The 72,089-nt window shown below is 49.9% G+C and overlaps 1 long non-coding RNA gene across 1 annotated transcript; it reads right to left on the reverse strand.

Moving 5' to 3' along the window:
* Positions 1-17,128: 17,128 nt before the first annotated feature.
* LOC132085175 (uncharacterized) lies at positions 17,129-54,632 on the reverse strand. Its single transcript, XR_009420170.1, has 4 exons — positions 54,517-54,632; positions 24,874-24,970; positions 22,466-22,657; positions 17,129-17,216 (listed from the first exon to the last, which is right to left on the reverse strand). It is a non-coding gene; the product is annotated as an uncharacterized LOC132085175 (long non-coding RNA).
* Positions 54,633-72,089: the final 17,457 nt, after the last annotated feature.

Here is a 72,089-nt window from a genome sequence, read left to right on the forward strand (position 1 = left end):
CCTACTCACCCACCCACATGCCATGGAAGAGGAGGCTGTAACTGCTACATTTAGGATGACATTTAACAATCAAGGTTGTGCTGCTGATGGTCATTAAAAATCCCACAGCATTTTTCAGAAACAAGTGGGTACTCACATCAGTGTCCCTGCCAAGTATCAGCACAGCAGTCATTTTTTTCTAGCAACTTCAATTAAAAGATAAAAGAAAATTGTCCCAACCTATAATTACTGTTATTACTGTTGCTGTTAGTTTTTAAACATTCACTATATACCTTTACATTTCCTAAATACAAATTAAGAAAACATTCCCCTGTCGCAGACATTTTTTCACAGAAATCCTTTCTTTCAGATTTCTGCATCTTCTGGAGGGCAGAGGCCTCAGAAGAGAATGTAAACAATTGTTATCAGCTGCTGTGAAATGCAATGGGATGCACCTTGATTGGCTCATTTTCTATGTTTATAATTAAGGGCCAATCACCAGTGCAAGCTAGGGGACTGAGTCCCTGGACACAACTTTGTTTTAGATTCTTTCTTTCTATTCTTAGCTAGCAGCTCTGCAACTTCTCTCTCTTTATTCTATTTAGTATAGTTATAATGTATTATATATCATAGATCAATAAATCCAGCCTTCTGATCAAGAAACAAGATTCTCGTCTCTCTTTCACCAGCAGCGACTCCCTCAGGAAGCAGTAATATTCCCCCAAACATTTCCAAGTGTCAGATTCATCTCTGTTAACATCAGACAGCTACAATTAAGACTTCCAGCCCATAAGAGCTGCCTGGGCTTCCTCAGTAACATGTCCTGACCTGTGGTCTGCATGTCCCTAGAGACCCCATGTCTGTTTTTCCATGGGACTTTCCCTGGCTAACCCAGAGAGGAAAATCCACTGCCTAGAGCTTTAGGGTCACTCTAAAGGGGGCTGCATCTGTTCTGAAAAGCATCTGAGAAATTCAAGGTCAGCAGCAGCAAGCAGAAAAGATGATTTATCTAATGGGAGATGGGGCTGCCTTTGACTCCTGCCTTAGCTGGAATGATTTGCCTGCTGGAAGATTCCCTGTCCCTGGCTGGATAGCCAGCTCCCACCTCACCCCATGGCTGGTGGCACCCAATGGCACCAGCACAGCACGGTGACACCTTCCCTATGCTGGGCAGTGCAGAGTCCAGGTCGCAGCATTTGTGGGTGATGTCTGGAAACCATCACCCCATGGAGAACAGCCATCACACTGACCTACCTCCTTTCCATTCTCTGCCTGTTGTGCAGAAGAAAGAAAAATCCTCTGCTTGATCTCAATCAGCCATTTTCAAGTTCCACAGTGGATAGCAGCTATTCCATGGATTCACCTCCACTCTGGAGACAGGCTGAAAGAGGTGGAGGGGAGAATGGAATGCTCTGAGGAAACCTCAGAGCCCCTTCCACTGCCTAGAAGGCTCCAGCAGAGCTGGAGAGGGACTTTGGACTAAGGCCTGGAGTGACAGGATGAGGGGGAATGGCTTCACACTGATGGGGGCAGGGTTAGATGGGATATTGGGAAGAAAATAAGAGCCTTGCACAAGGTTCCCAGAGCAGCTGTGTCTGCCCCTGGATCCCTGGCAGTTTCCCAGGCCAGGTTGGACACTGGGGCTTGGAGCTGCCTGGGACAGTGGAAGGTGTCCCTGTCCATGGCAGGGGGTGGAGAATGGGATTGGCTTTAAGGTCCCTTCCAACCCAAACCATTCTGGGATTCTGTGATTCTCCTCTCCCAAGAGGGCTGAGTGCCCAGAGGAGCTGGAGACAGACCAGTTCTCATGTTGGGAAGCAGGACTTGGACAGGCTTGGTTCAAGTCCATCTTGCAGAACCATTATGTTCAGTTCCAGTTCCCTTTCTTTTCTGTGTGTTCACTGTGAATTCCCCAAATGCAGCACAATCTTTCAGCATTCCTGCCATGGGATGAATCTGGGCAGGTTCCCGGGCCTCACTCGCTGCTCCCTGTTTATGTCCTTCACGCTGTGCTGTGACAGCCCGTGCCACAGGATGCCTTGGACAATCTGGGCCACACATTTATGGTCATGGACCTCTGTGGTTCACAGCACAAATTTGGGAACCCACAGCTGACCATGGACACATCACTCATTCTTGAAATGTAGGCCACAAAGCTACTTTAGTTCTGCTTTTGCTTGTAAATCAAGGGCTTACATATGTAATTGGCCCAACCTTAAGAGCAAACAACAGCAGTGGTAGGTAGCACCATGCCAGCAATTATTCATGCCTGTAATAAAAGGCTGTAAAATTGAAAGCCAGACTTTAAAAATCTGGCTCCTCACTGCACAAACAACAAAAACTCATTTGCAAGGCTTGGCCAGGGGAGTTTTTAATTTGGGGAGAGAGATTGAGGTGGGTGGGTGAGGATTTATTTTTTCTCTTTTCATTCTCTAAAAACACTATTCATGCCCACATTTAGGTCATGGATTACACTGGCTATATTTCAGCACTGTGGAATAAACCCAGTGAGAGGCACAGGGGACAAATCTGCCCTCTGCATTCCAAGAGCAGGGCCCTGGGAACAGGCACAGCTGATCCCCTTCCCCTGGCACGTGGGAGCAGTGAATGCTTTGCAGCCCTTCCTGCCTCCTGCTGAGCCAGCAGCGAGCCCACAGATGAGCCACCATCCCTGGGGAAGGCACAGCCACAGCAAACCCCGTGCTGCTGTTCCACACAGGACAGGGATGCTGAGCCTTGCACAGGCCCTGCCAGTTAACAAGAGCATCCTGGCTGATAAATCACTCCTCAGGGTCAAGCAGCAAACATCCCTCTGTCTCTTGTGCCCTCTTTAACCAACCGTGGCTGCCATGCAGCGCTCCTGGACTTGCAGGGGCAAAGGTGTGATGAGATCATTCCTTTTGCTATGCACATTTCTCACCCACAACGCCAGAGCAACTCCTTCTCTTCTAGCAACTCTTCAGAGCAACTCTTCTAGCACATGGCTGAAAATCTCCTTGGTGGTGCTGAGCAATGGCAGCAGAGCTGATCCCTGCTCCCAGCACGAGTAGATTTTTCCCACTCCAGCAGCAAATGACAGTAGCAGGCACCTTCCACATGCTCTGGAAAAGATTAGAAGGTCTGAGGCACTGACAGACTTCCTTACTAGGGAATCAGCTGTTTTACATCCTCCTTTGGCATTTCTGGTTGGCTTCCTCCTGCTTTAAGCAGTGGCAGAGCACGAATGGAAGAGCTTTGTGAGGACTGCTCTCCCTCTCTGCTGTGGAAAGCTTCCCTCGTCAGAAATCCCCTCTAACTACCAAGTTGCAGTTTCTTCTGAAGGAAGCCGCATTCATCACAGTTCAGAAGGGACCTTTTGGCCTAATCCCCACTAGAAAAACTGCCAAACTGATCCTCCCATCACACAATTAGCAGCCACGGAGACTTTGCTACACCGGGCGATGCGGTGCTGCTATGACAACAGGAACGGGAGCCTCGTTAAGGGTCTCATCAAGAGGGAAAACGAGCAATCACAGCTCCGAGAGGAGCAGGAATCAATGGGAGCTGTTGATACCAGCGCGTTTTGCTGCATCGGGCCAGGTACTCGGGAGCCCTGGAAGCCTGACTCGCATTGTTACAGCACGGTCGCCGCGAGTACAACTTGTGAGGACAGGCAGATTCCTGGGGAGTTGAGATGAATATTCATGAAGGAGCTCAGTTTGGGAGAGGAAATGAATCAAGTGTGACAAATGCCTCCTATTAGGAAAAGAGGGTGGCGTCTATTTTTAGTGGAGTTAAGCCAACATTAAAGCTCACTCTCTAAGAACTCCAAATAATACCACTCCCTGCTCTGCCTCCCCATCAGCAGATAAGAATTTAGCAGCACGTTCCCACCAGCCAAAACCCACTAGCCTCAACAGAACTTTTCTGATTTAGCCTCCTGAGTGTTTTATAAAAATACAAATTTTAATCTCTTATCTGCATAGGAAGGTGTAACGGCTTCCACCAGGATTTATTTTTGCCCCCCTTCTCCAGCATCATAAGGCTTGAAGGAACCTTTTTAAGATGGAAGAAAATGCTGCATTGAAATCTCCTAAAAGAGCACTCACGTGGAGCTGTAATCACTTCAGATGCACAGAATTATCAGGAGGAGAAAATTCATCTCACTTAGAATCAAGCCCCAATTTGAAGCAGAAAGGAAGAGGCTTGGTTTGCCACTGTGCCAAGCACTCAGACTTTTCTCTGAAGTCAAAGAAGCTACAGCTGCTCTGAGCCATTGAAAATCATGCCCAGAATCTCTAGCGAAACTTGTTTGCAGAGATGGCAGCAGGCTGATAAGGATGTTGACTATTCCAAATAGGCCCATGTTATTTTATATTTTTAGAGATACTTAGTCTGTCTATTATTATTATGAAGCAGAGGTGGAGTATTTACTGCCCTTTTCTAGAAATCTGTACAAATGCTGCTTTTCAGCAGGCTTCTCTGTTCTTCTGGTGAATGTTCTTTCTTTTACTTTTCAGGCTTATAAATGTCCCGTTAAGGAAGAAAACAATAAGAGGATAGTGCCTAACAAAAACACCACCATGCCCACAAAGCTACTTGAGAGGCCTTCATCCCATAAGATAAGCTGCTCCCCAGCCAAGATTATGACCAGAGCATTTGGGGAGCAGTAGGACATGGGTGGTCCTAACAGTGATCCCTAGAGGACCCCTGGGTGGGATGGTGGGGAGATGAGCCAGGGGTGAAGGACCCTTGGCACAAACTCTCCAGGCTCAGTCCAGGCTCTGCTGGCTCGTCCATGCACCAAGGGCCAACTCTTCAAGGCAAATGCCCAAACTTCCCCACGTGCAACACCACATGGCCTCTGTCACCCCTCCTGTAGAGCATCAAACACAGTCTCAGCATGTGTTTAAAAAGAAGTTGCTCTGAAATTAGACATGCCAAGTGTTTATTATCGATACCAGTCTCTGGCACCAACAGCAGAGAGACACAGCCTTTCCCAGAGCATCCAAACCCTGGGAAATCCTCTTTGGCTTTGGGATCACAGGTTGTGTCCCTCCCTGAGCTCCCCTCCTTGGCCCTTCCTTTCTGATTGAGCATCCTCATGATTCCCCCTCAGCTTTCAGGTTACAAGCTCCCCTTCCATGTGGAGGGGAAGACACTCATGGTTAACAAATTGTGACTTGTAACTGGGTGCACTGGGGCAGCCTGCATACCCAGCACATCTGGGACCCCACCAGGACAACAGAGCTGTCCATACATCACCTCCTGGTGCTCAGCAGGGCTATTTGTCAGGGCAGTTGGGCCCAGAGTCCTTTGGAGAGCACATCTCCGTCCCTCACCATGCCAGCCCTCAGCAACTGTTGCCATGGTTATTTTATTGGAGTGCTTTTCATCAAGGAGATGCTGCAACTGCTGAATTGTCTCTTGCAAGAGTTATATTGGAATAACTAGCTGATAAGTAGGAATAACAGGTTCAGACTGCACACGGAAGCCAGCGATCCCAATTATTTTTGTTTTGATCCTGCCTTTCTTTTGGTCTCTGCCAGGCTCAGGTTTAAAGCGGGGGTTAGAGATAAGCAGCAGAGAAGGAACGCTTCCTGATGGGAAACGCACTTGGCTCTGCCAGGAGATTAAAGGTCTGTCCTCACACAAAGCCTCTGCTTTTCAATCAACTCTAAATAGGCTCTAACAAGGCACAGCAATCAACCAGGCAACATATATCCATCCTCACCTGTCGGCTTGGGGCGAGGAACAAGATGTATTTCCCGGTTCCATCATGCTAATTGTTAATCAAGATATTATCGGCACAGCCCCAGAGCCGTCCGTCAGTGGGGCAGTGAGGGATGGCCGGGCTGTGCTCCTGCCCACAGCGGGAGTGGCTCTGCCGCCGGCCCATGGCTCTGCTGGGGCTCATGGTGAGGTGGCCACTTGCAGACCCACTTTCAGCATCACAGAATGCAGGAATAAAGCCTGCTCTGGAGAGCCAGGGCCGTTTTGTTTAGTGCTCATTGAAAGCTCTGGGTAATGATGGATCTGCTCTTCCCCCGCTGACGGGGTCCCACAGTGCAGGCCGTTAGGCTTTGAGCAACAGAAATGCCTTTTTGTGCTCTCTGCTGTCCCTGGCACAGGGCTTGGGTAGGGAGGTGCTGCCTCAGGCCTGGAGAGGCTCATGGAGCCCACTGCAGCCTGCACAGCCACCAGCAGCAGCCAAACCCCAGCCTGTGACAGTGGAGGGGCTGCCCAAGGAACAGGACTCTCCCCACAGACGGATGCAAAAGAGCAGGGGAAGATCTCAGCTTCCTTCACAGGAATGAGCCCAAGGGCAAACAAAACCTATTAGATCTTTCATCTTTTTTGGAGGCATCAAGCCCAGCATTGCCACACAGGCAAGGGAAGGGATTGTCCTGCTCTATTCTGCACTGGAGTGGCCTCACCTTGAGTTCTGAGACAGTTTTGGGTGCCACAACATCAGAGCCCCAAAGCTGTTCCAGATGCCCAAAGGAGAGGCCGGGCTGGGGAAGGCTCTGCAGGTGCCACCCGAGGAAGGCTGAGGGCACTTGGCTGGTTCAGCTGCACAAGGAGCCCAGGGAAGAGCTCAGGGAAGGAGGGAATGGCTGCAGGGGAGCTTTGGGATGGACACCAGGGAAAGGTTCTGCCCCAGAGGGTGCTGGCACTGCCCAGGCTGCCCAGGGAATGGGCACGGCCCTGAGGCTGCCAGAGCTCCAGGAGCCTTTGGGCACCAGGGATGCACAGGGGGCACTGCTGGGGGGTCTGGGCAGGGACAGGGGCTGGATGGGGTGATCCTGGTGGGTCCCTTCAGCTCAGGATAGTCTGACTCCAGATGTAAGCCAAGCACACCTCACACCTGGAGCTGGACAAACACTCTGTGCTGTGCCATGGAGGCACTCAGTAGAGCCATGGGGTTGGACACGGTGTCTGCCTGGTAGAGACACCTGAGCTGCTACCAGTGGGCTCAGACAGCCAAGCTGGAGCCCCCAGACTGGTGCCAGCCCCTCTCCCTCCCTGGGGCTGAGCTCCCCTCCTTGCACTGGCACAGGCAGACGTGGCTGCAGAGAGCCACAGCCCCTGGCAGCTCCTGGACACTGCAACCACACATGAGGGATGGGCCCTTCCTGGAGAGCGCTCTGCACTTCTGGAACAGCTACAGGCTAAAGACAAAGAAGTGAATGTGGATGATGTGACCCCAGGGAGATCAGGATTCAGCCATTCTCAGGGTACTAGAAGAGACAGAAGACAACTTTGCCAATTCCAGCTGAAATAGCTGGATTTAAAGAAATTAAATTTGTCAGTTCATCAGTGTGTAACATAAGAATGAAAAAGGCATTTCTAATTCCTGATCCGCTAATCCACAATTCGCCGATCTGCAATCCCCAGAGTCCCCAGGGAAAGAAAAGAAAATCCACAGAAGCCTCATAGTGTTTCTCCACAACTTCTGGCCAGCTCCTGCAGAGAGAGCTCAGCTACAGAGCCTTCCTTCCTGTACAAAACCTACCTCAGCAAACCTGCTGCCAGCCTAGGGGGCTCAGGGGTAACAAAAATCAAACTGCACTTGTTGGAGTGAGCAAACACTGCATGTTTGGTGAGGTGCTGGGTATGATGTCCCAGGAGTTGGCTCAGCTCCCCACAGATCTGCAGGATCAGCTCATTTCCAGCTCATTTCCACTCATCAGGACAATTAGCAAGGTCCTAATCACCTTCTTAACTGGGAGGGCTGCTACTGCATCACAGGAAGGGGTGCTGGTGCCTGTTAAAACACTGTCCTGGCTGCATTTGGGAGATGCCCTCTGTACCTTGTTCCCAGCTGATGGCCCCATGGATGCTATTTGTTATCCAGTTTGCCCAGCAAGACCAGTTCAGTGCACACACACCTGCTGAGCACACATAGCTGTGGGCCCCCAGCCATTTCCACACTTTAAACCATCATCTCCACAGCCAATTTCAACTTCCCACACCAAATCCTTCCTTAAATTATTGCCAACACTCAGCCCCATTTGGCTGCCTCAAGGGGAGGCACCCACAGGCCTCTCTTTGGCACGTGGGCCATGGCAGCACAGCCTGTGCACAGAAGCCAGACCAGCAGTGAGCACCAGGTGGGAAACTGGGAACCCCCTGGGGCTGCCACCACTGCCCTTGACCATCCCCTTCATGCCATTTCCAAAAAGAAGTGCAGACATAGCTCCAGAATTTGCCTTTGCAAAGCAACTTTGCCTTCACTTGCTGCATCTCCCCAGCTCAGGACCTGCTGACCATGAAAGCACCACCATGAGCAGTAAAGCCAGGGAGGCCTGGCTCCCAAAACATTCTCCCAAAGTTCTCTCCCAGAGGAGAACTCTCCTTTCTGCAGCACCTTTTTCTCCTCCTATCCAGCAGAAAATGCTGTAAATGTCAGTGGCTACAAACCTCAGAAATATCCACTAATGCTAAAGCCACCACACATAACACCACGTGGTGTTTCTTCATTATTCCTTTCCCTCTCACAGGAAAGGATGGGAAACCTGAGGAAACTGTGCAGGTCACACATGGAGCAGGAACCCAGAGCAGAGCTCAAATCCCCATTGCTCCACATTGCTGAGTTTTTTGGAGTGTGCCTCACAACACTCCCCTGCTGCCTGCTGAGCTCCCTGGACACGGGAGCCATCGTGCCCAGCCACGGGAGGCTCGAGGCAGGAACAGCAGCTCATTACCCAAGCACATCATCCACACAAGGACCCCGACACACCACCATCCCTCCCTGCCCCCAGCACACACCTGGGCCACCCTGCCCTCCTCCAGCCACAGGTCCCACCAGGAGGGGACAGCTCGGGGCTGGCTCTGCCAGGTGGCAGCTGTGTGTCTCCCCCTGAGCTCTTCATGCCTGTTGAATTGATCCCCAGGTGCTGCCAGGGCAGGACCAAGCCCTGATTCCACTGCACTCTTGAAGGTTTCAATTAATCAGAAAGCCAATTCCATTTTGGGCTCCATCTATCTTTATTCCTTCAGGGACTAATAATGCCACACCGTGTGTTTTCACACACTAGCTGAACTGAAATTAAGACAGATTTCAATATGAAGTACCTGAGAAGAAAATGCATTTTTTAAAAAGAAATCTCAGAGTCGTTACTGTTCTCAGCTTGGAAAAAACACCTTGTTAAGTAAAACCAGCGGGGTATTAATTTGGAAAACAACTAAGGTGAGTTCCTTCTCATTGCAAGATACGCAAACAAACAAAAATCATATTTAGGGGCTTTTATGACAAAGTATGTATGGAAATATAACACAACCTGCTTCCAGAAGCAGAGGAGGAACATGCATAGGAGCTCACACAGGCTCCCATGTGCAGCCCTGAGCAGAGGGATGCTGGCAGCAGCATCCAGGCATGGCCCAGCACCCAGGAACCCTCTCCAACCCTCCCTGTTGCAGTGACAGAAATAGATAAAATCCAAGAACCCTTGTGGTTCATCGTGTATGGCAGGTTTAAACTGCTAAAGGCTTCAGGAAACCTCATTTACATGTCAGCACACTGTTGGCTCCTGGGTTTTGTGTTCCTTCCTCTGCAATCCCCCCACGGGGCCTTTCCAGCCAGCCAGGCCTGCATGTCCACTTCAATAAGGCAATTCCCATGTGGATCTGGGGGGTTTTACAAAACAACAGCCCTAATTATTGATCTCAGCAGATGCAGCTACGGATTAATGATCTGTCCCTTGGAACTGCCACTGCAGGGCTGTGCCCATTGTCCCCTGGCTGTCAGTCTGGCAGCACCCTCCTCACCCACATGGAGGTGTTGTCCCACATGGTGACAGCTGAGGCTGGGATGCCCAAAGCCAGCTTCAGGATGATTAACACAAGGGAACAGTTATGGTGAGCCCCAGGAGGGAATAACTGAGGGAGTCATGACTGTGGGGAGCAGCAGTGACAGGATGTTTAGCATGACCCACATTTTGCCGGGGCTCCAGCTAACACCACCTCACTGCAGGAAGAGCCCTTCCTCTCTCTCATGCCCTGTGTTCAAGGCATTCAGGAAAAAAGGAGAGACAGTCTGGAAAGGATGATGGCAAGAAATTATACGATGTGCTCTGCGTTGAATTCATAAGAGACATGTGAGAAGTGCAGAGCGCTGAGGGGCACAAGGATTCTGATGGAAGCCAAGATCCTTTGATGGCAGCCTTCTGGAACTGGCTGCAGTACCTTGGAAACTCATTAAATGCAGCAGAAAGGACAAGATGAGAGAAAACTTATTAAAGCAGTGTATTAAGAGAACAGATAGGCTGGAAGATGCCAGCCTGGAAAAGAACTTGATCCCTCTTCAGTCAGGACAGCCCAGGGCTGTTCTTGGATGCCATGGGAGCCTGCAGTTGCTGGTTTGTGTTATTTTGCCTCCTGTGAAAGATCTGCTGCCCTCTCCCTCAGCACAAGGAGAGGAATGGGAAAGAAAATATGGCTAAATCCAGAAGAGAGGCTACAAGAGGAATCGGCAGCCCCCCAACATCCCTCTGACAGCCCAGTTATGCCAGTTGGCAATGAAATCCAACAAAGCCACCATCAGAAAGGGCTGAGGTGCAGGCAGCAGGACCTACAGAGGCAGAGATGGGATCTGCACCCTTCCATAGCAAAGAGCAAATGCAGCTGCCTCCTCTTGGTGAGTGCTCTACACGTATTGCTTGGAGGGGATGCAGAGAACATGCCAAGACCTGGGAAAGTCACAGCAGGTCAGGAAAATAACGTAGGTGGTTAGGGAGGAAAATCTCTGAAGCCTGTGAAGGCATTAGCAGAGTGTACAGGCTGTAGTAAAAAGGATAAACAGAAAACATAGGATCACAAAATCATTTAGGCTGGAAAAGACATCCAAGATCATCAAGGCCAACCATTAATCTCACATCACTGTGTTCACTGCTAAGCTGTGTCCCTAAGTGCCAAATCTGTGCAGCTTTTCAACCCCTCCAGGGCTGCTCCAGTACTTCACAACCCTTTCAGTGAAAAAAAATTTCCTGAATCTAAACCTCCCCTGGCAGAACCTGAGGCTGTTTTCTCATGTCCTACTGCTTGTTACTTGAGGGAAGAGACTGACCCCTGCCTGGCTCCACCCTCCTGCCAGGGAATTGTAGAGAACAAGAAGGATGAATGAATAGTGGCTGAAGAGACAGAGGAATACATGTTGTGTTCAGCTACAGAACCATGTCTGCACTGGGAAACAGCAAGTTTGGGCTGTCTTTTTTGGCAGAAAGTGATTAGGTAACCAGCCTGAACATGTATTTTAAATGGAAACCACCACAATAACTCAAAGGCTTCAGCAGAGAGCATTTACTAAACACGATGAGACAGAAACAACATGTTTTATAAAATGCATGAGCTGGCTGTGGTGAGTCTTTCCCTCCCTGCTGAAGCTCTGCTGGAGCAGCTTCCTGGTGCTCCCCATGCCTGTCACAGCCCCGGGCAGCACTGGCTGTTCTGTGGCACTGTGTTTGCAGGGCAGGACACCTCCCACAGCTCTCAGAGCACCAGCAGCTGTGGACTGAGGAGACCCTGCAGGCTCTGGGAGCACCCAGTGCTGTGTGAAGGACTCAGGAGGACAAGGCCACCTGCCTGACCCCGGGTAAGGGGGAGAAGCCAGTGGAGCCCAGTGCTGGGGGAGTGTGTGGGAGCTCACTGCCCACATGGGGTGTGAGGCCAAACACACATTTCATCCCCACTGCTTGACCTCTGTGTCCTCTCACAGCACCAGCCCAAGGCAGAGAACTCACTGCAGAATTCCCCTGTTTTACATAAAGGACAATGTCCTCAGCCTAAGCCCAGTCCCTCAGCTGAGGCCAAGGTGTCCATCCCCTCTCCAGCAGCCACAGGCACCTGGGAAAACACACCTGGCACAAGACAAGGGCCTGCCCCCAGCCCTGCCACTCCCAGCCATCAGCATTGCCCCAAATATTTCTCCCTAAAAACCCAGGAGCAAACCTTGGATTCTAGACTTTTCCCTCCTTGTCTTCCTGAGAGCACAAGGATGGCAGTTTACTCTCTAATTGTTAATTACACTTCCTTGTTAGATTTCAGAGGCTGAAAAATGTTTAGGGATTTATTCTTCTGTGTAATTAACCACAATGATGAAACACCCATTTATACTGCACTGCAGTTTTTGTTAAGGTTATTCATAATGGGAAAAGGCTAAATAGGTTGAGTTCATTATCATTACAGAAAAAAAATTGAGGTGACCCAATCAAATTAATTTGAAATTAAGTGCAGTGAGGCTGATAACTTCACACAAGTCAGGAGTTCGAATGAAAATAGAGGAGACAATCTACAAAGCAAGAAATTATAAGCAGTCAAAGAGTGGAGCTGTAATTACTGCAACTGGGAGATTAAACACATGGTGTGGGCAAACAGGGCCACTGAAAAAATCAGGGAAAGTGAATAAAGAGATGGGCAAATACTGCAGGATGTAAGAGGAAAAGCTGGAGGAGGAAGGGATGAAGATGGATTGGAAGTAAATGGGTAGGGACAGTGCTTGTTAAGCTAACCAGATTTATTTCTCTGCACAGAAATTCTTATGCCGTTACAACACAGCATTGAAGCAAGGTCTTTAATTTTACTTTTCCTGGGTTTATTGCTTGGGCCTCTGTGTTATTTAAGCAAACATCAACCAGTTTCAGTGCACAGCTGGACCTAACTCAAACCCCTTAAATGTGGTGGAAGCTCTTTCCTCTTGTCAGAGGCATCCTGGAGGGGCTGCTGCTTCTCCAACAGAGCAGGGAAGTCTTGTGCTCTGGGAAAATGGGCACCACCAGGGGACTGATGGACGGAGCAAGGAGACAGCATTGCCACATCCCTCTTCCCTCAGAAAAAACAATGGAAAAGCAGAAGCAAAACCAGGTGGACCCCATGATGCTGAGCTCTGTTGGACACCCCGGCACAACAGCAGGAATCAGAGCCCATCACTCTAGGAGCTTCTCTGAGGTTTCTCTTGAGAAGTAAACACATGTTTTGTGCCTCTCTTGGCTTTACCAGAGTGGGGCAAGCTCTGAACGAGCCTCACAGTTGGTGATACAAATAATAGTAAATGGGGTATTCAGGATGCACATGATCATCCTTTAAGGGGTTTAATCTCTGGGAAACAGCTAAGACAATCCATGGAAAACTCTTGTGTGTGGCTACAGGATCACGCTTCAATTCTCACCAGTGATGAGTTTACTCCCAAGCCTTTACCAAGCCCTGTGACATTATTTTAGCGCTCAGGGCCAAAAGGGAGCAGTGAGAGCCCAGCAGTGCTGGGCTTGTGGGCAGAGGCTGTGCTGGGACTGTCCTGTGCCCTTCTAGGACACATGGTAGATGTCAGCTTGGACCATCAGTGGGACATTCTTGTCCCTGGCCACCCCACAGGGTGGGCTTTGGAAGGTCTGGCCAAAATGCCACGAGTCTCTCACTGCAGCTGCACAAGTGGCTGCCCTCCCAGTTCCCCACTCTGGTCAGGCCAAAATCTCACCTTCTGAGCCTTCTGCCTTGTCCCCATGAAATACAAACTGCTTCCCTTTGCCTTGAAGGTCCTACAGCTCAACTTCTCTCCATCCTCACCTCCAAGTCATCCCTAAGTACACAGGGAGCGTTTGGGATAAAGCTTCAAGAAATCATTCAACATAAATTATTTTTCCCCTTCTAAACGGATTACAAAAATCCTTTTATTACAAAATACTAAAATGTTCAAATTATTGGTGTGGAAAAACGTTTCCTGTCGGTAAAATTTTCAAAAATGGAGGTTTTAATCGCACACATAATCCTTTCTGGCTAACATTTCCACTCTTGTGAAACATGGAGATACAGATTGCACAGAGGCCTGGCTGTGCCATGAACAAAGGGAGATGCTGCCTGTAAATAGCTCAGAGGACATCAGAAGACACTTCTCTCATCAGCAATCTTTTTTAGCTTAATATAGCTCCTCTTTGCATAAAACATTGACATTTTTGTAATGTTTGGACCCAATGGTGCGAATGCTGATTTTCATGTGAAGATACAGGAGTGTACCTTCAAAATATGCAGGAACATTTTACAGGCAGTAGTTTCACTTGCCTCTAAAATGCTGGATCTTAATATTTCATACTTATATATATTTAAATGTTAGTACCACAGGATAAATTCTAACATGCTTTTATGCTAATGCAATCACTGGAAATCCAGATAATGCTGTGTATTGGCATATACTGTTAGTGAATTATGGATACCTAAATGTACAACCCCACATGCCTAGCAATTATTTTTGTTAGTGCATTTAACTTTTATTTGCAATCAGAGCACTTGAGGATTGTTCAAATGAAATTTACTTTTGCAATCCGCTGAATGGAAAAACATTTTGTTAAAGGCTTAAAAACAGTAAGAGTGTGATGAGGTTTTAGACTTGCAATAAGGGCACTGCTCAGAGAACTCCACCAGATGGAATGATGTTCGATTTGGTCACAGACTCAGCAATCAAAACCCAAATGCCCGAAGTGAAGGACATATAAGAGAAACATGAGATGAAACCTTGATTTCCTCCCTGTCAAGTGAAGATATCTGCCTCTCCTATGGCAGAGGCTTCCAGAGGCAGATGGATGCCAGGAGGTCAGACCCTGGCAGCTGGACCTGGGACCCTGTGCCCCGAGGTCCCAGTCATGCTGTGCTATGGCTGCTTTTCAAGTCTGCTTTAGCCAATAAATAGGAGCGATAATATCAGGAAGGGGAAATCCTGAGCTGGCTCTGTTGTGCCTTCTCCTCCTGCTGCCTTTGCTGATCCAAGTCTTGGCCAGCCCCCTGGCCTGTTGGCTAAAGATGCTGATCCCCTGGAAAACCTTTTTGTTCCAATGGGCTTTAAGCACAGCCAGAGCTCTGAGCCAGGTCCTGGCAGGGCCATGTGCAGGCAGGACCTGGGGGCTGCAGCTTTTGTTCCATCCCTTACCTGCTTGACTACCTGAGCAGAGTTAAGGACAGTGCAAATCTGGAGAAGATCTGGGTATTTCTGAGAGCTGAAAAGTTCTGGATGTGTCCCAGGCATGTCTGGAATCACTCTGTGTCCAGTGATTTCCTCCTGTGTTAAACACTTGTCTACAGACAAGGCCAAACTCCCTCTTCCAGACTGAGCTGTGCCAGGAGTTACTGACCTCCTGTGCCAGGCTCTGGAGCTGCTCTCATCATGCCCAGATTTCCCTCTGGGAATGTTTGCCTGGCTTGAAACCATTGGCCTGAGCCAGCCTGGCTGAAGAGACCTGGGAGGTGGCCACAGACCCATTTGGTGAGCAGCAGACCATTGCCTCTTCCCAGGCTCAGCATCCAGCAGAGGATCTGACACCAGCCCCAGGCACACAAGCACCGAGCAGATCGTGTCCCTGCAGCCCAGCGAGCTGTGACACCTCTGGGAATTTACTGGAAAGCCCTACCACCTCTCTAAGAGTCTCAGGAACAACCATGAGGGAAGAAAATAAAAAACAAGCCCTCAGAAAAACACAAAATGCTGTGTGAAGTACCTGAAATGCCCCCAACAGTTTGACTAGAGCATGGAGTAAGCTGATAAAATGTATGAACAAACGAATTAAACAAGTGAGCACACAGCAGACAAGTTGGCATGTAGGTGTCTACTGAGAAAGCTTAAGCACAGCAAGGGGAGAAAAAGCAAACTCAAACCAAGGCATAATATCCCTCACATTTTGGAGCAGAGCTCTCAGACCATGTATCATCCAAACCACTCCAAATTACCATCTGCCAGAATGTCCTTCAAAGAAAAAAGTTCCACAAGTTTGCAAAGCAGCAGTTTAATGTTGTCATATCAGATGAGAGGCTCTCTCCAAAGAAGATTTTTGCACTTGAGTAAGAAACACTACACAAAAGTGAGACTCTCGTGGCCAGTGCTACACTGTCAGGTACCATGAGACAATGAATTTTTGGAGTCCTGGCCATGTCATGGCAGGTGCATCTGGAAAGAAGCTCTTTAGCAGCCCCTGTCATTTCATAAGTTACCTGCAAATGTTTCCAGATCCTCTGCATGATCTTCTCAGTATGCAGAAAGAGTCTACATAAAGAACCTGAGCAAACCACTCTGGTATTGTTTCAGAGACAAAGATACACCAGAATATGAAGAGCAGGTTTTGTTTCTCATGTATCTTCCTGTCATCCCTAAATCAGGCTCTGTTTCAGACTAGAAGCTGGATCCTTCTCTGGTATAAATCTGGGTACCTGCTCCTGTCCACGAGGCCCATCACTCCACACACGCTGAGGGCCAACTGCATTGCATATGAGGTTGCCAAGTAAATGCAGGTCTGTGCATGCACCATGTGTTAGACTAGGCCATAAATAATTTATGATGCTGGAGAAGTTGACTATATTTTTAGGTGTAGAAATATGCAGATAAAACAGTCCTGACCTTCAATTTTCACTCTGTACTTCTGATCCTGAATTTGAGTCCATCCAATGCATTTCTAAAGCCTCTGCACCTCTGAATGAGCAACACATCCCCTGCAAAGCCCCAAAACCCATAAATCAAAAAAGGGGCACCAGGAAAACCCATGGAGCCCACAGGACACCTCCTGCAGCCAGCACTACACAGGAAGAGCATAAGGAAGAGCAGGCTCCTTCCCCTGAACCTCAAACATTCTGCAGGTCAGTCTCCTCTGGATTCTGGCTGCTGACCCTTATTCCTGACCCCACATTTAATCAAAACGCCTTTGATGTCAGAGGCACATGTTCATGGGGCCCAAATCTCTCTCTAAAGACCACGGGAGCTGCTCAAATCAGCACCTTGCCATCCTGAGGCAGCCCAGGAGCAAGGATGAGGAAGGACAAAGGTGCTCACTGGGGTGCTTGTAACTGTACCCTCTGTTACATCTTCCCCCAGAGAGAGCTGTCAGTGGGACAGAAGGAGAATTATTCCTTCCTTGGACTTTGCAGAAACAGGGAGCCCAGGGAAACCAAGAAACAATCATAGATTTGACACCACATTACTTCTGGATGTGTCCAATGAGCAAGATAAGGACACACTGAGGAGAAGGGGAAACAGATGTTGCAAGGGTGAGGAAGGGGACAAGGCAGTTTTGTGGTGTGTCACAACACAGCTTTTGGTCTCTGCTATCAGAAATAAACCAAGGGAGGTGGAGAGAGGCACAGAGCCCAGGTGAGGGCAGGTCTCACCTGGACAGGGCAGCTCCCAGGACAAAGGCAGCGTGTTCCTTCAGCGAGGCCTCGCTGCTGTTCAGCCCCTCGATCACCAGCCGGAGCCCACCCATGGACAGGAAATCCTTGGCATTGTCCACCTGGGAGAGAGCAGCTTCCATCAGCACAAAGCCCCAGCCCCTGGAGAACACCTCCCTTCACACCCACAGCATCCCTTCCCTCCTGCTCTGACCAGCAGGGAGTTTTACAAGGAATTAAAAATTCCAAGGGAATGGCTGTGGCTGAGCTTAGCACAGCCCTGCCCACGAGCAGAGATGTCACAGCTGCCCAGGCACAGTGTCCTTGTGGGAGGACATTGTCACACTCAGAAGGCATCACTGGAAACTCAAATACTTTGATTACAGCTATCAAAACTGCTCTTGACATGTATTTTGGCAATTCAGGTGGTGTCAAAAACTCAATATATCTGCTGATGTTAAAAAACTCCAGCTCTTTGCTCTCCCCTGAGCAAGCCTTTACTAGGGATCCAGGGAATTGCATGTTTTGCAAATGAAGTTAATTAATTGATGCTGTAATTATAGCACCAGGAGTCAGGGATGTTTAGGAGCCTGTCAGCACCGGTGTAAAGGGGTGCAAAGGGGGCATGGGAGTGAGTAGCATGGGCAGTTCTGGGAGTTCTCCATGAGTTCCATCAACAACTTCCCATGGACAAGGAAGGAAAAAGCCAGTCCCAGCTTGGAGGGGTCATCCAGGAGCTTCCCCAGGGAGCAGCCCCACAATGACTTTTCTAAGCAAACAATAATGGATTAACTGCCAGTAGGGAAAAGTTTGCACATTAGTGGGAATTCATCAGCCTCTGGCTCTAAGTGGATCAGGGGCTAGCCAGGCACAGTCCCAGCGGGCATCTGCTCTTGGAGAGGAGATCAGAAAAGGCTCTGAGTGCTCACAGACAAAATTTAGAGAAACAGCACAAACTACTTCAAGTACAAAATTCAATCCAAAGTCAAATCAATGCATTTTGGTATTCAATGATTTTTTTTTCAGTTTAAAAGAGGATCTGATGAATGCTCAGAACTGCCTGCACAGAAAAATCAGGTTTAGAAATTCAACATACCTCTCTGAAAGACAGGGACACAACAGCAATCGTTGGCTGATGGAAACAGAATATAAAAATGAGTTATCAGCAGGGCAAGCCGACCCCCTGATGAGGTGGAACGGGACCACAAGCCATGCAGGGCATGTGGGACCCTCTTCTAGTCAATGACTTCATGCTCAGTGTTACATTTATCTCAACCATGTACCTTCATCAAAATTGGCCTTAAGTCAGATATTTCAGGTACCCAGGAGAAGAAGAAGCTTTGTGTCCTACAGGTCTGTCGTTACCAACCAAAGCAGGACCTGGGGAGCTCCAGCTCATCTCTGCTCCCCAGTGGGACAATACCCACCTGTCCCTCTGCAAAGCTGCTCTCTGCAGGTCTGCTGGGGCTGATTCAGGATTTGCAGCAGCTTTTGTATCCTTTCAGATGCTGTTCTTTTAACTGTCCCTAAAAACCAGGCCTGCCAGAGCTCTCACTTTTCTGCAGACCCATCTTTATCTACAAAGAAATCTATGCAGCAACCCAATTTCAGCTGCCAGTGGGTCTTTTTATTACTCAGCCTCTGTAAAAACTGGTTTAGTGCTGGAATCAGACATTGACTTCTGCATGAGAGGGAATATATGGACAGGCAGGAATTTGCATCCAGCAGCTGGAGTCGTAAAACCATCCCCTGCTGTAACCTCAGCAGCACCAGAGTCCTTTGTGCTGCCCCAGCGTCAGTGAGACACCACAGCAGCAGAATGTAAATTGTGCTGTCGTGCTGTAAAGCTTATTCTGAAGATGTGTTTATCTTTTTTAACAGAGTTGTGAGAGCTCCAGTTCTAAAACTAACAAAATCCCCAAACGTAACAACTTGAAGGTATTAACCTCTCTGAGGAGCAGTGTATGCTGCAAGGCAGCAGCTTCTACCTCACTTCAGTCCACTGAAATCAGCACAGAAGAAAAACCAAAGATCAAAAGAGCTCTTGAGTAAAGTACACAGGCAAAGCAGGTGAGGGGAGGGATGGGAGAAGAGCAAATATGACAGCAGTTATTCAGGGAGCAGGTTTGAATTGGAGGAGAAAGAAAATAGGGAGGGAAGGTGAGAGAAAATGTTAGAAAACAAGAGCGAGGGAAAGCAGCATGTCAACTGCACACGATGGAGAGGAAATTAGCAGAGAGAGATGGTGTAGCATGTCAGAGCAGAGGAGAGGGGAAGATAAGCAGAGTAAATAATTGAGAGAAAGAGCCTGCAATGCCTGAGAACGGGTCTTGGCTCCACACACTGCTGTGCAAGCACCGTGAATGCTGTTTATGAGTTACGCTCTGCCTTCTTCACATTTGCATTTGGGTTTTATGCATTACAGATAACCCAGCCAGTCAAACCTTCCTACTCCTTCTCCAAGACGGGCTCCCGAACATGCCAAGCTGAATTGTGGCTGAGGAGAAGCAAACCAAAATAGCTGGCAACCAAAAGCTGAGCAAAGGCAGAGCCCTTGGGCTGACTCTTCAAAGGCAGGAGAGAGCACCAGCCATGGCTCCCACGGCACGCTCTGAGGCACGAGCTGCCCCACACCCACTGCCCCAGGGTGACCATGGCACAGAGCAGGGAGCAGCCTTTGCTTGCACGCCCTCCAGGGCATGGCATTTTCCACTCCACAGGGCATCCCGTGTCCCGGAGACAGCAGCAGGATGGCCGGGAGCTGAACAGTTCTGAAAAGCCACGGCACGGCATGGTACTGCTCTGATGGAGGCTGGGGAAGGTGGGACTTGCAAAGTGGCCCTACACAAGTCCTTGGCCACCCACACCTGCAAGGATCCCCTGCTCCCACAGCAGGGCTGTGACTCGTTGCAGAGGAGTCCTGGCAGTTCAGCCCTTCCAGAGTTATGCAGCACCAGCATCCTTTGGCTGCTCTTCAGTAATTACATTAAGCCACTGCTGCTAAAGTCAGTCCCAAGCAGAGATACTGCTCTGGACGCATTCAACTGACTGAAAGAAGAAAGAGGAGGAAAAGCCATGCTGGCTTAGAGACAAGTCATATTTCTTATCAGCTTCCTGCCTGACGAGAAGGTGCTGCCCAGCCATCTGCCCCGGCAGCGCGGGCACAGAGCAGAGCTGTGATCGGCGCACAAAGGAGCCCTTGTGCTCCTGCCAGCCTCCTGCCATTCCCCCTCTCTGACCCCTTTGATGCTGCATGTGCTTCCCTTTGATGCTCCAGTCCCTGCTCCTCTGCCATTCTGAAATTGTTTGCCCCATCCTGTGCTGCAGGGATTTTTTGCTGGAATAGTCCAGATCGCTATGCTGGAATTCAAGGCATGCCAGGGAATTTGGGGGTTGCTTTTTAGCACAATGGCCTGATGCTCTGGCACCCTTAATCAGGCAAGATTAGCCCTGAGTACAAATATGAAGCTCTTTGGGTGCCCATTGCTCACAGTTATTCTCTGAGTCACACAGATGCCATCAGTGACACAAAAGCAGGGAGAACAAACAGCAAGGAAGCCTCTGCATGCCCACAATGACAATTCAGAGTGGAAATTCAAGACAAAGAGCCCTGGAAATAACACTTGTATCAGCTGGCACATGGACTCTCTCTCTCACAGCAGCAACACTTCAGCTACCTGCCTCCAAATACCACATTTGGTTCAACAAGTGCTGTTCCAGTGAAAGGGCTTGTACTGGCACCTCCCAAGAGTTGTCCTATTCACCCTCTGAAATGACAAAGTGCCATTGGAAACTCTCCCAGTGCACTCCAGACTCTCCCCAGTCACTGGGGAGGGAGAAGCCAAGTCCCTTCCCACACGGCAGAGCAGAGGCTGGATGCCCAGACACCCTCCCAGGGGTGGCACCAAGGCAGGCACCAAGCCCAGGGGAGCAGAGCTCTGTGCCTGCAGCTGCATCCAAGGGGAGGTAGGAATGTGTGAGCTGAAAGCAGAGCAAGAGAGATCAGAGGGAGGGGGTATTACTGCGCCTGAGTGGGTCGCTGCTGGTGAGAGAGAGACAGTGAATCTTGTTCCTTGATCAGAAGGCTGAATTTATTGATATATTATGTCGACGGAAGGAGACCCAGACATCCATTTGATCATCACAGGCCCCATTTTATTGATCAATACGGCAGGGTAAATACAGTTCATAATGAGCTTCATACATATTGCAAAAGTTGAGCTCAGGATTGGTTAGTTACATATCAGCACCTACGCCTACTTCTGCATTCCTCATAGTTCTACTTTTGATACTTTTCACATATTCTCAGGATATATTCAGGAATATCTCTACTCCCTCTCCTCATGTTGCAGCAAGGTCACTGCTGACCTTTCCTTTTAGCTTGCTGACTGCTGGCTTTTCTCTTTCAGCTTAACCAGCGGCATTATTTCAGCGTGGCCTTTCTCAGCTAACCAATTATTAATAAATCTCTCCACAATATTATATATAATACATTATGACTATACTAATAGGAATAAAGAGAGAGGTTTGCAGAGCTGCTAGGCTAGGCTAAGAATAGCTAGAAAAGAAATCTATAACAAAGTTGTGCCCAAGGACTCAGTCCCTGGCTCGCACTTTGTGATTGGCCCTTAATTATAAACAAGAAGCATGAGCCAATCAAGAAACCCCTGTTGCATTCCACAGCATCTGATAATAATTGTTTACATTCTCTTCTGAGGCCTCTGGCCTCCAGAAGACGCAGAAATCCAAAAGAAAGGATTTCTGTGAAGAAATGTCTGCGACAAGGGGGGAAAAGTGTGTACACAAACCCGAGGAAGCGAGATGCCAGGAAATATGTTCACCCTCACAAAGAGCTAATTAGCACAGCAAGGCTCTGCTTGCCACTGCTTACTCACACCAAGACAAAATAGGGGGTTTTGGGTGGCTGTCACCTTTCCTGGTACAAAGACGTTCTCTGTGAACTGATATAAAGGCACCTACCATCAACCACAGCAGCTTTCCATGGAAGCAGAGCGAAAATAATTATTTTCTGAGCAACCACCACTCTACTTACCCAAAAATGGCAGCTAAAACCCCATTTTTTAACATTAAGGAGATAAAAAAGGAAAAAGAGAGGATAAGAAAACCAGCCTGAGAACAGACAACAAATCAGGCAACCACCAGGATACTGCTGGCTCCTGGCACAAGCGATGATTAATTCCAACCTGGATATAAAACAAGCCTGCACTAGTCCTCTGCTGTCTGTTATTGTCCCAGGATTATGGTAATTAAGCAATTTGTATTACCTGATACTGATAAGAAAAATAAAGCCCCGTTTATGACACCGTATCCCCTAGATTTTACATGGTAGTTACTGAGGCATTCTTGTTACCTGGTGAACATATTATTCGAGATCATAAAGCGCCGTGACTTTCTCATCCAGCATGGAGGCAGAGCTGTTGAATTTGCTGATTAATTTGACCATCATTTCATAATCTGTTTCTATCTTCATGTTCAGCTTTTCAAACTCCTCCTTCAGCTGCTCTATGGGTCGGAACTTCTTCCTCACCTCTTCCTCTCGGGCCTTGGAAACAAAAGGAGGAAAAACCAGATGTGAGATAACAAGATAGGAGATGAAGAGAGACAAGACAGACACAGAAAGGAATGCCAGCCCCAAAATTCACAAAGGGAACCTGGCTGTCTGTGCCAATGGATTTATTGCTCTACATCAGAGGTGCAGGGGCAGGGTCCTTCTGAGAAGCCCAGGAACCCAGTTAGCTGTGATATACCCACAATATGAGTGAACAGTAGAGCTCTGTGCATCACTTCTACATCTCTACAGCATTTGTGCACTATTTCTACGTCCCATTTCCATCCAATTCAACATCAAGCCCACAGGCAGCAGTACTGTGGTTCTCTGCTTGCCTGCAAGTGAATCTTCTCAAAACCTGGCTGCAAAAAGCCCTGAGGCACGTCCCTGATCTTACAGCTGAACCTCTCTGGAACTGGACATGAGGCTGGAGAGCTCCAGAGGTCCCATCCAGCCCAAAGTGGCCAGTGACTCCAACGAGTTCTCAGACACAGACAAAGATGCTTTTGCCTTTCCAAGCATTGAGCAAATTCCTGGAAGGGTCTATCTCCTAGGGAGAGGTGTGAGGATAGAAGCTGTCAGAAAGGGAGGCAGAAGGAGCAGTGATAAGCTGGGGGCAGCTGACGTGCTGTGCCATGGGGCTTGGCCAGCACACAGCCTGTCCTGAGCTCATCTCCCTCACAGTAACAGCACTCCAAGGGCTGCCCTGAACAGAGAGCTGATACAAAACATGCGGTGAGGAGGAAAGGCTCTGTCAGAGATTTCAGAGAGCTCCAGAGGTGCAGGAACATCAGCACTGGTGGCACTGGGGACAGAGCCTGCTGCTGCAGGGGACAGAAGCAGCAGAGAGGCCATGCTGGAGCTGGGCTGCCCCAAGGACAGGAGAAAGGCAGAAAGCCCCTTTTGGAAGGCATTTGTCACAAATGCCAAGATGTGTTTGTATGCGGAGTGAGCCTCAGCTGGAGGGTTTGCACTGTCCTGCTCCCCATGAGGAATCAGAGAGGGCTGGAGGAAAACCAAGTGAGCAATGGAGGTGAAAGCTGTGTCAATGGAATGATAAATTAACAGAGGTACCACACCCAACCCATCCCTCCCCGAGCTGCCTCTGCCGGAGCACAGAGAGGCTCGGTGTAACTCCATTTCCTCTGACACTGAGCCTTCAGGGATGGATTTCTCTCTGCAGGAGTGACTGCAAATGGAATACTTTAGGTCCATTAGATGTAGTTGCTTTTAGCCCAGTTGCTGGGACAAAAGCTATTCTAACAGGGGGTTTTAAAATATGGCTTATTTTCACCTAATAGAGTATCACTAATTTTTGCATTTCAATGATCCTCATTTCCAGCAGCCCTTTTCAGCAGCCCTGCAATCAATCAGCAATGCTGCTATGGAAATAATCTCCAGCAAATGAAATCATGCCGTGCTGCCACATAAGGGAAGAAAAAGCCCTTCTGTGACACCAGAACTTTAGAGCCTTGACTCCTCTTTCAGTTTTTGTTTGAGTGAGCCAAGACCAAGGCAGCAGGAGGAGCGAGGGTTAAAGAAATACTGCTGAGGGGGAGAAGGGAAAGAGGCTCTGATGTACCTGATGAGTCACACATCTTCCCACCTATTTACTTAGGGCTGTGGGTTGTTTTGTAACTAAATGGACAACTTGGAGCTTGTGTAAGGAAACGTCAGCCCCTGCTTCACCATGGCCACTTGGGTTTTGCTATCCAGAGCACAAGGTTGGAAACCCAAAGCAAGGAGAGTAAAGGGAAATAACATCTGTAAATACTGTCAGCTGCAATCCAGTTCCCTTTGGGGTCTGCAGACATTTTTGTGAATTGAGCTGCAGTGAAACAGATAAATTACATTGTTCAGAGCAGCTGTGGCTGCCCCTGGATCCCTGGAAATGTCGAAGGCCAGCTTGAATGGGGCTTGGAGCAACCTGAGATAGTGGAAGGTGTCCCTGCCCATGGCAGGGGTGGGACTGGATCAGCTTTAAGGTCCTATCCAACCCAAACCACTCACAGAATCTTCTAGTCGTACAGAAAAGTCAGGGAACAATATCACTAACAGGTTAATAAAGGTATTTCAGGTCCATATTCACCACAAAATTAGTTTGCACAGTGTTTTCCAAGCAATCATTTTAACCATTGTGTTTCAGCAGAGTGTAACAGGGTGCTTTCAGATCCCTGCAATGTGCATTGCTTTAGAAATGGGAAACTCACCTTCCTTTCTGCCTTCTCACTTTCCTTCATTTTAGCCAAGGCCTTTTTAAGCTCCTCAGATGTGAATGAATTTACATCAAGATGAACCTTGCCCAGCCTTGCAGAAGAAACAAAACAAACAAGAACATGTAATGAGTGAAAAACGGCCTCAATTCTGTTTTCACTGTGATATTCTACAAATGGCTAAGGGCAGGAGGAAAGTAATGAAAAAACCTACCATACTCAAGAAAAGATTAGTCTGAGTGCTGGATTCTGTATCAGGCTCACAGACACCTCCCCATGACAATATAGGGCTCTGCTGACCCAAATTCTGAGATCCCACCAAAATAAAAACAGCTGATGAATTGACACCTCAGAATTTCGTGTTGCAATTAAGGAACCACCCCAGTGCCACTATATAACTGCAGAGGGCCTACAAGCTACAACTTGCAGATTTCAGCTTAGGAACATTGTACGGAGAGTCACAGGAGACCTCAGCACCTTTCCAGTGAGGGAAGGGACAACAGAGAAGTGGGAGAGGACCCTTGGTCAGGAACTTTAGTGATGAGACAAGGAGGAATGGGATCCAACTGCAAGAGGTGGAAGAGATTTGATGATGGGAAGAAGTTCTTTACTCTCAGGGTTCTTGTCCCTGACACAGGGACCAGGGCAGAGAGGCTGTGGATGCCCCATCCCCAGCAACATCCAAGGCCAGGTGGGACAGGGGCCGCAGCAACCTGCTCTGCTGGGAGCTTGCTCAGCTTGGAACCAGATCATCTTAAGGATCCTTTCCAAGCCAAACCATTCAAGGATTTGATCATTCTGCCATCCCCATCTCCCACAGCACAGCACCCCTGTATCTTCAGTGACATCACAGCTCCCAGAGGGTTCCAGGTGGAACGTCCAGGACCTGGAAACGAGCACAGCAGACACTTCACCGGCTGCCAAGGGTCACTTGCTGCTCACTCTGCGCTCTGACCCTCAGCGCTGAGGTGCTGCTGCTACCCGGGCTTTCGCTGCTGCCTGATCTGGAGCGCCAATCCTAGCAGGATGTGCTCTGCTTTGCCAATGGAGGTACAGTGCCATGCCAGGCAGGGGGCACCCGGCTTGGGCAGGCTTTAGCCATGTGGGAATGGATGGTGTGGGACAGGAAGCCCACTGGGAGATTGTGCTGCCCCTTGCAGTCTGACAGAGATATTGTGGAGGACATGGAAGTGGACCATGGGCTGGAAGAGGAAGAAATGATGGAGGTGGACTCCTCCTCTACTTCCATGTCCTCCCCTGTTGAGGACATGGAAGTAGACGAGGAGGAGACCATTGAAGAGATGGAGGTGGACATGGAGGATGACATGGAAGATATGGAAGTGGATGAGAACGATGAGGAGGAGCCCATGGTCCTTGGATGAAGATGGTGCCCCACAGGTAAGACAGGCAGATGCTTCCCACGCCCTGCCCACACACACACTGGGTCCCCTGACGCCAGGCTGGGGCTGGCCTGGATGGCCCCGCTCAGGGACACGGTGCCCGCAGGGGGCCTGGATTGTGCTGCCACAAGCACCAGCCCCGGCCTGCCCTGCGCTTGCCTGGGGCCACGCCAGCCCTGCCAGCCCCGGCCCAGCCCCTGGGGCCCAGCTGCCAGCCCTGCTGGGCCCAGTGCTGCCAGCTGAGTCCAGCTCTGCTGCTTCCTTTCTTACAGGACTCATGCACATGATGGCACCGATCCGATGCCTTTGTAAATACATTTGGAAGTTTAGAAGTTCCTTGTAAATACGTTCACTACGTTCCAAGTTCCCTGTAAATATGTTCACTACGTTCAAAGTTTTCTGTAAATACGTTTTGAAGATTGTCAGCCCATCGGATGCCATGTAAATATCTTCTGTACATTGTTGTTGTTGTTGTTATAACGATTTTTATAATGACACATGTTCTGTAAATCCTAGATTTGCTGATCTTCGGCAAATAAATACTGTTTCTTTTTAAAACCTGACTCCTCTTGGCCATTCCTGTGGGCACAGGCACCCTTTGCACACTTGTGGGTTCCACTTGTTCCGCGTTCCCAGGGCTGGAGGTCCCTGGGGGTGCTGGCACGACCACCCCGGGGCCGGGGGTCCCTGTGCACAGGGCTCCCACTGACACCACTCCTGGCACTGGGCACTCCTGCTCTTCCTGGCCTGGGGCACAGCGCTGTCCCCAAGAGCTCAGCTCTCACCAGCTCTCACACAGGGGCCTCTCACAGCACTGGCCCTTGCACCCATGCCACCAAAGCAGCCAGCAAACCTTCAGCCACCCTTCCTGCTGCAGACACAGGCACTCCTGGGCCCAGAGCCGCCAGCAGGCCACAGCCATGCAAAATCCACCTGCACGCTCTCAAGGCCACCACAGCCTTGGCAACTGGGCCACCTGCATCTGGGCTGCTGCAGGGGCTGATCTTTAAGCCTTGGTGCCTCCAAAGGCCCTGGGCTCTGCTTCCCAGCCTGCTCTGCACTGCCCTGAGCCCGCTTTGTTCCAGAGACAAAAGCCAAGCCAGGGCATCCTCACCCTGCCCGCATTCCTGCTGCTGCCACCGGCCACTGGCGCCTGGGCCCCACTCGGGTGACAGCTGCAGGGACAGGGCAGCCTGTGCTGGGCAGGGAGCACGGGGCTTTGGGCCCTGGGGCTGCTGCTGCTGCTGGGGGCCATGGGCCCAACAGGGCCCCGAGCTCAGCCCCTGCCCGGGCAGCTGCCCCCAAAGCCCCACACTCCTCGAGCATCCCCATCACAGCTGCCAGGGGGAAAATCACAAGGGCTTCAGGAAAGAAATTCCCCATAGTGACTAAACCAAGGGGTCCAAGGGGAAAGTCAGCACAGGCTGAGGTTAACAGCAACTTTACAATGGTGGCTTCAGGGCAGGTGAGATCTCCAGGGCCTCTGGCAGGGCCTGCTCTGCACGTGAGCCTGTGCTGCTGCTCCCAATGGGACACAGCACCGGGCTCAGGCCAGCCCTCAGCCCCTCACAGCTGATCCCACGGAGCAGGCTCAGAAAGCAGTTTCAGACCACTGACTGCATATATTTCAAAGGATTAAATGTCATTCAAAAAACCCAAAATACCAATTTAGTTTTGGTGTCGTGGCATGAGAAGCCATGAAGGTGCCTCTGAACGTGCACTCAGGGCACTTCCACTGCCATCCCATGGGGAAAACAAATGACAGGCCTCAGCTTTCAGCACTGCTGAGCTCCTTACCCAGCAAGGAAGTTTGAGGTAAATGCAGGAACTGAGTGCACCAGGGGACCTGGCCTCTAATAAAAGGTATAAATCCCTCAGGCCACTCAAACCAATGCCTTGCATGTCTGTACATTTTTTTGTCCTTCTCTCATCCTTCATGTCACTTTCCCCAAAACCTACCATTGGACAAATGGTCAAGGGATGCCCCATTAGGGCATCCTTACACTGTGATGCCAGCCTATATAATGCTAACAGTCAGGGTGTAGTAGAGGTGCTAGTAGCCTCCCAAGTTTTTCAACAACAAACATGAAAAAGAACTGTGCATTATATGTGGGGAGATGGGGCATTTTCAATAGATTTGTACAAATAAAGGCTATCACCAGGGACCTTCTAACACTCACAGGCACTGTCCTCACTGCTCCCTCGTCCACATGCTTTCCAGCACCAGCAAAACCGGTGGCCTGCGGGAAACCCCACAAAGACAAAGAATGGCCCTGTGCAATGACACCAAATGTGAGGCTGTTCTGCCCTACTCTCCCCAACATCGTGGAGAACCAGCACAGCGACCTTCTCAGATCCAGCGGGACAGCTCAATCGCTGCACAAAACTCGACAGAAGACAGCTCTGTCCTGGAACCTAAAGGCAGCTGGTAAGCGCCTTTTCAATACCAATCCAGATATTTCTGTTCACCATATTCCCACAGGCAAATACAGGCCTGAGGAACATCCCAGAGACATTTTGATTTTAACCAACACCAGGGAAGGGATGGAGACACTCACTATACTACCTGAGGTACTTGCCTTGACGTCTTTGCAGGAGATAACTGTCCAGGCTCTATGCTTATTCCCTCCCCTTTTCATTCCAAAAGGAAATGTTACAGCCAGAGCCTACCTCCCACGGGACATGATCCCCACACCAACTGATCCAATGGTGATGTGGGCACAGATTATGGGCCCAAATAGACCCATTCTAAATTGTGCTTTGTTATGTAGGGGGAGAAATAGATGTCTCTTGCGACTATTAAATACCGGAGCTGACATCATCATAATTTCCTGCTCTGATTGGCTAAAAGAAGGGCCTCTGGTTCCAGCTGCTGGGGTAATTATTAGCTACCAAGGGAGCCACTACCAGCTTCTGGAGTCAAGGTACCATCTGCATGGAAGGTCCTGAGGGCACAGTTGCTACAGTAAAATCATTTGTCTCCTGGGCACCAATAACACTTTGGGGAAGGGACCTCTTGTCCCAATGGAGGAGAAGGCTAGAGATCTGTCATGGTTTGATGCTGGCACAATGCCAGTGCCCCCATGAAAATACACACTCCCTTGTTTCTGCTGTTAGATGTGACCAGTAATAAGGAAAGGAGGGTTCCATTTAGAAATAAAGAAAACTTTATTAACTAAACTACAAGTAAAAAGAAACACAGAGGGAAAATGAAGACCTGCCAAAAACTTTTCCTCCTCCCCCCACCAAATCTCCAGTACATCTATCCCCAAATCACCAACTCTTGGTCCAGCACCCCCCTTGAGATAATCAATACTCAGTTCATCAAGAGGAGTGGAGTCCTTCTTGTGCCATAGGCTTCCCCAGCAAACACCATTGAAACCTCGTGTGTTCCCATGTCACTCGTGGCACCGCCCAGAGAACATCTGTCATCATGACCTCTTCCTTCCATCTCCAGTGCTCTCACCACTGCACATGGACCAGAGCTGCTTCTAGGGTCATCTTTTAAGGATGCTTTGTCCCGTTCCAAAAAGAGCACAGTCTCACTTTTGGGACACCTGTCTCCCCCAAATTTCACCTCCTGGGGCCAAGGGGTACCAACACTGAACCCTCTTGGTTCTTAGCCATTGTCTCCCCCTGGATGCAGTCTCTGTGTCACAGGAAACATGGTTCTGTCCATGGCTATAACAAGAAGAGTCCAGCTAAGGCCACTTCATCATCTCTTCTCACCTAAGATTCTTCTCTCCCAACATCTTTCACTTGCCCAGACCTTCATCACACTTGCCCATTTCCTTCTTAATCTTCCACTCTATCCCTCTTCTAGGGAAGGGTAATGTTCTGTAAAGTTTTTATTGTACAAAAAAGGGGTTAAACACTCCGGCTCTGCCTGCCCAGAGACTCCCACAAGCGGCCGGACACCTCCTCGCTGCACCCCCCTTTGTCCACAAGCCGGGCTGTTCTGCCAGGACATGATATTAAATTTCAAGGCGGTCCAGGCTCTCTCTCTCTCTCTGTCTCCTGGGGGGGTCTGCCCAATGCCTCCTGGTGCTTCTCTCTCTTTAACCCCTCCAGACTCGGGGACGGGCCTACCTCTCCCGGCCGCATGGCTTTTACCCTCCCCCTGCCCAGCCAGCAGCTGGGACAGGGGTGAGATCCCAACTCTTTCCCACCAGAAACCCCCGGGGCGTGCTCTGGTTTTGAACCCCTGTGTTCTCAGAAGCGTGTCCAATGTCCCCAGTGGCCAAACCAGGTGCCAATATTAAAATCTGAAAACCTATTGGTGTGACGACAGCATCCCAGAAAACTTATTTCCTCTCAAACCACGAAAGATCCTATTCTCACCTCAGGATTTCTAGATGGCGCAACTGAGCAGCCCGCCACACTTTGCTCAACCTGGAAGACCAACGACCCCATATGGGTGGATCAGTGGCCCTTCCCAGGCAGAAACTTAATGGCCCTGCAGTCCCTCCTGCCGGAGCAGCTGCCTGTGGGCCACATTGTACCATCTACTAGCCTCTGCAATGCACCAGTCATTATCATATGAAAGCCTGGCAAACACAAGAGGCGGCTCCTGCAGGACCTCAGGAAAATCAACGAGGTCATCGAGGACATGGGTGCCCTCCTGCCCAGCCTGCCCTCAGCCTCCATGTTACTTCGAGTTTGGAAGATGGTTGTTACAGATCTAAATGACTGCTTTTTTGACTTCTCCTTGCACCCCAATGAAAGCCCCTTGTTTGCCTTTTCCGTCCCCAAATCGACAGCACTGTTACAGAGGTACCAGTGGACTGTATTGCCTCAAAGAATAAAGCAGAGCCCAACTATTTGTCAATGGCTTGCAGCCTTTTATTACATGGGTGATACATTAGTTTGTGCAGAAGCTCAAATCATTTTGGATGTTGCAGTACAAGATGTCATCACTGTGGTACAGGAGAAAGGTTTTGAGATTGCAGCAGATAGTCCAAAAGACAGCCCCCTGGAAGTTCCTCGGCCTAAAAAGCACAGAGAGAACCATCACAGGCTAAACACTGCACATCAAGGACAACCCAAAGACTCTGCAAGAACTCCAAACGCTCTGTGGAAGCATCAGTTGGGTACATTCACTGCTGGGAATCTCCACAGAAGATCTCGTGCCACTGTTCCTGCTCCTTAAAGGCAGAGAAGGACTTGATTCCCGTGATCACTGACACTGGAGGCAGAAGCAGCTGTACAAAAGGTATCCTGGGTCATTCAAACTAAACAGGCACACAGATACCCTAATTTTCCTTTCTCCCTGGCAATCCTTGGTGTAAGTCCAAAATTCCATACATTATTGTTTCAGTGGGACTATACTATCTCAGGTGCCCTGATAATAATTCATTGGGTTTTCAGAGCACACCAACCTACTGAAATGATAATAACCCAACAGAAAGTTATTGCACAACTAATCAGGAAAGCTAGAAAGTGTCTGTACTCCCTATCAGGAACAGACCTTGTGAATATTTACTTACTTCTCACTCAAGAGGACCTCAATTGCCTACTTCAAACATCTGAACCACTGCAATATGGCTTAGATAGTTTTTGAACAGGCTGGGATCAGCCACCAATTCTACCATCAAAACATTCCTGCGCTGCTCAGGATGTTCAAAATTACCCCAGACCTGGCAAGATCCCTTGTTGCCACCTGCCCAAATTGTCAGGAACATGGCCTTGCTTCTCTCAGAGCTGGAGTCAATCCAAGAGGACTAGAGAGTCTCCACATCTGGCAATCAGAAATCACAAACTAAGCCCTTTTTGGCAGACTAAAGTGCATACACTTCTCAATCAAAACCTTTTCCACTGGGATTTTTGCCTCTGCCCATGCTGGTGAATAATCAAAGATGTTATAAAACATTAATTTTTAATTTCTCCACCTTAGCAATTCCACAGAAAATTAAAACTGATAATGCTCCTGCTTATACCTCACACTGATTCCAACAAGTTTCTGACCACTGGGGTATAAAACATGTCACAGGCATACCACACTCCGCCACAGGACAGTCCATAGCCGAGACGGCACACTGATCCATCAAAAGGATCCTTGATCAACTGATAGGGGTAATCCAGATATTATCTTCCATTGACAGACTGGCCAAGGCCTTTTATGTACTCAACTTTTTGAACAACTCATTCATGGAGCCAACTCCCCCAGTCATCAGGCAGTTTACTAATTCAACTGCAGCCCAATTAAAAGAAAAGCCACCTGTGTTGAGCAAAGACCCTGAATCTGAACAAATTATGGGCCCTTTTCCATTAATTACTTGGGAAAGAGGAGATGCCCTTGTCTTCACAGCAACACTCCTAAGATGGATCCCAGCAAAATACATAAAAACTGTTTCTGGGAACTGCGAGGCAAACACCAGAGCCACCATCAGAAGAACAGAATGAAAGCTTAAGAGAGACAGCAGTAGCCTGGGAAAGAAGAACAAGGACAGAAGAAGATCTCCTAAGCAGCGTTGACCACACACACCAAGACCAAGATAGCTCAGACACCACTAACCAGGATCTATGTCTTAACATTTGTAAAAATTATATTTTAGCATTGATACATGATTCTTCTAATAAGCTGTGTTCACGCCCTTAGCTTATAGAAGAGAAAGTTTAGTGGGAACGCAACTTCAGTTTCATCTTCTCATCTCTTTATCTGTTTACTTTTAGCCCAACCAAGCGTCCAGATACGAAATTAGCACAAGTCAGAGGATGCTGCCGTTTGTAGCCGCTGCAGCAGAGAACTGGATGCTCCTCACTGAGCCGCATGCCTTCAGCTGGCTGCTTCCACAGACAAGCCACAATTTCTTCTCCATGGCCATGGCGGTCAGGCATTTGAAGGCATGTGTTTTTTCAACCTGCTGTCACATAGGGAGTCAGTGTACCAGGGCATCCAGCTGCTGAAAGATCAAGGAAAGAAGATCCAGGTAGAAGGCAACAACGACTGGCTCACTGGAACTTTCAAACACTGGGTGATGAAAGGCTGGTTTTCATCTTTAGTTAAGACTGTTTTGTGGACTTTGTTTATTGTAATCATTGTGCAGGTTATATTATCCTTTTTTGCTAAATGCCTGCAAAACTCTATGGCAGAAGCCTTCTTTATAGGCAAAAAAAAGGGGGAGTTGTGAGGGCCCAGGGGCCTACCACTGGAACTGTAATACCTCAGGGCAAAGTGACCAAGGTAAAAGAGAGACACCGCTCTGAATGCAGTGGTGTCGCCCATGAGCATTTGCAGGCTCATGGTGATGCAGCACGTTTTGTTGATATCAACCAGTTCAACTGCTGCATTTTCCTTATATGTACTCCCCCAAGAATGTTCTTCCCTCTCTTGTACCATTTTGGTCGAGGCTTACTGCATTGCACCCCTGCTTTTCCCCCCCCATTTTCCAACTGTGTGCCCAGCCCCATTTTGTCTCCCTTCCTGGACCCTCTTCAGGGCCATCCACAGTGTTTGCACTTCCACACAAAGATCGCTCATTCGCCTTGTTCACCAGCAGTTTAAGCAAGCGTGCTCCCAGCTCTGGGAATGCAGGTCGCTCAGAGAGGCTGGCTGTGGGCAAGCTAAAACACAGGAACTGAGTGCAACAGGGAGCCTGGCCTCTAATAAAAGGAATGAATGCCACAGGCCACACAAACCAATGCCGTGAATGTATCTTTTATTTCCGCATTCTCTCATCTCTTGTGTCACTTTCCCCATTTTCTCTGACTGGGAATTTAGATCTCTCTCTCCTGTCTGCAGGTTCAGCCAAAAGTGTGACCCTGCAGGGAGATCCTGACCCAAAGGGAAGTGGGACAGGACTCTTGGTCAGGAAATATAGTGAAAGGGCACGGGAGAATGGGATCAAACCGCAAGAGATGAAAGAGATTTGAAGATGGGAAGAAGTTCTTTACTCTCAGGGTGCTTGTCCCTGACACAGGGACCAGTGCACAGAGGCTGTGGATGCCCCATGCCCAGCAACATCCAAGGCCAGGTGGGACAGGGGCCGCAGCAACCTGCTCTGCTGGGAGCTTGCTCAGCTTGGAACCACATCATCTTGAGGCTCCCTTCCAAGCCAAACCATTCAAGGATTTGATCATTCTGCCATCAACATCTCCAACTGCGCAGCGGCCCTGAAACATCAGTGACATCACAGCTCCCATTGGGTTCAGAGGGTTCCAGGTGGAACGTCCAGGACCTGGAAACGAGCACAGCAGACACTTCACCGGCTGCCAAGGGTCAGTTGCTGCTCACTCTGCGCTCTGACCCTCAGCGCTGAGGTGCTGCTGCTACCCGGGCTTTCGCTGCTGCCTGATCTGGAGCGCCAATCCTAGCAGGATGTGCTCTGCTTTGCCAATGGAGGTACAGTGCCATGCCAGGCAGGGGGCACCCGGCTTGGGCAGGCTGCAGCCATGTGGGAATGGATGGTGTGGGACAGGAAGCCCACTGGGAGATTGTGCTGCCCCTTGCAGACTGACAGAGACACTGTGGAGGACATGGAAGTGGACCATGGGCTGGATGAGGAAGAAATGATGGAGGTGGACTCCTCCTCTACTTCCATGTCCTCCCCTGTTGAGGACATGCAAGTAGACGAGGAGGAGACCATTGAAGAGATGGAGGTGGACGTGGAGGATGACATGGAAGATATGGAAGTGGATGAGAACAATGAGGAGGAGCCCATGGTAAGACAGGCAGATGCTTCCCATGCCCTGCCCACACACACACTGGGTCCCCTGACGCCGGGCTGGGGCTGGCCTGGATGGCCCCGCTCAGGGACACGGTGCCCGCAGGGGGCCTGGATTGTGCTGCCACAAGCACCAGCCCCGGCCTGCCCTGCGCTTGCCTGGGGCCACGCCAGCCCTGCCAGCCCCGGCCCAGCCCCTGGGGCCCAGCTGCCAGCCCTGCTGGGCCCAGTGCTGCCAGCTGAGTCCAGCTCTGCTGCTTCCTTTCTTACAGGACTCATGCACATGATGGCACCGATCCGATGCCTTTGTAAATACGTTTGGAAGTTTAGAAGTTCCTTGTAAATACGTTCAGTACATTCCAAGTTCCCTGTAAATATGTTCACTACGTCCAAAGTTTTCTTTAAATACGTTTTGAAGATTGTCAGCCCATCAGATCCCATGTTCTGTAAATATGTTCTGTACATTATTCATGTTGTTGTAATAATGATTGTCACAACGAAACTTCTTCTGTAAATCTGAGATTTGCTGATCTTCAGCAAATAAATCCTGTTTCTTTTTAAAACCTGACTTCTCTTGGCCATTCCTTTGGGCAAAGGCAGCCTTTGCACATTTGTGGGTTCCACTTGTTCTGTTTTCCCGGGGCTGGAGGTCCCTGCAGGTGCTGGCACAGCCACCCTGGGGCTGGGGGTCCCTGTGCACAGGGGCTCCCACTGACACCACTCCTGCCACTGGGCACTGCTGCTCTTCCTGGCCTGGGGCACAGCGCTGTCCCCAAGAGCTCAGCTCTCACCAGCTCTCACACAGGGGGCTCTCACAGCACTGGCCCCTACAGCCATGCCACCACCGCAGGCAGCAAACCTTCAGCCACCCTTCCTGCTGCAGCCACAGGCACTCCTGGGCCCAGAGCCGCCAGCAGGCCACAGCCATGCAAAATCCACCTGCACGCTCTCAAGGCCACCACAGCCTTGGCAATTGGGCCACCTGCATCTGGGCTGCTGCAGGGGCTGATCTTTAAGCCTTGGTGCCTCCATAGGCCCTGGGCTCTGCTTCCCGGCCTGCTCTGCACTGCCCTGAGCTCGCATTGTTCCAGAGACAAAAGCCAAGCCAGGGCATCCTCACCCTGCCCGCATTCCTGCTGCTGCCAGCGGCCACTGGCCCCTGGGCCCCACTCGGGTGACAGCTGCAGGGACAGGGCAGCCTGTGCTGGGCAGGGAGCCGGGGGCTTTGCGCCCTGGGGCTGCTGCTGGGACTGCTGCTGCTGCTGGGGGCCATGGGCCCAACAGGGCCCCGAACTCAGCCCCTGCCCGGGCAGCTGCCCCCAAAGCCCCACACTCCCCGAGCATCCCCATCACACCTGCCACGGGGAAATCCCACAGGCTTCAGGAAAGAAATTCCCCATAGTGACTAAACCAAGGGGTCCAAGGGGAAAGTCAGCACCAGCTGATGTTTACAGCACCTTGACAATGGTGGCTGCAGGGCAGGTGAGATCTCCAGCGCCTCTGGCAGGGCCTGCTCTGCACGTGAGCCTGTGCGGCTGCTCCCAGTGGGACACAGCACCGGGCTCAGGCCAGCCCTCAGCCCCTCACAGAAGATCCTAAGGAGCAGGCTCAGAAAGCATTTCCAGACCACTTCCTCTAGATATTTCAAAAACTAAATGTAATTTAAAGAAGCCACCTTGCACATTTTGTTTTGGTGTCGTGGCATGAGAAGCCATCAAGTTGCCACTGTATGTGCACTCAGGGCACTTCCACTGGCATCCCAAAGGGAACACAAAGGACAGGCCTCTGCTTTCAGCACTGCTGAGCTCCTCACTGCAATGATATCTCAGGAGAACGCAAGGTTGTGGACGCCCAGGGACCTATTACAGGAATTATAATACCGCACGAAAAAAATGACAAATTACAATAAAGTGAAGCAGCCCTTTCAATCCAATTTTTTATCAGTTTTATCAGGGCTTACTGAATGCAGCGTTGGCACCCTGCAACAGCAACAGGGCGGCTCAGCTGCTGAAGCTCAGGGGACATTTTGAAACATCTGCATCCAGCACCACCAGAGCAGTGAGCTGGGGGACAGCCACCTGCTGTGCAGGATCCTTGGGTGATTTTTTAGTCCTGTGGGTGGGCCACCCTTTACATCAGGGGCAGCTCTGAGTAACAAATTATCCAAAGCTGAGAGGGACATATATGTTCCAGTTAGGTAGTCTCTCCTTTCAGAGTGGAAGACTTTTACTAAGGGAAGTTGGAAGTCATTTGTTCATTGGCTGTTTACAGAGTTCCCAGACATTTCTGTATATTCTGTTCGTTTTATAGCATTCTGGGACTGAGTTAGGAAAAGTCTCTATTTTTAGAAAACTCAGGGAGTGATAAGAGGTGCAATATTTTACCCAATTTTTCATATCATTTATGGAGTTTTCTCAAAGGTTCAAAGTTCTTATATTCAATCCAGTCTTTGCGTTCTGCCCACAGCATTCCTGAACCGTCTGACACCAATAGGATGGGAGACGGAAACTGCTGAAAAGCACAGACAAGACACCTGCTATCTGCCACCTCCCCTCCTTCTCTACCTCCTGCCCAGGTCACACCGGCCTGGATTCTACCCTAACCCATTCTCCAGTACCTCTCCTCACTGGATCCCCCTCAGATAGGTCACAAAATGGAGTCCCTCCTCTGGAGGGGGTTGTCAATGTCAAACTCCCTCCCACCCCCAGCTCTCTCATTGGGTCTTCCCCTTGTTTGGGTCCTACCCCTGCATCAGGAACCACCCCTGCATTGGGATCCAGCACTTCCTTGCCTACTCCCGCTGCCCTACCCCCTCCAATTCAGCCCCTTGCGGATCCCACACCGTCAGAGCTGGAAGTGTGAGGGGCGGTAACTGGAAGGCCGCCATCTTGGCTACCAGAGGCCCAGAACACCGGGCCTGGCCAGTCACCCCAAGGCCCCGCTCCTCTGCCAAAGAACAAGTTCCCTCTTCTGGAGAGGAGAGGGAAGGTTCATCCCACCTTCAGCATGAGCCTGAGGATTCTTAGCAGAGGATGGAAAAGCTGGCAGCTGAAGAGGGGGACTGGGAATTGGTAGCTAAAATACAAGCAGCACCGGTGCAGTACCAGAGGGGGGCTAACACCTGATGGGAAGCTGTAACACACGGGGAGATGAAAGACCTCTGTAAAGCAGCGAAACACCATGGGAGGGGCTCACCGTACGTTAATAATTTGTTAAATGCCATCTTCACTGCACATGTTATGGTGCCTCACAATCTGCTCCATTTTATGCACATCCTACTTTCTCCCACTGAAATTATTCTGTGGGAAGAAATGGGGAAAAAACTAGTAAAACAATTATTAAAAGACTATACTAGGGAAGACAGGTGGACACACCTAACACTAGTCCATCTAGCCAGTGAGGTAGATTTCACAAAACCTCATTCAATAGACCTTCCCTGAGCTCTGTTAGAAGAGATAAAAGTACTGCAAAGACAGCTCTCATGCAGACACCCAATGGAGAAACACCTACTCTAGATTTCACAGACATTCTGCAGGGACTGGGCAATCCTTTCTAATCTTTCTAAAATTTATTGACCACATTCCACAAGCAACAGAGAAACAAGCTGAACATTCAAAAGCCAGGAAGGTACTCCTTACTAAACTTGCTGAAACAATTGCTAATAACACCTGTAAAGACATTTTTCCTTCGCTACCCCTTAACCCAAAGCTTACCATTGCACAAATGGTCGAGGCATGCACACTTAGGTCATCCCTACACTGTCACGCCAGCCAAGCTAAGGCTACCAGTCAGGGTGTAGTAGAGGTGCTAGTAGCCTCCCAAGTTATTCCCTGACATACACATGAAAAAAGATCTTGCTAAAAGTGTAGGGAGATGGGGCATTTTCAACACAATTGTAAAAATAAAGCCTATTACCGGGGACCTTCTAGCTGTCACAACCACTCTCCTCACTGCCCCCCTCGTCCACACGCTTTCCAACACCAGCAAAACCGGTGGCCTGTGGGAAACCCTACACAGACACAGAAAGGCCCTGCACAATGACACCAAATGCGTGGCCGTTCTGCCCCACTCTCCCCAACACCATGGAGAACCAGCACAGCGACCTTCTCAGATCCAGCGGGACAGCTCGATCGCTGCAGAAAACTTGACAGAAGACAGCTCTGCCCTGGAACCCAAAGGCAGCTGGTAAGAGCCTTTTCAATTCCCATCCACGATATTTCTGTTCACCATATTCCCACAGGCAAATACAGGCCTGAAGGATGGCCCAAAAACATTTTGATTTAAACCAACACCGGGGAAGGGATGGAGACACTCACTATACTACCTGAGGTACTCGCCTTGACGTCTTTGCAGGAGATAACTGTCCAGGCTCTATGCTTAGACCCTGCCCTTTTCATTCCAAAACGAACAGTTACAGTCAGAGCCTACCTCCTACGGGACATGATCACCACACTAGTTGATCCAGTGGTGATGTGGGCACAGACAACATGCAGAAATAGACCCGTTCTAAAGTGTGCTTGGTCATTTAAAGCGAGAAAGAGATGTCTTTCAGGATTATTAGATACAGGACTTGACACGACCATAATTTCCTGCTCTGATTTGCTAAAGGAATGGCCCCTGGTTCCAGCTGCTGAGGTAAATATTAGCTACCAGGGCAGCCACTACCAGCCTATAGAGTCACAGTATCATCTGCATGGAAGATCTTGAGGGCACAGTTTCTACAATAAGATCTTTTGTCACCCAGGCACCAATAACAATTTGAGGAAAAGACCTCTTGTCCCAAAGGGGGACAGGGCCGGCGATCCTATCAACACCTCAGGATTTCTAGACGGGGCCACTGAGCAGCGCGCCACACTTCAGTCAACCTGGAAGACCAACGACCCCATATGGGTGGATCAGTGGCCCCTCCCAGGCAGAAAGTTAAAGGCCCTGCAGTCCCTCATGCAGGACCAGCTGTCTGTTGGCCACATTGTACCATCTACTAGCCCCTGCAGTGCACCTGTCATATGAAAGCCTGGCAAGGACAAGAGGCGGCTCCTGCAGGACCTCATGAAAATCAATGAGGTCATTGAGGACATGGGTTCCCTCCAGTCCAGCCTGCCCTCAGCCTCCATCATACCTCGAGATTGCTGATGGTGCACCATGCCGTAGTTGTGGGTAGCAGTTTTTGGAGTCCTCCTATTTTTCGGATATCTTCTTTGCCACTTAGGCTGTGATTGATGGAGCCTGAGCATAGAAAGAGCATTGCTTTTAAGATTGCATAGGTTGAGATGTGAAGGAAGGCTAGCTCAGGGAGGTTTAGTCCAATTGTAACTATGATTACACTGTTATTGGCAGATGGGTGGTATAGATATTAATGACTACTTTTTTGACACCCTCATGCAACCCAATGACACCTCCTGGGGTTGCCTTTTCCGTCACTAAATCGACAAGCACCTTTACAGAGGTACCAGTGGACTGTATTGCCTCAAGGAATGAGGAGGACACCAAATATTTGTCAATGGCTTGATGTCCAAATTCTCTCGCCCTAATGCTAATCGCTTTTCGTTATATGGACCATTAAACGAACATCCTAATGCTATCATTTTTCATTACATGGACATCACAGTCATTGTGCAGAAGCTCAAATAATTTTGGATGTTGCAGTACAAGATGTCTTCACTGTGGTACAGGAGAAAGGTTTTAAGATTGCAGCAGATTAAGTTCAAAGGACAGCCCCTTGGAAGTGTCTCGGCCTAAAAACTGCAGAGAGAACCATCACACCACAAACACTGCACATCAAGGACAACCCAAAGACTCTGCATGAATTCCACCAGCTCTGTGGAAGCATCAGTTGGGTACGCTCACTGCTGGGAATCACCACAGAAGATCTCATGCCACTGTTCTGGCTGCTCCTTAAAGGCAGTGAAGGACTCGATTCCTGTGATCACTGACACCGGAGGCTTAAGCAACTGTACAAAAGGTATCCTGGGTCATTCAAACTAAACAGGCACACAGATACCACCCTAATTTTCCTTTCTCCCTGGCAATCCTTGGTGTAAGTCCAAAATTCCATGCATTACTGTTTCAGTGGGACTCAACTTTCTCAGATCCCCTCATAGAAATTGAATGCGTTTTCAGAGCACACCGACCTACTAAAACGATAACAACCCCACAGAAAGTTATTCCAGAACTAATCAGGAAAGCTAGAGAACATCTGTGCTCCCTTGCAGGAACAGACCTTCTGAATATATACTTACTTCTCACTCCAGAGCACCTCAATTGCCTACTTCAAACATCGGAAACACTGCAATACGCCTCAAATCAAATTTACACATACTAGGATCAGCCACCTGTTCTACCATCAAAACATTCCTGCGCTGCTCAGGATGTTCAAAATTAACCAAGACCCAGCAAGAGCCATTGTAGCCACCTGCCCAAATTGTCAGGAACACGGCCTTGCTTCTGCCAGAGCTGGAGCTAATCCAAGAGCACTAGAGAGTCTCCACATCTGGCAGTCAGACATCACACACTAAGCCCATTTGGGCAGACTAAAATACATCCACGTCTCATTCGACACCTTTTCCTGTGTAGTTTTTGCCTCTGCCCATGCTGTTGAAAAATCAGAAGATGCTATAAAACATTACTTTTTCGTTTTTTCCACCTTAGCACTTCCACAGGAAATTAAAACTGATAATGCTCTTGCTTATACATTGCACTGATTCCAACAAGCTTCTGACCACTGGTGTATAAAACATGTCACAGGCATACCACACTCCGCCACAGGACAGTCCATAGCCGAGAGGGCCCACTGAGCCATCAAAAGGATCCTTGATCAACTGAGAGGGATAATACAGATATTATCTTCCACTGACAGACTGGCCAAGGCCTTTTATGTACTCAACTTTTTGAACAACTCATTTATGGAGACAACTCCCCCCGTCTTCAGTCAGTTTACTAATTCAACCGCAGCCCAATTAAAAGAACAGCCACCTGTGTTGCTCAAAGAACCTGAATCTAAACAATTTATGGGCACCTACCCATTAATTACTTGGGAAAGAGAAGATGCCCTTTTCTCTACAGCAACACTCCTAAGATCGATCCCAGAAAATACATAAAAACTCTTTCTGGGAACAATGAGGCAAACACCAGAGCCACCATCAGAAGAACAGAATGGAAGCCTAAGAGAGACAGCAGCAGCCTGGGAAAGAAGGAGAAGGACAGAAGATCTCCTAAGCAGCATTGACCACACACACCAAGACCAAGATAGCTCAGACACAACTAACCACGATATATGAATTAACATTTGTAAAAGCTATATTTTAGCATTGATATGTGATTCTTCTAATGAGCTGTGTTCACACCCTTAGCTTACAGAAGAGAAAAGTTTAGTGGGACCTGAACTTATGTTTCATCTTCTACTCACTTTATCTGTTTACTTTTAGGACACCCAAGCCTCCAGATAATAAATTAGCTAAAGTCAGAGGATGCTGCCATTGGTTGCTACTGAACAGGAATCTGGATGCTCCTCACTGAGCAGGATGCCTTCAGCTGGGCGCTTCCACAGACAAGCCAAAATTTCATGGCCATGGCCATGCCTGTCAGGCACTTGAAGGCATGTGTTTTTTCAACCTGCTGTCACATAGGGAGTCAGTATACCAGGGCATCCAGCTGCTAAAAGATCAAGGAAACAAGATCCAGATGGAAGGCAACAACGACTGGTTCACTGGATTATCAAATATTGGGGGATGAAAGGCTGGCTTTCATCTTTAAGACGGCTTTGTGGACTTGGTTTATTGTATTCATTGTGTTGGTTAATTTATCCATTTTTGCCAAATGCCTGCAAAACTCTATGGCAGAAGCCCTCTTTATAGACAACAAAAAGGGGGGAGTTGTGGGGGCCCAGGGGCCTACCATTGGAACTGTAATACCTCAGGGCAAAGTGACCAAGGTAAAAGAGAGACATCGCTCTGAATGCAATGGTGTCGCCCATGGGCATTTGCTGGCTCATGGTGATGCAGACCGTTTTGTTGGTATCACCCAGTTCAACTGCTGTATTTTTCTTATATGTACTCACTCAAGAATGTTCTCCCCTCTCTTGTACCATTTTGGACCTGCCTTACTGCAATGCTACCCCGATTTCCACCCCCCCATTTGCCCGCTGTGTGCGCAGCCCCATTTTGGCTCCCTTCCTGGACCCTCTTCAGTGTAATCCACTGAAGTGTTTGCAGTTCCACACAAAGATCCCTCTCTCACCTCGGTAACCAGCAGTTTAAGCAAGCATGCTCCCAGCTCTGGGAGTGCAGGTCGCTCAAAGAGGCTGGCTGTGGGCAGGCTGAAACACAGAAACTGAGTGCACGAGGGAACCTGGCCTCGAATAAAAGGCATGAATCCCGCAGCACACCCAACGCAAAGCCTTGCATGTTTCTTCTTTATCCTTCTTCTCTCAGTCCTCAGGCCACTTTCCCCACTTTCTCTGACTGGTACTTGGCTTCTCTCTCTCCTCTCTGCAGGTTCAGCTACACGTGTGACCCTGCAGGAAGAGCCTGACACAGGGAAGTGGGAGAGGACTTATGGTCAGAAACTGTAGTGACAGGACGCGGAGGAACGCGATCAAACTGTAAGAGGTAGAAGAGATTAAATGATGGGAAGAAGTTCTTTATTCTCAGAGTGATTGTCCCTGACACAGGGACCAGTGCACAGAGGCTGTGGATGCCCCATCCCCAGCAACATCCAAGGCCAGGTGGGACAGGGGCCGCAGCAACCTGCTCTGCTGGGAGCTTGCTCAGCTTGGAACCACATCATCTTGAGGCTCCCTTCCAAGCCAAACCATTCAAGGATTTGATCATTCTGCCATCCCCATCTCCCACTGCGCAGCGGCCCTGAAACGTCAGTGACATCACAGCTCCCAGAGGGTTCCAGGTGGAACGTCCAGGACCTGGAAACGAGCACAGCAGACACTTCACCGGCTGCCAAGGGTCACTCGCTGCTCAGTCTGTGCTCTGACCCTCAGCGCTGAGGTGCTGCTGCTGCCTGGGCTTTCGCTGCTGCCTGATCTGGAGCGCCAATACCAGCAGGATGTGCTCTGCTGTGCCCATGGAGGTACAATGCCATGCCAGGCAGGGGGCTCGCGGCTTGGGCAGGCTGCAGCCTTGTGGGAATGGATGGTGTGGGACAGGAAGCCCACTGGGAGATTGTGCTGCCCCTTGCAGATTGACAGAGATATTGTGGAGGCGATGGAAGTGGACCAGGGGCTGGATGAAGAAGAGATGATGGAGGTGGACTCCTCTTCTACTTCCATGTCCAACCCAGTGGAGGACATGGAAGTAGATGAGGAGGAGACCATCGAGGAGATGGACATAGAGGAGGAGGATGACACCGAGGAGATGGAAGTTGACCAGAAGGATGAGGAGGAGCCCATGGTCCTTGGATGAAGGAGCAGCTTCACAAGTAAGACAGGCAGATGCTTCCCATGCCCTGCCCACACACACGCTGGGTCCCCTGACGCCAGGCTGGGGCTGGCCTGGATGGCCCCGCTCAGGGACACGGTGCCCGCAGGGGGCCTGGATTGTGCTGCCACAAGCACCAGCCCCGGCCTGCCCTGCGCTTGCCTGGGGCCACGCCAGCCCTGCCAGCCCCGGCCCAGCCCCTGGGGCCCAGCTGCCAGCCCTGCCGGGCCCAGTGCTGGCAGCTGAGTCCAGCTCTGCTGTTTCCTTTCTTCCAGGGTTCATGCACATGATGGCACAGATGCCACGCGATTGTAAATACGTTTGAAAGTTTTGAATATTTCTGTAAATACGTTTGAAAGTTTAGAAGATGTCTGTAAATATGTTCACTACATTTGAAGATTCCTGTAAATACGTTTTGAAGATTGTTAGCCCATCAGATCCCATGTAAATACATTCTGTATATTACTGTTGATGTTGTTATAACGATTGTTATAACAAAACATGTTCTGTATATCCTAGATTTGCCTATCTTCGGCAAATAAATCCTGTTTCTTTTGAAAACCTGACTTCTGTTGGCCATTCCTTTAGGCAAAGGCAGCCTTTGCACCCTCTTGGGTTCCACTTGTTACGCCTTCCCAGGGCTGGAGGTCCCTGCAGGAGCTGGCACGGCCAGCCTGGGGATGGGGGTCCCTGTGCACAGGGACTCCCACTGACACCACTCCTGGCACTGGGCACTGCTGCTCTTCCTGGCCTGGGGCGCAGCGCTGTCCCCAAGAGCTCAGCTCTCACCAGCTCTCACACGGGGCTCTCACAGCACTGGCCCCTGCAGCCATGCAACCAAAGCAGGCAGCAAACCTTCAGCCACCCTTCCTGCTGCAGCCACAGGCACTCCTGGGCCCAGAGCTGCCAGCAGGCCACAGCCATGCAAAATCCACCTGCATGCACAGAAGGCCACCAAAGCCTTGGCAACTGGGCCACCTGCATCTGGGCTGCTGCAGGGGCTGATCTTTAAGCCTTGGTGCCTCCAAAGGACCTGGGCTCTGCAGCCTGTGCTGGGCAGAGGCCACAGGGCTTTGGGCCCCGGGGCTGCTGCTGCTGTTGTTGCTGTGGCGGGGGGCCATGGGCCCAACAGGGCCCCGAACTCAGCCCCTGCCCGGGCAGCTGCCCCCAAAGCCCCACACTCCCCGAGCATCCCCATCACACCTGCCACGGGGAAATACCATGGGCTTCAGGAAAGAAATTCCCCATAGTGACTATACCATGGGATCCAAGGGGAAAGTCAGCACCAGCTGATGTTTACAGCACCTTGACAATGGTGGCTGCAGGGCAGGTGAGATCTCCAGCGCCTCTGGCAGGGCCTGCTCTGCACGTGAGCCTGTGCGGCTGCTCCCAGTGGGACACAGCACCGGGCTCAGGCCAGCCCTCAGCCCCTCACAGCTGATCCCAAGGAGCAGGCTCAGAAAGCATTTCCAGACCACTTCCTGTAGATATTTCAAAGGACCACATGTCACTCAAGGAAGTCACCTTGCACATTTTGTTTTGGTGTCGTGGCATGAGAAGCCATCAAGTTGCCACTGTATGTGCACTCAGGGCACTTCCACTGCCATCATATAGGGATCACAATGGACAGGCTTCTGCTTGCAGCACTGCTGAGCTCCTCACCCAGCAATGAAATCTCAAATAACAGGCATAAATCCCTCAGGCCACTAAACTCAATGACTTGCATGTCTGTACTTTTTTTGTCCTTCTCTCATCCCTCATGTCACTTTCCCCAAAACCTGCCATTTCACAAATGGTCAATGCATGCGCCATTAGGGCATCCGTACACCATGATGCCAGCCTAGATAAGGCTACCAGTCAGGGTGTAGTAGAGGTGCTAATACCCTGTAAGTTTCTCACCCACAAACATATGAAAAAGGACCTTCCTTTATATGTGGAGAGATGGGGCATTTTTAACAGAATTGTAAAAATAAAGGCTATTACTGGAGACCTTCTAGGCGTCACAACCACTGTCCTCACTGCCCTCCTCGTCCATACGCTTTCCAACACCAGCAAAACCGGTGGCCTGCAGGAAAAGCCACACAGACACAGAAAGGCCCTGCGGGATGACACCAAATGCGAGGCCGTTCCGCCCTACTCTCCCCAATATTGTGGAGAACCAGCACAGCGACCTTCTCAGATCCATCAGGACAGCTCGATCGCTGCAGAAAACAGAAGACAGCTCTGCCCTGGAACCTAAAGGCAGCTAGTAGGGGCCTTTTCAATTCCAATCCATTAAATTTAGGTTCACCATATTCCAAAAGGCAAATACGGGCCTGAAGGACGGCCCAGAGGAATTTTGATTTTAACCAACACCAGGGAAGGGATGGAGACACTCACTACATTACCTGAGGTGCTCGCCTTGACATCTTTGCAGGAGATAACTGTCCAGGCTCTATGCTTAGACCCTCCCCTTTTCATTCCAAAAGGAACAGTTAGAGCCCGAGCCTACCTCCTACTGGACATGATCACCACACTAACTGATCCAATGGTGATTTGGGCACAGACAACAGGCAGAAATAGACCCGTTCTAAAGTGTGCTTTGTCATGTAAAGGGAGAAAATATGTCTTTCAGGAGTATTAGATACAGGAGCTGACATCACCATAATTTCCCGCTCTAATTGGCTAAAACAATGACCCCTGGTTCCAGCTGCTGGGGTAATTATTAGCTACCAGGGGAGCCACTACTAGCTTCTGGAGTCACAGAACATCTGCATGGAAGGTCCTGAGGGCACAGTTGCTACAGTAAGATCATTCGTCGCCCGGGCAACAATAACACTTAGGGGAAGAGACCTCTTGTCCCAAAAGGGGTCAAGGCTAGAAATCCTATCAACATCTCAGGATTTCTAGACAGGGCAACCGAGCAGCGCACCACACTTCAGTCAACCTGGAAGACCAACGACCCCATAGGGGTGGATCAGTGGCCCCTCCCAGGCAGAAAGTTAAAGGCCCTGCAGTCCCACGTGCAGCAGCAGCTGTCTGTGGGCCACATTGTACCATCTACTAGCCCCTGCAATGCACCTGTCATTATCTTATGAAAGCCTGGCAAGGACAAGAGGCGGCTCCTGCAGGACCTCAGGAAAATCAACGAGGTCATTGAGGACACGAGTGCCCTCCTGCCCAGCCTGCCCTCAGCCTCCATCATACCCCGAGACTGGCAGATGCTTGTTATACGTCTAAATGACTGCTTTTTTGACTTCTCCTTGCAACCCAATGAAAGCCCCTTGTTTGCCTTTTCCGTCCCCAAATTGACAAGCACCTTTACATAGGTACCAGTGGACCGTATTGCCTCAAAGAAATGATGAAGAACCCAGCTGCTCGTCAATGCCTTGCAGCCCAAATTCTCTCGCCCAGCCGGAAAAGATATCCTAATGCTATCATTTTTGAGTACATGGACCATATATTAGTTTGTGCAGAAGCTCACATCGTTTTGGACTTTGCAGTACATGATGTCATCACTGCAGTACAGCAGAAAGGTTTTGAGAGAGCAACAGATAAAGTCCAAAAGACAGCCCCCTTGATGTAGCTCGGCCTAAAAAGCACACAGAGAACCATCACACCTCAAGCACTGTGTCAAAGTGGTCGCAAGGGTTGTAGGATGAAGAGAGAGGAGAATGTTGAATCCATGTTCAGAAGGCTTGATTTATTATTTTATTCTATTTATACCACATTATTATTATACTAAAAAGAATATAAGGAGAAGTTCTCAGAAGGCTAGCTAAGCTAGAATAGAAAAAGAATCAATAACAAAGGAGCTTTCCCCGACTCCATCCCAGAGAGGGCTCGGTCCTTGATTGGCCATTTATTGTACACATCCAACATGGGCCAATCACAGCTGCACCTGTTGCATTTCACAGCAGCAGATAACCATTGTTTACGTCCTTTTTATGGGGCCTCAGCTTCCCAGAAGGGAAAATCCAAAAGAAAGGATTTTTATGAAAAGATGTCGGTGACAGCACTGCACATCAAAGACAACCCAAAGATTCTGCGGAGACTCCACCAGCTCTGTGGAAGCATCAGTTGGGTACGTTCACTGCTGGGAATCTCCACAGAAGATCTTGTCCCACTGTTCCTGCTCCTTAAAGGCAGAGAAGGACTCAACTGTGACCACTGATACCGGAGGCAGAAGCAGCTCTACAAAAGGTCTCCTGGGTGATTCAAACTAAACAGGCACACAGATACCACCCTAATTTTCCTTTCTCCCTGGCAATCCTTGGTGTAAGTCCAAAATTCCATGCATTACTGTTTCAGTGGGACTCAACTTTCTCAGATCCCCTCATAGAAATTGAATGCGTTTTCAGAGCACACCGACCTACTAAAACGATAACAACCCCACAGAAAGTTATTCCAGAACTAATCAGGAAAGCTAGAGAACATCTGTGCTCCCTTGCAGGAACAGACCTTCTGAATATATACTTACTTCTCACTCCAGAGCACCTCAATTGCCTACTTCAAACATCGGAAACACTGCAATACGCCTCAAATCAAATTTACACATACTAGGATCAGCCACCTGTTCTACCATCAAAACATTCCTGCGCTGCTCAGGATGTTCAAAATTAACCAAGACCCAGCAAGAGCCATTGTAGCCACCTGCCCAAATTGTCAGGAACACGGCCTTGCTTCTGCCAGAGCTGGAGCTAATCCAAGAGCACTAGAGAGTCTCCACATCTGGCAGTCAGACATCACACACTAAGCCCATTTGGGCAGACTAAAATACATCCACGTCTCATTCGACACCTTTTCCTGTGTAGTTTTTGCCTCTGCCCATGCTGTTGAAAAATCAGAAGATGCTATAAAACATTACTTTTTCGTTTTTTCCACCTTAGCACTTCCACAGGAAATTAAAACTGATAATGCTCTTGCTTATACATTGCACTGATTCCAACAAGCTTCTGACCACTGGTGTATAAAACATGTCACAGGCATACCACACTCCGCCACAGGACAGTCCATAGCCGAGAGGGCCCACTGAGCCATCAAAAGGATCCTTGATCAACTGAGAGGGATAATACAGATATTATCTTCCACTGACAGACTGGCCAAGGCCTTTTATGTACTCAACTTTTTGAACAACTCATTTATGGAGACAACTCCCCCCGTCTTCAGTCAGTTTACTAATTCAACCGCAGCCCAATTAAAAGAACAGCCACCTGTGTTGCTCAAAGAACCTGAATCTAAACAATTTATGGGCACCTACCCATTAATTACTTGGGAAAGAGAAGATGCCCTTTTCTCTACAGCAACACTCCTAAGATCGATCCCAGAAAATACATAAAAACTCTTTCTGGGAACAATGAGGCAAACACCAGAGCCACCATCAGAAGAACAGAATGGAAGCCTAAGAGAGACAGCAGCAGCCTGGGAAAGAAGGAGAAGGACAGAAGATCTCCTAAGCAGCATTGACCACACACACCAAGACCAAGATAGCTCAGACACAACTAACCACGATATATGAATTAACATTTGTAAAAGCTATATTTTAGCATTGATATGTGATTCTTCTAATGAGCTGTGTTCACACCCTTAGCTTACAGAAGAGAAAAGTTTAGTGGGACCTGAACTTATGTTTCATCTTCTACTCACTTTATCTGTTTACTTTTAGGACACCCAAGCCTCCAGATAATAAATTAGCTAAAGTCAGAGGATGCTGCCATTGGTTGCTACTGAACAGGAATCTGGATGCTCCTCACTGAGCAGGATGCCTTCAGCTGGGCGCTTCCACAGACAAGCCAAAATTTCATGGCCATGGCCATGCCTGTCAGGCACTTGAAGGCATGTGTTTTTTCAACCTGCTGTCACATAGGGAGTCAGTATACCAGGGCATCCAGCTGCTAAAAGATCAAGGAAACAAGATCCAGATGGAAGGCAACAACGACTGGTTCACTGGATTATCAAATATTGGGGGATGAAAGGCTGGCTTTCATCTTTAAGACGGCTTTGTGGACTTGGTTTATTGTATTCATTGTGTTGGTTAATTTATCCATTTTTGCCAAATGCCTGCAAAACTCTATGGCAGAAGCCCTCTTTATAGACAACAAAAAGGGGGGAGTTGTGGGGGCCCAGGGGCCTACCATTGGAACTGTAATACCTCAGGGCAAAGTGACCAAGGTAAAAGAGAGACATCGCTCTGAATGCAATGGTGTCGCCCATGGGCATTTGCTGGCTCATGGTGATGCAGACCGTTTTGTTGGTATCACCCAGTTCAACTGCTGTATTTTTCTTATATGTACTCACTCAAGAATGTTCTCCCCTCTCTTGTACCATTTTGGACCTGCCTTACTGCAATGCTACCCCGATTTCCACCCCCCCATTTGCCCGCTGTGTGCGCAGCCCCATTTTGGCTCCCTTCCTGGACCCTCTTCAGTGTAATCCACTGAAGTGTTTGCAGTTCCACACAAAGATCCCTCTCTCACCTCGGTAACCAGCAGTTTAAGCAAGCATGCTCCCAGCTCTGGGAGTGCAGGTCGCTCAAAGAGGCTGGCTGTGGGCAGGCTGAAACACAGAAACTGAGTGCACGAGGGAACCTGGCCTCGAATAAAAGGCATGAATCCCGCAGCACACCCAACGCAAAGCCTTGCATGTTTCTTCTTTATCCTTCTTCTCTCAGTCCTCAGGCCACTTTCCCCACTTTCTCTGACTGGTACTTGGCTTCTCTCTCTCCTCTCTGCAGGTTCAGCTACACGTGTGACCCTGCAGGAAGAGCCTGACACAGGGAAGTGGGAGAGGACTTATGGTCAGAAACTGTAGTGACAGGACGCGGAGGAACGCGATCAAACTGTAAGAGGTAGAAGAGATTAAATGATGGGAAGAAGTTCTTTATTCTCAGAGTGATTGTCCCTGACACAGGGACCAGTGCACAGAGGCTGTGGATGCCCCATCCCCAGCAACATCCAAGGCCAGGTGGGACAGGGGCCGCAGCAACCTGCTCTGCTGGGAGCTTGCTCAGCTTGGAACCACATCATCTTGAGGCTCCCTTCCAAGCCAAACCATTCAAGGATTTGATCATTCTGCCATCCCCATCTCCCACTGCGCAGCGGCCCTGAAACGTCAGTGACATCACAGCTCCCAGAGGGTTCCAGGTGGAACGTCCAGGACCTGGAAACGAGCACAGCAGACACTTCACCGGCTGCCAAGGGTCACTCGCTGCTCAGTCTGTGCTCTGACCCTCAGCGCTGAGGTGCTGCTGCTGCCTGGGCTTTCGCTGCTGCCTGATCTGGAGCGCCAATACCAGCAGGATGTGCTCTGCTGTGCCCATGGAGGTACAATGCCATGCCAGGCAGGGGGCTCGCGGCTTGGGCAGGCTGCAGCCTTGTGGGAATGGATGGTGTGGGACAGGAAGCCCACTGGGAGATTGTGCTGCCCCTTGCAGATTGACAGAGATATTGTGGAGGCGATGGAAGTGGACCAGGGGCTGGATGAAGAAGAGATGATGGAGGTGGACTCCTCTTCTACTTCCATGTCCAACCCAGTGGAGGACATGGAAGTAGATGAGGAGGAGACCATCGAGGAGATGGACATAGAGGAGGAGGATGACACCGAGGAGATGGAAGTTGACAAGAAGGATGAGGAGGAGCCCATGGTCCTTGGATGAAGGAGCAGCTTCACAAGTAAGACAGGCAGATGCTTCCCACGCCCTGCCCACACACACGCTGGGTCCCCTGACGCCAGGCTGGGGCTGGCCTGGATGGCCCCGCTCAGGGACACGGTGCCCGCAGGGGGCCTGGATTGTGCTGCCACAAGCACCAGCCCCGGCCTGCCCTGCGCTTGCCTGGGGCCACGCCAGCCCTGCCAGCCCCGGCCCAGCCCCTGGGGCCCAGCTGCCAGCCCTGCCGGGCCCAGTGCTGGCAGCTGAGTCCAGCTCTGCTGTTTCCTTTCTTCCAGGGTTCATGCACATGATGGCACAGATGCCACGCGATTGTAAATACGTTTGAAAGTTTTGAATATTTCTGTAAATACGTTTGAAAGTTTAGAAGATGTCTGTAAATATGTTCACTACATTTGAAGATTCCTGTAAATACGTTTTGAAGATTGTTAGCCCATCAGATCCCATGTAAATACATTCTGTATATTACTGTTGATGTTGTTATAACGATTGTTATAACAAAACATGTTCTGTATATCCTAGATTTGCCTATCTTCAGCAAATAAATCCTGTTTCTTTTGAAAACCTGACTTCTGTTGGCCATTCCTTTAGGCAAAGGCAGCCTTTGCACCCTCTTGGGTTCCACTTGTTACGCCTTCCCATGGCTGGAGGTCCCTGCAGGTGCTGGCACGGCCAGCCTGGGGCAAGGGGTCCCTGTGCACAGGGACTCCCACTGACACCACTCCTGGCACTGGGCACTGCTGCTCTTCCTGGCCTGGGGAGCAGCGCTGTCCCCAAGAGCTCAGCTCTCACCAGCTCTCACACAGGGGGCTCTCAAAGCACTGGCCCCTGCAGCCATGCCACCAACGCAGGCAGCAAACCTTCAGCCACCCTTCCTGCTGCAGCCACAGGCACTCCTGGGCCCAGAGCCGCCAGCAGGCCACAGCCATGCAAAATCCACCTGCATGCACAGAAGGCCACCAAAGCCTTGGCAACTGGGCCACCTGCATCTGGGCTGCTGCAGGGGCTTATCTTTAAGCCTTGGTGCCTCCAAAGGACCTGGGCTCTGCTTCCCAGCCTGCTCTGCACTGCCCTGAGCCCGCTTTGTTCCAGAGACAAAAGCCAGGCCAGGGCACCCTCACCCTGCCCGCATTCCTGCTGCTGCCAGCGGCCACTGGCCCCTGGGCCCCACTCGGGTGACAGCTGCAGGGACAGGGCAGCCTGTGCTGGGCAGAGGCCACGGGGCTTTGGGCCCCGGGGCTGCTGCTGCTGCTGCTGCTGCTGCTGCTGGGGGCCATGGGCCCAACAGGGCCCCGAGCTCAGCCCCTGCCCGGGCAGCTGCCCCCAAAGCCCCACACTCCCCGAGCATCCCCATCACACCTGCCAGGGGGAAATCCCACGGGCTTCAGGAAAGAAATTCCCCATAGTGACTAAACCAAAGGGTCCAAGGGGAAAGTCAGCACCAGCTGATGTTTACAGCACCCTGACAATGGTGGCTGCAGGGCAGGTGAGATCTCCAGGGCCTCTGGCAGTGCCTGCTCTGCACGTGAGCCTGTGCGGCTGCTCCCAGTGGGACACAGCACCGGGCTCAGGCCAGCCCTCAGCCCCTCACAGATGATCCCAAGGAGCAGGCTCAGAAAGCAGTTTCAGACAACTGCCTGCAGATATTTCAAAGGAGTAAATGTCATTCTAGAAAGCCACCTTGCACATTTAGGTTTGGTGTCATGGCATGAGAAGCTATGAAATTGCCTCTCATTGTGCACTCAGGGCACTTCCACTGCCATCCCTAAGGGATCACAAAGGACAGGCCTCAGCTTTCAGCACTGCTGAGCTCCTCACCCAGCAATGAAATCTCAGGTAGAGGTAGTAAATATGTGCTCCAGAGATTCTGGATTCCAATAAATGGCATGAATTCCACAGGCTATCTGACCCAATGACCTGCATGTCTCTTTTTCCTCTCTCATCCCTCATGTCACTTTCCTCAAAAACTACCATTGCACAAATGGCTGAAGCATCAACCATTAGGATATCCTTATACCATGATGCCAGCCTAGCTAAGGCAACATTAGGTTGAGCAGAAGCTCAAGTCATTTTGCATGTTGCAGTACAAGATGTCATCACCGCAGTACGGGAGAAAGGTTTTTAGATTGCAGCAGATAAATTCCAAAAGACAGACTCCTGGAAGTAGCTCGGCCTAAAAAGCGCAGGGAGAACCATCACACTCCAAACACAGCAAATCAAGGACAACCCAAACACTTTGCCGGAACTCCACAGGCTGTGTGGAAGCTGTTTTGATGTCGTGGCATGAGAAGCCATGAAGTGCTTTGAAAGTGTACTCAGGGCACTTCCACTGCCATCCCAAATGGAACACAAAGGACAGGCCTCTGCTTTCAGCACTGCTGAGCTCCTCACCCAGCAATGAAGTCTCTGGAAGATGCAGGAATTGAGTGTACCAGGGAACCTGGCCTCTAATAAAAGGCATGAATCCCACAGCCCACCCAACCCAAAGCCTTGTATATCTGTACCTTTTTCTTCTTCTCTCTTCTCTCGTGTCACCTTCCCCATATTCTCTGTCCGGGAGTTTGGCTTCTCTCTCTCCTGTCTGCAGGTTCAGCGGCACGTGTGACTCTGCAGGAACAGCCTGACCTGCAAGCAAAGATCACGTTATTTCAGAGCACTGCACTGCTCCAGCTTGAGGAGGAATTGGGAACTGAAGACATGTGCTCTTCCTTGGGAGCAGCTCCTCCCCATCCCATACAGCGAGGAGTGGGATATCTACCACTGACTTCCTCCCATGCAGCAGCACCCCTGAAGTGCTGATTTTCCCTCCCAGAATTGCCACCCTGAGCCACCCAAGGTGTCCCTCCGCTGCCAGGCTGGCTCTGATCCACAGTGGAGGTGGAACCCTGAGCCCAGCAGACACTGATTCCTTCCCTTCTAGCCCAGGTCCTAGCAGAGCACTAAAACTCCACACCAGGAGTGGATTTGGAGGCTACATGGAGACAGGGGAATTGTGTCTGACTGGGGCAGACAGAATAAAATGCAGCTGCCAAAGGGAAATCAAAGCATCCCGCAGAGTACAGCCAGGTACGCTGCACATCAAGGCTGCGCTGGTGTAGAAATACTGTATTAAAAGGAATTTATGATCACTACTATTATTTTGTTCTGCCAACAAAAATCCACAGAATACATAAAGCTTCAGTTTTAAATGCAGAAAAGATAGGAAATTCAGAGTGGTTTTCACCACAAACACATCTCAATGGCCAGCCCAGCACTGGGGTCAAGGGAGGCAATATTTTGTTGCTACCTCTTGATGGCATTTCTTCTTCTCCTAATGCAGGAATTCTGCCTGCCCAGGACAGCAAGGATGCAGGTGAACAGCCACAGAGCTGCTCACAGATGGACAGACAGACCAAAGCTGCTCATCTTCCCCCTTCTGAGGAGGATTTCTTATTCAGCCTTTCCTTTCTCTCTTCCTTTTACCTAAAAAGATAGCTGGGATAGAGTAACAGCTTGCAGGAGACAGGGAGCATCTCCTACCAAAGGGAAGTGAAGGCAAGGGTAATTATTTAGTAGAATAAATGCATGTATTCACAGACAAAAAACTCTGGTCTTGGGAATAACTGGATTGATCCCTCCCTGTTCAAGACCAAAGAGACATTTCCCTGATCAAAGGACCTGGTCCTTCCTGTGTAAGACTGGGATGTTTGTCACAGTTCAGACAGAAACATTTCAAAGCCTGTAGTCATCCAATACGTATAAATGCTTTTAAAATGCAGGAAAATCCATGTTGGAGGATTTTCTATTAAAACAAGGTTTGTATTTCTGGTAGACTCTATTTCTCTCCATCAGTCCTCTCCACTGGAAGCTGCATTGGTTGCATATGTGAGAGGACAGGTGTGATTATCTCCCCATTTTAGGGGAGGATGGGCTACATGTGCCTCCTCCACACTTGGAATGCTTTCCATGGACAGATCCCAACCTCCTACTGCTCCTTAAATTTGTGATACACAGGACCTTTAATCTCTGTCTATCTATTGGAGCATCCTCCCACGCTGAGAAATCGGGCTCTGCAGGAATTTAGTGCCCTCACCAATGTGTGCCCCTTGCTGGTGGCGGAGTGCTGGTCAGAAAGGAGTTTGTAGGATCTCCATGAAAAGGCCAACATCACATCTCCTGTCCCTGGCTCGGGCAACACCAGGACAGGGCTCTGCCAGCAAGGAAAACACAGCCAATGCTAACCTGCTCTAGTGGGAGACGTCCCTGCCCACGGCAGGGAGGTGGAACAAGGTGAGCTGTGAGGTCCCTTCCAGGCCAGGCTCTGAAGGATGAAATGCCATCGCGGGCTGAACGGGAGGCGGGAGGACGATCCCCTCCTCCGCAGACACAGCCTGGGCCCGGCTGCCTCCCCCCAAAGCCCAAAGCGTTCCTGACCGTGCCACCAGTGCTGGGCAGGCCAGGTCACAGCCCCAGCAGTGGCTGTGGCAGCTCTGGGCTGTCACACAGCCGGGAACAGCCCCTGACAGGGAGCACAGCACAGCTCCAGCTGCATCCGGCCACAGCAGCCTGCCAGGGAGGGGAAGGAGGTGGATGGAATCCCATCGAGGGAATCACCCAAAGGGAAAGCACAGGAGCAGGCTCCAGAAGGGTGGGGTGCTGGGGGGCCCAGCCCTCCTGTTTCTGTTCTCAGTGTGAGAAATGCTACTCACTTCCAAAAAATTTAAAAGGTTTATTAAAACCTTATCAGAAATACAACAGCAGACGGAATAGAGAAAAGATTACAGCGCTGGGAGCAGAGGATTTCCCCACCATGTGCTCACCCACACCAGGGAGGTTTCACCTTTTAACCCTTTAGCCCCCCCCAAAGTTCTGTCCATCGACTCCTCCTTCCTTGCCCAGGGGTGGAGATCCCTTCCTGACACATTGAGTGGGGCTCAGGTGCAGCCACAGGAACGAGTGACCCTCCCAAATGTCCCAAACCCAGGGCATCCCTGATAACAACACAAGGGGGTAAAGCATAACTATAAAACTTCTCTGAACATTTTCTTTTTAATTGTGAGAGTCAACCATGGCATTACTCATCTGTCTAATCAGCAAGCAGAAAACAAAACCAAACCCAGGCCTGGTGCTCATGAGCTGCACCCCCAGCACAGCCAAATCCCCGAGGCTGCATCAGCCAAGGCACAAACCCTTCCTGCTCCTCCTTTGCACACTAAATGGGATTTAACCAGGAGCATCCGAACCCCAGAGCAAAACTCACAGCCCTGATGTGTTTAGGCAGCTCTTGGTGCTCCAGAGATTTCCCCTCCCCACCCAGCACAGCGACCCAGGTTCATGGCACAGCAGGACAAATGCGCTGCTTTAATAACTAAACCATGAAAAACATCTCTGTTTTCAACAAAAAGATTGACACTGACACATAAAAATGTTACAGGAAGGTCAAGGAAGGTCTTCTGTCTTCTTTAGTTTGGGGTATTTTGAAGTCAAAAGTGTGTTGTAGGGTGGGTTGGCTTGAATAATGTGATTAAAATTGCTGATTTAGACAAGTAAGATGGAAATACTAAATTTTAATCATGTTTCAGTATGTAGCTTCTAGACATTTCCCTTAAAAATAGTTGATTCTTTTTGATTCCTATAATTTGATACTATTCAACAACTGGGAGCACACACTGGAGCAATACATGTGTAAGCAATTACACAGCTTCACATGCTGCTAAAACAGAACCATTCTGTTAATACCTTTTTCCCGAGAGAAAATTTTTACTTATTGTTTGCATTAAGTTGCATTTGGGAATTGAAACTCAATTTAAAAAATACAAAACCACGCTTTCATTTAAGCCATTTCATAACATTTTTTCTCCTTGACACCTCAGACAAATAAAATATGTGTATCCACAGGTAGGCACTGCATAGATGTGTTACTGAATCGTCCCTCTTCCCTGAGAGCTGCAAATCCTACAGCTGCCAGACCTCATCCCTTGCTCCTCATAAAGGGAAAGAAGAGTTTCCATTCTAGTTAATTTCCCAGCTCTAAATCAACTACCCAGTGAGTAGAAATAGCTGTGAAATCCCCTCCACAAACCTGCAAGAAGGGTTCCAGCTGTGGAGAGGGAAGCAGCAAATTCCTGCTTCCACAATTGGTTTGGAACCCTTACCAATTAAAAAATATCCCACTCTTGGGATTTTTTTAACCACAACTGAAATAAATTAAAATCAATTAAAAATAAGATCACAGACTCACAGAATGGCTTGGGTGGAAAGGAACCTTAAAGCTCATCCAGTGCCACCCCCTGCCATGGCAGGGACACATCCCACTGTCCCAATGTCCAGCCTGGCCTTGGGCACTGCCAGGGACCCAGGGGCAGCCACAGCTGCTCTGGGCACCCTGTTCCAGGGCCTGCCCGCCCTCACAGGGAACAATTCCTCCCTAATACCCAATCTGAACCTGCTCTCAGTTGGAATAGGTGTTATTGCATTGCCTTGGGATGATGGATCAGGAGAAAGCCCCAGGGTGTGAGCAGAGCTCCCAATGCCGCTGCTGGGGACGTGCCACCCACCTGCTCCTCAGTCACTCAGCTGCCTCACAGCCAAAAAGACAGTGTCCAACAGGAAAAGTACTCCCAGAGGATGAAACCCTTGTCACTGCACAAATGACAAGGTCTTTATTGGGAATAAATGTCAAAGCAGAGCGACAGCGTTTATTTTCCAAGCAGGAGACACTGATCCTGTGGCGACACTGCAGGGATGGTGTTATTCCTGCTCCTGATTTAATCCCTTTATCAGCTGCAGAAGCACCAGGACAGGCTTTGGTCTCCCATGCCAGCTCTGACGGACACTGCTGTCCCCACAAGCTGTCCCACCCCTGGGTGCTGTCTCTGCAGCCCAAAGCACCTGGAGGTCACTCTGAGCACTGGCACTCCTTCATTTGGATGCACTCTGTCCATAAAGATGCTTAAAGAGACGCCGAGGAAGACTTTAATTTATAGCACCATTCTTTTAATCTTGGTCAGCCAGATTTTTCAGACATCTGTTTATATCTCCTTATAATATATTGGCTGGAGCAGCAGCACCAGGCAGCAACTCCCTCGCAGGGGCTCTGATGACATTTATAAACCAAAGCGATTTCTCTCGTGTGCTTTATGTTATCAGCTAAACCTGTCCACTTAAATTATTGCCTTGTAACGAAACCACAACTATCTGTTACTCTGCTCTGTGCACGTTTCCCAGGCTCTATACCAATATCAAGCTTTGCAGAGGCTAAAACCAAGATGATAAATTAATAAACAAATGGAAAACAGGACATGCTTCCACCAGGCTCACAACTGAGGGAGGATCAGGCACGTTGTGCACCGCATTAGTAAAAGCAGAGGGCTGCTGGTGGAATATGCAGCACGCAGTGATAACCAAAGAACCCCATCTCTCTTCTTCTAGAGTAACCAAATGACCAGTTGTGTTCCCTCACTAAAGGAGAAAGATCTCATCCTGGGCTCCTTTCCAGCACATCATTCCACATTCCACAGGTGGGTTTGTGTTCCAGCATGGGGACAGGGCTGAGCCCCAACTCACTGCACAGCTACAGGCTGGCAAGTTGTACATCACACACTGACCTGCAAACCTCCCACCAAGGTTTTGCAGTAACTCACTGCACTCCTGGCAGTGGCTTCCCCATCCCATCCCATCCCATCCCATCCCATCCCATCCCATCCCATCCCATCCCATCGCCACCCCCTGAACAAAGCTGCCAGCCACTGACTGCCCATCAAGAGGAGCCCAAGAGGGACAGGAGACTCTCCCCCTGCAGCACCACCCTGTCCCCCTTGGCACAGGAATGTCCCCTGGGAAGGCTGGAGCAAGCAGAACAAAGGTGATCCAGCTCACTGAGGCAGATTCCTGGCTTGTTCCCAAGTGAGCATCCGTGTTTGCCATTGTAAGAGAATTCAAAAATCTATCAAGGGTTTGAAAACAAGCCCCAGTTATGAGTCAGTAAGTGGCTCTGCAGCTCTCAAAAATTACCTTGGTGTGTGAGCAAGCCTCAGATAACATCTACTTTCCTTTACTCTGTGTTTCTCACCACACAGGGAGTGAGGGAAAAGGGACTTTCTTTCTAGTACAGGCAACAAAGGAATTTGGAATCAATATGTGAATGTTTCAGCAAACCACACCGGCAGTGCTGCAGTACTGAAATAATCACACTGCCAGAGCATCCATAGTAAGTTATCTGAGGGCGCCACACCTTCTCCCTTAATAAAATATTTATAAAAACTACCAGGAGACAAATCCTAGTGAGCAGCAGAGCTCGCCACAGCTGCGTCCCCAGCTCCAGGAGCCACCAGTGCCAGGGCTGGGGACCCGGCTGAGGCTGGGGCATCCCGTGCTGGTGGCACATGGGGACACTGTGCCTGACTCCAGCTGTGCCTGGGTGGATGGGATGTTCCAAACCAGCGTGCTCAGAGGAAAACAGAGGAGCCAGACCCAGTCTGGGGGCTCAGCTCACACCCTGACCCCAGACTCTGGTTAGAGCTGCTGAGCAACGAAGCAGCAAAGCCTGCCTCCGTTTTTCTTTCCTTTCTTTCCTACAAAGGCAAGTCTACCACTCTCCAGATTGTTTGTTACTTCAAAACAAAACATTTTTACACGCAAAAGGAAGACATGTAACAGGCACAGGTAAGGATGAGATGGATTACTGATGGGAAGAAGAGGCCCAGAGCCTGAATCTCATTTTATTTCTTTCTGTCCCTTCTTCACTCAGCATTAGTTCACTGTCTGGCATTTACTGCTCCTCCCAATTAAGCGCCACTAGAAAATGTCATTAATATGCTCTATGCCACTTCCTCCTGATAGCCGGTGGGGAGGTTTCACAGCACCAGGCCTGGAAGCTCCCCCAGCAGCTGCCCCAGCACCCCCAGCATTCCCCACCTCAGGCAAGGAGGAAGCTCAGACACCTGTGTGCACATCCCAAGTACAAACTCCTGTGACAAACTCCTCTTCCTGGGGAAGAAATGCTTTACAAATGCACTCCCCGGGCAGCTCCTCCTCCCACGGTACTGCCGGGGAGCCAGAGCTGCCTGCTGAGTAAAGCATCTCCTCAGAGCAGCACCAGCCTGTGCACTGCCTCCCCATTGCTCAGGTAACCAGGGACAGCAGAGGCTCTGCAGGGGATGGGATGCAGGAGGAACCCCTGGGGTGATGCACCATGCCCAGTGCCACGGTGCCACCTCTCCCAGGCGCTGCCCAGCTCGGGCTGGAGGAGCTGGGCTGCCTCTGCCTGCGAGCAACCAGCCCTGGTGCTGCCAGCCTGGTTTCATCACTGTTCTGTCTGATCATTGCCCAGAGGGCTGACAAGGACAGAGATGCCCTTCTCTTCCTGGGATTGCAAAGGAAACCCTAAGAGAGGATTTCTGTCCTTACAGCATGAGCAAACAATTGGCACTGCTGCTTCCTTCTGCCTCCCAGGGCACCCCGATGGAGCAACACAGGGGTTTGGATGGTGGATGCTCCTGCCTATTTCCCAATAAGCATCTCCTTGGAAAAGCTGCTTTTCCAAACATTCAGGGAGAGCAGCCAAGTCCACACACCACACTCACCATGGCCAGTTCAGCCACGAGAGGCAGAAGGGCCTTTTGTATGACAAATTCCAGCAAAGGCTTATTCCAGCACGCCAAAGGGGAATCAGAGACAAAAGAGCTGGCCATGTGGTGTGCACAGGGTTAATTAGGGGTCAGTGGCCAAGGGTCCAAAGGCACTGGGGTGGCACAAAGGGCAGGGCAAAGAGCACTGCCCTACAGGGAAGACACAGAGCCAGGCACAAGGGATACCACAACCAATGAGGGAACAGGGAAAGGAGAAACTACCAGAGTTTGGGACATATGGGGAAAGGAACTGAGGTGGTTCATAATGTTGTGCAAGGCTCCATGGGGAAATTTTCCCTTTCAGCCTAGGTGGAGACTCTATAGCATATTCTTCCAGGGCAAGGCCCTGGGGATTGCCCTGAGGGATTCAAAGGATTCCACACCCAGACACACAGGGAGCAGGCAGGGCCTGATCCCCCAGCCACAGACCTTGCAGAGGCTCTTCCAGAAAGGCCTGAATAGGATGAATTGTTGAGAGACTAAATGAAGAGTTCAAAGCACCTGAATAAAACCAAGGAAGTCTCATGTAAGAACTTCAGTTGGCTAGTTTATCTGACAAACCTTTCTGTGACATTCCAAGCTATGTTAATAAACATCCTGGAAATCAACCTGTCAGATGGTGATGTCTAAGTATGACATATTCTCCAACATCTGATTTTGTTCTGTGCTGCACTGGAGCAGGGACAGCAGCCATCTGAAATGCTTTCAATCTTGCCAAGGGTGAATCTGCCCCTGTCCAACATCCAGCACAGCTGCTGGCAGCAAAGGCATTCCTGGGAAAGCCCCAAAGCCACCCTGTTCTGGTACATCCCAACAGCAGGTGTGCTCCTGCCCAGGCTCCTCACAGGTCCCAAAGCAGCAGCACTGCTTTCTGCTTGAACCCCACTTGAACAGGGGCAGGGAACGAATTATGGAACGGTTTGGTTAGAAGGGACCTTAAAGATCATCCAGTTCCAGCCCTCCTGCCACAGTGATGCCACCCCAAAAGGGCTGATCCCATTGCAGTTTCTCATTTAGCAAGAGACAAGTGACCCACTGGTGCTTGCTGTGCTGCTGCTCTCCCATGGCTGATGCCACAGAGCTCACTGGTGGACTCAGGGTGTTAAGGCTGCTCACCCCAGGATTACAGGGAGACAACCTCCACAGTAACCCCTGGGAGAACTTTCTTGCACCCAGTGATTTTTAATGCCAACCTTGCTGCAGTAACCACATCTTTAAGCACCATCCATCAGGCCTTCAGCTCAAACACTTGTTTGGCTGAAAAGGGTTTTAGAGCCACTCTTTTGTCACAGTGTTGAGAGGTCTTCTCTGTAATTTGTTCCCCTCAGCAAATAGAATGAAAACATTTTTAAAATGATGCCAGAATCCAATCCCTCCTCCCGTGATTCAATCCACAGCTAGCAGAGAACAAAGCCTCACAAGGAAGGGGCTGTCCACTAAGTAACCCTTGATAAGAGATGTGAAAGCACCATTCCATTTGGACACTGGGCTGGACAGCGCTCACAACTGGCCTTTTTCCCTGAGCCAGGATGAGGAGAGTTTAGTTCAAGCATGGCTTGAGGAAAAAGGCCATGAAGCCATACAATTGAGAGAGCAGTAAAAGGTAGTTGCGAAGCAGTTCCAAAAGCAGTTCCCAGCCTGATTTCTATAAACAATTAGACTTTCTCAGGCATCACTTTATAAACAATAAGGTTCTCAGGCAGTCTTCCCATAATAAGCAAAACACCCTCTCTGGGAAAAGATGGCACCCTGGGAACAGATGTGGAAGTTTTGGGAACCTCTCATATCACAGTGGGAACACTGGTTTTGTTTTGTGTAAACAATTATCGGTATTGTAAAACAAAAGGAGTGGTTAGAGTTTTCTCTGTTAGCCTATCGTGAAACGTGGATTTTGGAATATGCATGAAGTTCGTTAACACTGTTATTTAAAGTGACTGATCGATCAATAAACCTCAATTCGATGCATTAAAGGATGGTCGTTCTCCCTTCATCTCAACATGAGACCTAGGGGTGGATCTAACCATGGACAGTATTTCTCAGGCTATCCATGACTGTGAGATGTGTGCTGCCATCAAGCAGGCCAAGCGAGTGAAGCCCCTGTGGTACGGTGGGCGGTGGTCCAAGTACAAGTATGGGGAGGCCTGGCAGATTTACTACATCACACTGCCCCAGACACGCCAGGGCAAGCGCTACGTGCTGACCATGGTGGAGGCCACCACTGGATGGTTGGAAACCTACTCTGTGTCTCATGCTACAGCCCAGAACACCATCCTGGGCCTTGAAAAGGAAGTTCTGTGGAGACATGGTACCCCTGAGAGGACTGAATCAGACCACAGGACCCATTTCAAGAACAGCCTTATCAACACCTGGGCTAGGGAACATGGCATTGAGCGGGTGTACCATATTCCCTACCATGCACCAGCTGCAGGAAAAGTGGAGAGGTACAACGGACTGTTGAAAACCACATTGAAAGCATTAGGTGGGGGATCTTTCAAGAACTGGGAGCAGCATCTGGCAAAAGCCACCTGGGTAGTTAACACCCGAGATTCTACTAACCAAGTGGGCCCTGCCCAATCTGAGCCTTTGCAGAGAGCAGATGGAGACAAAGTCCCAGTGGTACATGTCAGAGGTTTATTAGAGAAGACAGTTTGGATTAATCCTGCCTCAAATACAGACAAACCCATTCGTGGGGTTGCTTTTGCTCAGGGACCAGGTTGCACATGGTGGATAATGCAAAAAGATGGAAGAACACGATGTGTACCTCAGGGAGATCTGATTGTTGGATAAAACCTGTGTAAATATTACTGTTTGCTGAATGTTATTACCATTGTCCGTGTATAGCTGTATAATGGATGTATCATGTATGCACTTGTAGAGCTAGAATTTATATTAGTTTTAGTAGTAAGCAGAAGATATGGGGATAAGAGGTGGAATGTCCTGGGTTGACTATATGATGCTTTTATCCCCAATCGTCTCATTCTGTTCATGTTGAATAATAAGTTTTGTACCTTTAAGAGTGTTCCAGAGAGTGAAGGAGGGGAGAGAAGAAGCGCGCAGTTTGTTTTCAGACACTGCACTTCACATCCACATTCCTGCTCCTGGACTGTGTTGTCTGCGGATGGACAGACAGCAGGACAGAGCTCTTCCTTTGCTTTTTAGTTAGTGTTAGCTAGCTGAGGCAAAGAAGTTCCCTGTATTGTTTTTTTTTCCTTTTTTTTTTGGACCTCTTGAAACTGCTCTGGACTGAACACCCAGGAGAGCACCGGCAGCTGCAGCTGTGGCCCACCAGGCCGGGCCTGGCCTGTGACAATTCCAGCACCGGAGGGACTGATCAGAGACTGAGTGAGATGAGTCTCTGATCTACAACCCGGGGTTTTCTCAGTTTGTCATCTCTTTTAGAGTGGCAAGGGGTCTTATTGTTTGATATTGTGTTGGTTTTATTGTTTAATAAACCGCTTTTTCTACCTTTCTCCAAGGAGGTATTTTTTCTCTCCCGGACCAGTGGGGGGGAAGGACCGATTTGGTCTGCTTTTCCCACCAGAGACCTTTGGGGTATTTTCCCCCAAATTTGATCTAAACCTGGACACCAGCCCCATCCTCTGCCCTCCTCCTCTTCCTTGTCCGCCCCCTCCTCCTGTGCCCGCCGCCGGCCCCGCTGCTCACCGGGCCGCCGTCCGAGAGCCGCGTGGCCAGGAAGACTCTGCCGAAGCCGCTGCGCCCCAGCAGCGAGCCCAGCCGGTCCCGCTCCTTCAGGCCTTGCTGCGCCTTCCCTGACGGCGGGACGCGGCTGTCAGCACTCGGCCCGGGGCCAGCAACGGCCCCGAGCGCTCCTCAAGCGCCCCGGGCTGGCCATGCCCAGGCGTTCGCTCCTGGGAACGGGACAGCGGCGGCTCGGGGCCGGCAGCTGCGCTGCTGAGCGGCGGAGCTCGCACCGGGCAAGCTGCACTGGAGGCCGCGGGAGCGCCTGCACCGCGTGTGTCCTCTGCGAGCCCTGGCAGGAGCCAGGAACGGGGCCGGCAATGGGGCCGGGGCCGGGCTCGGGCCAGGCGGAGCCAAAGGGTGGCGATGCCACCCCAGCCCCAGGCACTGATGCCCGCCCAGCAGCGCCACCTCTAGCACGGCCAGAGCCGGGCGGAGGCGAGACTGTGGCGGGACGCCCGGGGCCGGGCACGGGGCAGCCCCGCCCGGGGCTGCGGGTGGGCCGGGGGCATGGCCCGGCCGGGCATGGGGAGAGAGAGACTGGGAGAGGAGGAGACACCAGGAAAGGGAGACCGAGACAGGTGCGGGACTGAGGGAGAGGGAGGGCAGAAGCGAGAGGGAGTCACCAAAGTTGCTGCTTTCGCTGCCGCTGCTGCCACTGCAACTGAAGCACCTGGGCCGTTTGTCCCCGTGTCCGTTTGTCCGTTGTCCTCTCGCCCCCGGGCCGAGCCCCACGCTCCCCGGGGGCAGCCCCTGAGCCTGTCTAAACACGGTAACTTTGCCGTGTTCAGCCAAGACCCAGAGTCTGGACTCTGGGCAGTGGCACAGAAATCCCCTTGGTCGCTGCATTGTCCCTACTGAGGGTCAAACACTATTGGAGCCCATTTCCTGAATGCAGAATTTGTACCTGACCCATGCACTGCATTTACCTCTCCAGGATTACTTTCCAAGAAAAAAAAAAAAAAGCAGGGGAAGGCAAACTGTGTATAGCTCATGGAATTTTAGTGTCTAAAACATGCCAAGTCATGGATCTTAGAGGTGAAATCCATTTGGAATTCATGGGATGGAGAAGCAGTGCAAAGGGGAGCATGAAAATAGATAGAGTAAAACATCTCAGATTGTTTCTTTCTGTTTTCATTTCATTTCCTAAAAGCTGTTTCAGTACTTCCAGAATCTTGTCCACAGTCCCGTTTGCTCTTTCCAACAACCTTTCCTGGAGAACGAGGTGCAGCTTCTGTCACAAGATGTGCCACCAACTGCAGCTTCTCATGGCTTTCCACACCATGCGTGCAGCACGACTCTTGCAGCAAAGCAGGACAAATGTTTGAAGAACTTTACAGCTTGTTCTTTCTTTTCCTTGTGGGCTGGGCACTTGTGCCATTGGTAAGGTTTTCATTGTTCCTGTTCTACACTAAGAAAACATGACTGGCTACCAGGAATTGTTAGGGAATGCAAGCCTGACTGAATGCAGAGAATGAATCTCCAGAGCCTGCAGCCAGAAATAGAGAGCAGTGGGATAATCATTCCAACACCCCCATGGACATTTTGAAAATGATCTAGAAGATGAAAATGGTCTGACAGAGAGAATTTGTTTCAGTGTTCAGTTCAGATGTTGCTACATCTCATGCATTGATATAAATCAAGAGTACAATCTGTTCATGAAGGGCACCAGAACAAGCTGGACCTCTCAGGAGATGACTGAAAGAATGTGAAAAGGAGAAATGCAGGGAATGACTTAGTGAGCTTTGCCTGTACAAAGGGTCATTTTTCCTAATAATTTCCAATCCATTCCCTCTGCTTTTGTCCTTCTTAACAAGGCCATTTTCATCCCAGATTCTGCATGAAATGGGAAAGCTGAGATTGTGGAAGTTCCTAAAAGATGCCCTGTTCCTCTGCAGGGACACTGAGGCTGAGGCAGGAGCCTGAGCCCTCTCTGGGGCCGCCACCGCCGAGCTGGAATTTGTGCTGTGCTGGGAGAGGAGGAGGAGGGGGAGAGCGCTGGTGCTGTGTGGCAGGAGCAGGAGGTTTGGGCCGCAGGACATTCCGTCTGCGCCGCTGCCCCGCAATGGGCGGCCGTGCCCAGGGCTCTGGGCCTGGGCCCGCGTGTGCTGAGCTCCTGACACTGCAGGAGCTCCCTGGACTGGGCTCAGCTTCCCACTGGGCCTGGGCAGCAGGCTGGGCTCCAGCTGGGATCAGCAGCAGCTGGAAATACCTCTGCATATCTCCATTTGCTGCTGCTGCTGCTCGGGAGAAACAATGGATGGAGTCAAGAGGTTCTGCGTTCTCTTTCTCCTGGTGGATTTTTTCATTTGATTTGATTCTCAAGAGGCAATTTCTGTGATGGCCTCTGTCAGTTGATTCTATTTCAGCAGCAGCAACAGGGCTGTGTTTGAGCACTGCAAATGTCACCTGTGTGGCTGCTTTATTCTCCCTGACTCTGTGCTCAGGGATTTGTGAGAATTTCAAGATCTGCTAAGCATGATGCCTGGGATCAAAAGCTTGAGTTCACCTATTGCCAGCCAGGGGCTATGTACAAATCACCAACAGGATGGGACTGCTGAGGAACGTGTCTGGAGCTGTTTATTTTCCAGCATCAGTCTCATTACATGGGTATGACAATGGGAAGATGCCAGCAGCTCGTGTCCTCGGCAGCAGACAAAGAACTCAATGTTACAACTTACTTTAAAAGTTTTTTGACCAATCACACAATGAAAAAGCATATTGACAGTAGTTCTGTGCAACCACTATAAGCACAGGTTCCTTTGGTTAAAACAATGCTTGCTTGTTTTGAATACAATACCTGCTTGTGAGCCTTTAATCCCAATGCACAGAGCTCCATTATTAAGCTTAGAACTTCCTAATATCCCTGGGCTTAGGGATTTATTCTAGACAAGCGTTAATACACCAACCATTGTTCTATTTGTCCTTACTTTCTACTTCTAATATAACTTTTCTGCTGACAAATCTCATGGCTACCGCTTAGCTCTAATCACAGTTCTGCTGGATCTGAGGCCTGCCTTTTGCAACTTTCCCAAAACCCTCTAATTTTATGGATTCCCACATTCACCATTACAAAACTGATCAAAAAAGGCAATTGCAGTTCTACAGATAAATTTAAAGTGGCAAGCAGAAGAGTGGCAAGAGCAGCCAGGATCTCCAATTCCCAAGGCAAAGGCAACAGCAGCCTCCTGCTGTCAGCTCAGGGTGAGTGAAACAGTGCTGAAAACAGTGCTGGAACCCAATCCTTTCTTTCACTGAGGGTTTGCCGAGGGCAGCACAGGCGAGCCCTGAGCAGTCAGGGCTGTGTGTGGGTGATGGCTGCTCTAATCCAGAATTGAACTGGAAAAAGCCCTTGGGAGCCGAGGCAGGAGCAGGCGGGAAGGGGCCGGCGCTGCTGCTGCTCCTGGCCGGGAGCCCTGGCTGGGCCGGGCCGGCGCCCCCTGCGCTGCGGCTGCTGCTGCTGCCAGAGCCGGGCGGGACTCGGGGACAGGGAACGGACACGGGGGGACAGCAAAGGCCTGACGGCTGCAGGGATGGTGGCGCTGGGACCAGCACCAGCACAGAGCTTCAGCCTGCAGTTAACCCTGAGGGAAACGCTGGGGAAAGGCTCCATTTCAGCCTTGCTTTACTCGTGGCTGTGAAGGATCCAAAATAAAAGGAGAACAAGCTGGGCCCGACCCCTTCTCCTTTGGGAGGAGCCCCAGGCCTGGGGCTGTGAGGGGCCATGATGGAACTGTGAGGGGTTGTAAGCGGCTATGAGGAAATTTGACTGGCCATGGGGTTCTCTGAGAAGCCATGAAAGGCTGTTGGGGACCTTGAGGGGGAGAAGGCTCTCTGAGAGGCTGGGGGAGGCCAGGCACCTCATGGAACAAAGGATTCATTATGACACTGTGGAGACAAGGAGACTGTTGTTTGCAGTATGGAAACTTATGGAGTCAAAAGTCCATAGTGACATTCTGGGGCCTCATGGAACCATGGAGACCATTATGACACTTCAGGACCCTCTGGAACCAAGGGGCCATCGTGACACTGCAGGGCCTTGTTTAACCAAGGGGTCATTGTAGCACGGCAGGGCCTCATGGAATCAAGGGGATCACACTGGGGCTCCATGAGACTAAAGGCACTTTCTGACTCTGTGGAACAAAAGAGACCATTGTGATACTACGAGGCTTGGTGGAACCAGGAACTCATGTAACAATGAGGAGCCCAATGGAATCAAGGGGCCATTCCGTACTTCAGGACTTCGTGGAGCCAAGGTGCCCGTGTGACACTGCAGGACCTCATGGAATCCTGGAGACCATTATGGCACTTTGAGGCCTTGTTGAGTCTATGGGCTCTGCAGGGCCTTGTGGAACCAAGGAACTCTTTATGACAGTGCAGAGCCTCACAATGAGACCATTCTGGCACTCTGAGTCCCCATGGCACCAAGAGGCCATTGTGCCAAAGCCATGCTCTGGGGAACCATGGGTCCATTGTGATTCTGGAGAGCCAAATAGAACCAAGGAGCCGTTGTGCCATTGTGCTATTCCATGGAACGAAATAAATAATTTTGACTGCAAGGCTTCATGGAAGCAAGGGATCATTGTGCCACTGCAGAGCCAAGGTGACCATTGTGGTATTGCTGGGCCTTGTGGAAACAAAGATCTGTTGTGATACTGTGGGGCCTCCAAGGGGCAATTGTGATGCTGCAGGGCCCCAGGGATCCAAGAACATGGAAAGTTCTGGTTGGTTTGGCCTGACTGGTCCAGCTGACCTTGGAATGTTGAGGGTTGCTTCTCATCTAGCCCTGGAGTTCTGTGCTTTCCTTCCTGTGGGAAAGAGCTCTCCTTCTCCAGGGGTTCATGACCAAAATTGGGATTCTACCTCCATATTTGATTGTATCCAAAGATTGTCCCACATGAAACCTGCCAGAATAGACAGCTCTGGATGGCCTTGGCATCTTGGGGGCCACCTCTCATCTGCCTTCAAAATGCTGAGCGGCCAAGCTCTTCTTTCCATGCAAAAAAAAATCTTTCAAGTCCAGATGTCCATAGCCAAAATTGGGAATCCATCTCAAAAATTCTTTATATCCAAGGACAGCTCCCAGACAAAAGCTGCCAGGACTGTCTAGGTTCCCTTGGCTTCCTGAGGGCCAGCTCTCATCTGCCTTTGAAACACTGGGGCTCTGTACTTTCCTTCCAATGGAAAAGAACTGTCCTCCTTTTGTCCAGAAGCCCATTGACAAAACTGGGATTTGGCCTTCCAAACTCTGTCTACCCAAGGATTACTCCCAGACAAATATTCCCAAGGGAAACAGGTCTGGCTGGCCTTGGCCTCCTTGGGGCTGCCTCTAATCAGCCTTTGAAACACTGGGGCTCTGCCCTTTCATTCGTGTGGAGAAGAACTGTCATTCTGGTGCAGGCACCCATGGCTGAAATGGAATTCCACCTCCAAAACTCCCCAAATATCCAAAGGCTCATTTCAGACAAAAGCTGCAAGGACGGACAGGTCTGGCTGGCCTTGGCCTCTGGTGACTGCCTCTAATCTGCCTTCAAAACCCTGGGGCTCTGTGGGATCCTTCCTGTAGAAAAGAACCGTCCTTCTTGTCCAGGCACCCATGGCCTCAAGCACATGAGCACTGTACAGGGACAGAGGAGCTCTGTGCTCAGTGGGGTGGAGACTGAGGACAGCAGAGGAGAGCCCTGGGAGGGACTGAAGGGTGGTTTCAGAGATGGTGGATCCTTTTGACATAATAGAAAAAAGATAGAAAAAGAAAGAATTAATACAAATGGCAGCTGGGGAGGTCCAGACTGGACAGCTGGAGAACAAAATTTCCCTCCCAGGGCAGGGCTCTGGTCCAACACCAGAAGGAGTCTGGGTCAGTCCAAAGCTTTGTGTGGGCAGGCAGAGGCAGGCAGGAGGCAGAGCTGTCAGCAAAGGACGGGGCCAGCCAGGTGGGGCAGCCGGGGGATGAGTTTTACAACATGGCTTATGTGGTCTAAGACCTGTTCCACATTGCCAAAAGATGGCTACATCCTTGGGGATATTTAGTTGACCAACACCCCTGCCAATCACTGTAACATAAGGTGACCAGGAGAGATTGACATCAGACCTCTGTCATTAGTTTGGTTCCACTGAAGGACAGAAATTTATTCATTATTGTCTTCATTTTGAAAGTAAGAGCAGTGATACTGGAGTCTTCTGTAGCAGGGGACATGGTATACCATATGGAACATGTGGACCATGGTAAAAGATGTTAAATAAATAAATAAATAAAATACATTAAATTAAAAAATATATTTATAAATACATAAATACAAACATTCCCAGATGTTCCAGGAGAGCCTCAGCATCATGATCTGGGAAGAAAACTTATCACCATGAGTCAGCAGAGTGGCTCTCCATATGGCTTTGCAGAATGGCTGGTATTACTGCCTAGTGTTACAGGGTTAATATTGGGGTGCAAGGAAGCAGCATTTTGAATTTCACTAGGCTTAATATGGAATGTTAGGGGAAGAACCAAAGAAGGAAAAGGGAGGGATCAAGGTGGTTTGGAGAGAAATAGACCTAGGAAAATAAAGGAATAATACAGTAAGTGGGATCAGTCATGCTGACAGATGCTGACAAATGCTGATCAGTGGGCTTGTAAGGCCCTGCCTTGCACCTGGTCCCTGCACTGTTTCACAGTACCCTGTTTCCTCATTGGACTCTATGCGTATTTTCTGACTGCTCTGCAGAGCCATTGGGATCTGGTGAAGTCAGATGAGAAACCTTTTTGCACTCTTGTCTGT

This window comes from Ammospiza nelsoni, chromosome 29 (genome assembly GCF_027579445.1).
Source record: "Ammospiza nelsoni isolate bAmmNel1 chromosome 29, bAmmNel1.pri, whole genome shotgun sequence".
Lineage (NCBI taxonomy): Eukaryota > Metazoa > Chordata > Aves > Passeriformes > Passerellidae > Ammospiza > Ammospiza nelsoni.